Source organism: Apodemus sylvaticus, chromosome 10 (genome assembly GCF_947179515.1).
Source record: "Apodemus sylvaticus chromosome 10, mApoSyl1.1, whole genome shotgun sequence".
Classification (NCBI taxonomy): domain Eukaryota; kingdom Metazoa; phylum Chordata; class Mammalia; order Rodentia; family Muridae; genus Apodemus; species Apodemus sylvaticus.
The window spans coordinates 68,524,715-68,596,803 of record NC_067481.1 but is presented as its reverse complement, the minus strand read 5'-3'; positions in this window follow the sequence as shown (position 1 = coordinate 68,596,803).

Sequence of the window (72,089 nt, the reverse complement as noted above, 5' to 3'; positions counted from 1 at the left end):
TACATAAGAGTGAGGACTGACACCCAAGTTTGTCTTCTGATTTCCACATACTCTCTGTGTCACATACTAGACACACACACACACACACACACACAAAACACACAGACTTGTCAAAAGAATCTGTATCAAAACAACAAAGAAAAGAAAACCCAAGTGTCTAATCAAAGACTAAACACGTCCCCTCCACACTCAAGACCAAGGCAGGGTTGCTTACTGGCTTACTCTTAGCACTCTGTCACTGTACTACAAGCCATTCAAGACAAAGGCAGGAAATAAAGGATATGGAAATCAGAAAATAGGACATAAAACTATATCTAAAAACAGTTCTAGAAAATATAAGGTATAAGATGTAAGATAAATACAGAAAAGCCCATTTATTACCTATATATAACGGATGAGAAAGTGGACACAAAACTGAAAACAACAATTTAGAGTAAGTCATTACAAGTGAGATACATGTGAGTCTAATGAAACATATATGACTTGGATGCTGAAATCCAGACTCTTATTGAAAGAAATTAAAGCATAAATTGCTCATGCATTAGAGGACCTGGTATAGTAACAAACCACATTTTCCTCTCAATTATTGTGTGGGTTGGATGTAATTACTGTGAGAATTACAGCAAGGTTTTCTATAGAATAAGCAAGTATTTTTAATATATATATATATATACTGTAAATGGAAATATAAAAGAACTAGAAGTAATATATTTTTTTAAGATTTATTTATTTTATATAAATATACTGTAGCTGTTTTCAGACACACCAGAAGAGGGCATCAGATCCCATTACAGATGGTTGGGAGTCGCCATGTGGTTGTTGGGATTTGAACTCAGGACCTCTGGAAGAGCAGAGGCAATCCCTTGGCAATCAAGCCTTATAGAATCCAGGAAGGTGTAGACTTACAGACAAAGTAGGAGAATAAAGAACACAGAAAAATGCAAAAAATAAAAATAAAAAGTCTGGGAACAGTGCAAAAACAATCTGGTCGAAATGCAGAGACATCTTAGCAAAGAATGTTGGACAAAGAAAGATGGAAAGAAGAGACAGAAAAAATAAAGAGAAAGAAATAGTGGGATAAAGAAACATAGAGAAAAAAGATAAAAGACAATGAAAAGACAAAAAACAATACATAATCTAACAACTTAAACACACAATTCAAAAGTGACTGTGTACCCTAGCCAGGAAGCTACTACTGTAGTCTTCTTAACTAAATAGACATGTTATCAAGCTGTCTTCTATATAATTGTGATATACCCATACATTAGTTTTGCCTTTAACTGTAGCCAGAGAATCTTCCCTGTGCAATGGTCAGCAGTTAGTGAAAAGAGTCATAACTGATCAAAGTTCTGAGCATAGTGACTATTGGCAGATCAACTCTAAATGAGGTGTCTTTATCATGTCTTTCCTTAAAGCTCAGGAAACAACATGGAAGGAGGAGGGGACAAAGTTAGGACCATGGAGTAGAAAGAAGCGCTGTGTCATGCTATCTTCTGTCATGGTGTGGCTGTTGCAGTCCTAAACTCACTGAATCCGCGGTTACCTTCTATAGACGATCAAGCCAACAACATGCGTTAACACTCCAGAAATTTAGTACCAGCCGGGCCATGCAGCTTATAAACAAAAAAGGAGGGGGGGCATGAAAGGGACACAGAGTGTGTTGGGGATGCCTGGGAAAAGGGGAAGGGGAGAAGTAAGACAGGTGTAATCGAGATATATTGTTTAAAAGTATAAATTTTTCAAAGGAAAAATAAAGATATTCTATCTAAAATGCAAATATTATGGGGGAGGAGAAGATCTACTAGGAAGGGAATATAGAATAGAGCATTGTAAAGAAAGAGAAGGAAGAAGGCAGCAGTTAAAATTAAAGGGGGTGAAGGATTGGAGGGAACGAAAAGAAGGCAAATGGTGAGGAATAAATAACAGTAAAGGCACCTTGTCCTGACTGATTTTTTTTATTAATTAAGTTATTTATTTACTTTGCATCCCAATTGAAGCTTCCCTCCCTCCTCCTCCTCCTCCTCCCAGTCCCTCCCTCTCCACTTCCCTACCCCTTACCCACTCTTACTTCTCAGAAAAGAGGGTGGGGCTCCCATGAACATCAACCAACCTTGGCATATCAAGTTGCAGTAAGACTAGGCACATCTTTCTCTACTGAGGCTAGACAAGGCAGCAATGGAAACTGATGCACAGACCCACAGCCAAACATTAAGAGGAGCTATGGAAATCTGAGGTGCCAAGGACGCTTTAAGAAAACCTACAGGTTTAACTAACCTGAACCCATAGGGGCTCATAGAACCAAAGAACATGCATAGGACAGACCTAGACCCTTTGCACATATGTAACAAAGGCACTTTAAAAAAGCCATATGGAAACCCACAACTGTAGAAGCTTTCTAAAATATTCACATACACATGGATAAAAAGAGTTTAAATGGAATTACTCTATAATGGAGTGATACTACTCCAACTAGACACCATATTCTATCAGTCAAATACCTAGGAAAGGGCTACATCCTTTTGAATTGTTGTTCAGTGGGGTCCCATAGACCCTCTAAACAATACAGACTATTGCCAGTGTTCTTGGTTAACTTCAGAAATTGAGTGCAAGGCCCTATTGCTGAAGACACCACACATTTAACTTATATTATATGGAGAAGTCTAGGTAGCAGTCAACTGGAAGATTCAACCCTGCTGGCCAGTATTTGTGGTTTTAGAATGTTTTGTTCCACTACTGAAGAAGAAAATTAATCTTTCATCTCACTTAACTATGGACACTGCTAGTAGAAATAACAATTTATCCAGCAAGATGCAATAACAGTTTAAATGTTACAGGGGTAAAACATTCACTGTCTGATTTAATTTAAGGCCTGAATCATGAAATAAAACGCAGCCATGACATTGTCAGCAAGTCCAAGACCTACTATTAGGTAAGTCATGGGCTATAGGGGAAAACATTCCTCTAAATGGACATAAGATTAAAATTACTCTTAATAACTTATCACTGTATCATACATTAGTACATAGCTCGACCATTATCAGAGGGGCTTCTTGTTGTAGTAGACGGTAGTAAACAGAGACCTACAACTTGTCAATTATGCAAAGAACAGGAAACTTTGACTTGCTTCACCTTGTTTTTGAGACACAGCACTCACTTTTAGAGAAATAGCAAAATACTAGGCTGTCTGGTGGGAGACTCCTAGGGTTTCCTTCCCCGCCCCAGCTACTCAACACAGGGATTCCAAGCCTGTACCTCACAGACTTATTCATGTGCACTCTGGATACTGAAATCAGGTCCTTGTGTTTGCATGGTAACCACTTAATGCTGATGAAACATTATCTCCATGTGTCAAGCCCAATAACCTAGTTTTCTGTACAGCATGAATCATCCTTTGAAATTATTTTGCTTGCTTATCTTTCATAAATCCATCATCTCTGTCCCTTTCAGAAAAGTAGCATCATTCTTTATATTTCCCCACAATTATGTTCACATTGCCAGTAATTTTCCAACACTATGAAAAGAAATAACAAGATGAAGAGATGGATTAGAAAAGAGACAGAGAGGTACAGGCAGGCAGTTTGCATGAGAGTTAATCCAGCTTTAACTGGTTTAGTTAGAAAACACCAAGGCCTGTTTGAACTCAGCTGTTCTGCCAGCATGCATGAGAGAGAAACATAAAGGACTAAGCAGGTAAGATCCGTTTCTACCTTTGCAGAACTTAAGATCCAAGGCGAAGGTCACTATATGCCAGTCTATCATTCCACTAATAGTAGAGCTGCAAATAGGGTTCTTCAAATGAGGCTGTAATCTTCTAGGAGAGTCCTGAGCAAGACTTGCCCTTCTTGGGGAAGGCTTTACAGAGAAAGTGGCATTTCTCGGAGGACCTGAAGGCTGGTATAATGAGTGTGAATAAAGAGTAGAAGGAACAGTGCTGTAGAAGAAGGAGCAGCATCAGAGAAGTGAGGTGAACCATCTCTAGCTATGACTCCCATGAAGTGTGTTGTTCCCATGAAGCCTTAGGATCTTACCAGGACCCCTGGCCACATGAGGGAGCTGATATCATGATTATCATATTTGATGCTGAATTCATTACCCCTCACAGAGTAAACACTGAATGACTCATGAAATTTTATCTGCCCACAGAAGACTTTTAATGTGCGTGTTTTACGACACTAATATTAGTGAGTCAGCCAGTGGCCAGCCCTTAACATCAGTCTCGCCCTCCATTCTTTTAATGAAGTGTGGGCAGTCAGCAGGTTTGGACTGGTTTGTTTGCTTCTCTCAGAACTTTTCATTTGTCCGTGAAAGCATTTCCTGTTTGCTTTGTTCCTTTTTTATCAATTCACTGGGGCATAGTTTAACTCTTGCCAAGTGGTAGCAGGGAAGTCAGCAGACAAGAGTGTGGGATGCTAGCTTTTAGAAAACAGAGAGTTTATGCTGAACACTCTTCTCTTTAACATCTACAACAAGTATCTCTCTGTAGTTCCACAAACACACAATGCTGGTCCATGCATAGTTGGCTTCTCTTTCCACAGACCTGTCTTTAAAATCTACTTAAATTTCATCTGCTTTGGGAAATCATACACCTCTTAGGATTATTTTGATTGCAAATGACAGGAACTCTTCATTCTAAGTAGCTTATATTTAAAGAGGAATTTCATGGTCTTGTGTGGCTGATTAGTCCTAGAGGATCTTGGCTTTGAGGGTAACTGTGTTGAGGACTCACTAATGTCACCAAACCTATATTGGGGGTTGTTTTGTTTATTCTTCTGTACTTGATTTCCTCTTCTGCACAAATTCCATTCCCTATAAATTTCCAGGGGTCACATGATCTGGGGACAGATGGACAACTTCTTGTAAATCCTTGGAGAGGGTTAGACACATTCCCTTGGCCTGCTTTACATATCATGGCTAGCATTGGACCTGATTCTGTCCTCAGAGAATTCAAGGATCTAATCCAGGAGACCAAGGTCACATAACCCTGCTACAGAATGTTTATGAATACTTCTTCACAACAGATATTCTTGCCTCTATTTTCCTTTGTTGCTGGGTTTTTTTTGTCTGTTTATTTTAGAGACATAATTTTACAATATAGCTTGGGATGACCACAAACTTCAAACTCAGATTCACAGCAATCCTTCTGCCTGCCTCCATCATTTGAGTGTTTGGACCATGTTGGACTCTGGTTTTGCATTTCAGCCCTAGATGCACCGAGAACACCGTATCTTCAATCTGGCTAGAAATTCATTCTGACAGATGAGACAGATCTGGGAATAAGAGTGTGATGTCAGGGGTGACAGGCTGTGACAAGTCTCCATGTAAAGATGTTAGTAAGCATGAATTTCATAGCATATTCTTCCTCTCCATCTATAGCAAGGGGCACAGGAAATTATAGATTAAGAAAATGAGCTCTAATCTATATCCAAGAAACTGGGTAGCATTTTGTCAAGCAAAATTTAAGGAAAATAATATCACTAATACATTGTTATGTATAGATAGCTTTGTGAACACTTTACTCTCTACATGGATTAATTCATGTCTTTTCACTATTGGAAGGCACAGGCTGCTATAAGCATGCACAGTAGAGTTTCTGAGGCAATATTTCTCAACCTTCCTAAAGCTTTGACCTTTTAATGTAGTTCCTCACATTATGGTGAGCCCACTACCATAAAATTATTTTTGTTATTTCATCACTGTAATTTTGCTACAGTTATGAGCTGTAATGTAAGTGTGTATATTTTCCAATGGTTTTAGACAACCCTGTGAAAGGGTCATTTGATCCCCAAAATGGGTCATGACCTATAGTTTTTGAAACACTGCTCTAGAACATCAAGAGATGCTTATGAGAACTTAAGATTGAATCATGACTTTAAAGCTATATCCAGATTAGTGGAGTAGACAGGCTGAGACTATTTCAGAAAGAGAACATGGGGTGGTCTAAGGAATAAGAAAGCATGGCCTATATGATGACATTACAGATGAACACTGGAGTGGAGTATGAAGAACCAGCCTGACCCATGGACAAGTGCCTGTAATGGTGTGTCCAGATAGGGTTCATTGAGTATGTTGACTCTGTCCTAAATGTGGGTAGCACCATCCTAGGGCCTGGAGTCTGGACTAGATAAGGAGAGAAAAGGAGAAGCCAGGTGAGCATCTGCACTCATCTCTTCTGCCTGCCGTACACTGGGCCTCAAAATCTTGCCTCCATGCTCCAGCTTCATGCCTGGCTGTATCCTTACTCACTGCAAACTGAAATAAACCTCTTTTCCCATGACTGCCTTTCTTGAGGTATATCTGATCACTGAGATCTGGTTTGGAACTAATAGGCACAGTGTGGAACAAATCCACAGATGCCTTAGGTAACTTTGGATTACCAAGCTTCAGGGCTTGGCAAAGCTGTGGTATTCAGTTTGATTTTCATCTTTACTAACAAGAAACAGTTTAGAGCATGAAAAAGGCACCATTAAGGTCCCACTGATTATCAAAAAAAAAAAAAGAAGCTTGTAAAGAGACTGATTGAAGATCCATTGTGTAGATCTTCTGAGATTGTTGTGCAATAAAATAGAGCAGAGAGACGCATGTCTAAGGGATGACCATGTGTTGAATGCCACAGAACTTGGATCACATCCAGTGTTGAGTTGGATACAACTGAGTGGAGCATAAGAGATATGGAGGTATCAGGATCAATCACATGGTGGTGGTATTACCTTGGTATGAAGCAAAGATCAAAGGAAGGAAGCTAGAGAGATAAAGATCCCATATAGAGGAACAGAGGAACACAAAAAGAACCAGAGAGTCAAGGGTATGACTGTCCATGTGTGTTATGGGGGGGGTGAGGCACGCGGAACAAACAGAATCAGCAGGGAGTGAGCATGAACAGAAATGAGCAATGAGCAGAAAACCTGGGGTAGGGACCATGTAGCTTATAGTCAAGAATAGGGCTTCCTTATGCCTAGACCACTAGCCAGGGAGACTTTCTGGGCATTTTAATGAGAAACACTGCGAGTAAGCATGTTAAGTTGTCTCCTTGGTGTGGCAGCAGGTAAAAGATGGATTCAGGCACAGTGGGGGATGGAGATGAGACTTCATGAGGGAGATCAGTATGGAGGCTGAACCAGATGTTCACGGAGATAGAAGGATCTCGAGCTGTATCGTTTAAAGCAGGTAGAGGGTGGATAATGAAATCCAAGTCTGGAGAAGTGTGAATGGCTGTCATCTTAAATATTATGCAGTCCGTGAAGAATTAGACAGCTTCCTGTCCCTGAGGGAGTTTACAGTCTGGGGAGGGGTAAGCCTGCTTCATTTTAAAAGCTCAAATGAGTCATAGAAGATGAGGGTGTTGTAACTTAAAGAAGATAGAAGCATAATTCTTTTTGAAGTGCTCCTAGTAAACCTAAAAGGGGCAGGGAGGGAGAGACAGACACACACACAGAAAGAGACAGAGAGACAGAGACAGAAACAGAGAGACAAAGAGACTGACAGACACACACACACACACACACACACACACACACACACACACACACACACACAGAGAATAGAATGAAGTGGAAATCAAAATAGCACATTAGGCTGTAAGCCCAAGCTCTTGTTTCTCTAAAGGAATCTTGTCATAAACCTTCCACTATAACACATCTGGCCCCTGTATGGTCTTGTTTCTCTTTGCTGGCAGCCATCAGAGTTAAGCATCCTCTGCAAATCACTCTAAGTAGCCCCACTGCCCTCTTAGGAGTAGTTAATGATGGTTTCTAATGAGATTGGCCTAACCTCTGGTCTCAGAGAACTCTGCTGGGCACCTTGGCCTCTCTTGTTCTCTGATGCCACTCCTTGGTGCCTTTTGTCAGTCTCACTATTATGCTCTCTGACAGCTTTCCATCCTGATGACAGCACTGGTGTCCAATTCAATTTCTAGTTAACATAGCAGGCTGGCCCTCCTCAAACTCTGTCCTAGTGTCCTAGGATGCCATCAGATAACACAGGCTGAATTATGTATTATAATTATAATAATGATAATTCTGCCAGAAAGCTGGTCAGGGATCGTTTGCTGCTTTCCTCTAGCCACTCTAAATAGCACCATTTATAACCATGGCAGTGGGGCTGGTGGTTTTGTTAGAAAAGAAGATGTAATTACCCATGTTTTTTTCTAGAACCATAGGAAGGAGACATTTTAGAGCAGGAGGAGTAGGAGGTCAACTGACAACTCCTCTATGGGCCACAGAATTTAGTTAAACTGTTTTTTAATGCAATTTTTTCATTGGGCGATAAAACAGGCTGAGTGAATTACCATAACCATCCTGAAGTTGAGGGGATGTCAGAGAGGCCACCTCACAAACCTAACAAGCAGTATGTGTGATCAAACACCACTCCAAGGTTCTAGGTGTCTTCTCTTTGCACTTTGCCTTGCTGATAGAGGAAATATCTTAGGGAGGTGTCAGTGTCAGCTTAACCTTTGGAGACAGCAAGGGAGAAGGATTCTAGTGCTATCAAATTTGCAAAGGGCCAGGCAGTGGTGGTGCATGCCTTTAATCCCAGCACTTGGGAGGCAGAGGCAGGTGGATTTCTAAGTTCAAGGCCAGCCTGGTCTACAAAGTGAGTTCCAGGACAGCCAGGGCTATACAGAGAAACCCTGTCTTGAAAACCCAACCCAAACCAAACCAAAAAACCAAAAAAAAAAAAAAAACCCAAAAAAGCAACAACAACAACAACAACAACAACAACTTGCAAAGGATGGAAGCAGAGCCAAGGAGAAAGGCACAGGACAGTCTAAAGTCTGGTTTCAGATGCTGCCTAGGACACTGCTCAGAAAAAGTTCTAGACATATGCCCATTGAATTGGAGCCATGGCCTGCTAGCGTACTTCAGTACTTGAAGTTCTAATCCTTTCCAATTTTCAGTTATCCCCTTTGGCAGAGTATTGACCCCAGGGATTCACATATGCCAGGCAAGTTCTCTGTCATGGAGTTGCACCCCAACCCTCTCCAAGCTCTAGATTTCAATATTCTATTTTTGTCAGAATGTTTGACATTATTTTTTTGACATTCTTTACCAAGTATCTGGATCCCAAGGAGTTCATATAGAAGTTGAAAGTCACATTTATGTCAAGCACCAAAATATACATCTAGGTATTATGATAATTGATACATATGTCAAAAGTACTACTACTGACCTTGGAGGAGAAGGGCTTTTTTCCTTTTTTTTTTTCTGAATGACTAATGTGATTTAGGGAGACTTCCTGGAAACTATAAGGCATCAAAGAATCAGTGGCTTTTATCAGGTGATTGAATTCAATCTCTAATCTCCAGACTGAGGTGCCTGAAGAACAGAGACTGAACAGAGAAAAAATAAGAAACTGGTATTGTTGTTAAATCTAGTTCCTTACTTTAAAAATTTCCAACATTACTAAAAATGTTCTTACCAAAAACTTCTTACTTTAAAGTTTTTATGATTATTATTTATACCCTGAACTTATTTGTGGACAAAAGTGCAGTATAATCTTTAATAAATACATTTGTGTGTAGTTACAGTCTCGAAAAATATTTCTAAGGGAAGCTGGTATCGAAAGAATAGGGAAAACAACCACAAGACAGAAAATGATGCTCACTCTAGTGTCTGGAAGGAAGGAGGATTCTGCTGTTAAGAGTGACTGGTGACTCCTCTAAAATGACTGAAGGAACTGAAGGGGTTTACAACCCCACAGGAAGAACAACAATATCAACCAACCAGAGCTCCCAAGGTCTAAACAAACAACTAAGGAGTACTCATGGAGGTAGCCATGGTTCCAGCCATATCTCTAGCAGAGGATGGACTTGTCAGGCAGGCATCAATGGGACAAGAGGTCCTTGGTCCTGTGAAGGCTTGATGCCCCAATGTAGGGGAATGCAAGGGCAGGGAGGTGGGAGTGAGTGGGTAGGTTGGGGCACACCCTCATAAAAGCAGGAGGAGGGGAGATGAGATAGGGAGTTCCTGGGGGGAAATCAGGAAAGGGGATAATATTTGAAATATAAATAAATAATATACCCAATAAAAATCAAGGAATAAAAAAGAGTGACTGATGATCTCAAGAAGATCTGGGTTCAGTTCCCAGCACCCACATCAGGTGGCTCACAACCACCTGTTATTACTGCTCCATGGTATATGATGCTCTCTTCTGGCCTCTTTGAGTAACTGCATTTATGAGCACATACACACAGACACATGACATGCATACACATGCAAACAATAAGTAAATATAAAATAAAATAAATCAGTGTATGCTAGATTCTATACACATACCTGCTGACTATATTTCAGTTAATTTTGATATTCATTTCATTCTGTTCAATGTATATTTTAATTTACTTAGGGTAATTTTTGGATTCCTAGGTTCTCTCGACATTTTGTTTAGTTGGCACACATTTGAAAGTGTCCTGGCTATTTCTGCTGATAAATTCAAGTTAGAGTGGATTGTAGTTATTTCAATTTGTCTGAACTTGCCATGGTTTGTTTTATGGCCTAGTCTTTGGCCTCTTTTGTTCATGCTTTTGGGGTCTTGAGCAGAGTGTGAACTCTGCCGCTGTTGGATGGAGCATTTGGCAAATATTGACTGGATCCTGCTGATGGATGCTGTTGTTGGGCGATTCTGTATCCTTATTGACTTTCTGTCTAGTTGTTCTATCAGCTGTTGAGAAAGACCAGGAAAGTTTTCAGCATAATTGTAGATTTATCTATTTCTCCCTTCGTTTTTGCTTTTGTCCTGGGAGTTGTGCCATTTTGTTGTTTGGGTACATCTGTAATGGATCACTGCATCTGGGTAGATTAATACTTTTATCAATGTGCATTGTCTCTTTTGGTGTCTGGGTGGATTAATACTTTAATCAGTGTGTGTCATTCCTTTCTTCATCTGGTAACTCTGTCATAAAAGTGTACTTTATCTGATATTAATGGAGAATTTTGCTTGCAAGCCATCACTGTTAAAATGATACATTTTTCTGCTTCTGACTGTCTACTTAGAGTATATTAACAATGACTTTCTTTTAGACATGTGACCAGTTCTTGGATCACAGAGGGCTACTTTGGGACCCCATAAAGTTCTCTTTTTAAAGTTAGTATAGTGAGTTTACTTTTATTTATCATATTTATTAATCTGATATGTTTAATTTTGCTGATTTTTCCCTCTTTAGAATGTTTTTTAATTTTGTTTCTGTTTTCTTTGCCAAAATTATTTGAACAGATTTTATAATTTCATATTGATAATTTCTTGTGGGTTTCTTTCTATGTGTGCATGCATGTATTTGTTTATGTGTATTTGTATATGTTTGTGTATATGTGAGTGTGTGTGTTTGTGTGTATCTTGTGCTGGGATGGGACTTGGAAATATGCACCCAGTTGGCAAGGGCCCACAGAGTCATCTGTCTTTTTGACTTATAATTATATTTATTTGGTGTGTGTGTGTGTGTATACACACTTGCGTGCTTTCTCTGGGCTCTGCTCCTTCATTGTATATAAATGATGTAATGCAGTCTACTTAATGTAGAATTCCACAGGCACAGGAAGCCAGGCACAGGAATAGACACCATGGTTGGGCCCTAGTAAGGGCACCATCCTTGGCTTGAAGAGGGCTAATTTTTTTGTTTGGTTTATTTTGTTATGGTTTGGTTTGTTGTTTTAGTCTCTTTGCCCTCACATGTCTCAGAGAGAAAGCAAGCCAGCAATCTCCCCAGGGTCTCTTCTTGCAAAGACATTAACCCCATCATGAAGGCATCATTTAAACCCAATTAACTCCAGAGGCCCCTTTCCCAGACACCGTGGCTTTGTGTGTTAAGACATCAACAGATAAATTAGGAAGGAGACTCTGAAGTCCTTAGAGACTCATTGCTCATGTGGATTGTTCCATGTTCCCAAGTAACTTCACAGAAACACAGACTCAGGAGGCAAAGGCAGTGTTCAGATTTCACAATGTTTTGAACTTTCTTCTCCCAGGCCTCTGGTACAGAATCACCTGTTCAGAGTCCTTCTGGATTCTTTCTTTTTGTCCTATATGTCATGCTGCTAACATTATTGTTCCCTTTCTCTTCTTTTCTTTCTTCTTTTTCTTATCCTTTTATATTATGCAACTTCAGCATGCAGTCTACAGAGGCAGTTAATTCATCCAGAAAGAGGTGCTGGGATCTGGGGTGAGACTGTGAATAGGTTTGGATTCAGTCAAAGCTGCCAATTCCTCTATGGAACGGCCAGCTTCTATAGAAGTAGCATTGTAAACTATGATACCTATTGCAATAAAATCCACACCATTTTATCTGCCAGCAGCTCAGAGCTAATTAGACACTAATTGAAAGAATTTCTCAACGCCTCATTTCACTGTGTAGGCATGGGCAATGCCAGTGCTATTTTGCATGTGAAATTCTGAGGGTAGGAAACACACATCTGAAGCCATGGGATACATATCCAGCTCTAAACACGGATGAGAAGGATGGTTTCAGTGATTACAGAGCTCAGAATTTTCTAATTAAGAGTGCATGTCACCAGTCATACACCAGAGAACACAGGGCACTACAAAGACTGAGTGCTTGCCATTCTGGGGAAGCAGCCATACTGAACATTGCAGTAGTTTAGAGGAAGGCAATTATACATGTGGTTAATCCCAACTGTCAATTTGATAAGTTTTGGTATTGTCATGGAAACAATCCTGAAAGCATGTCTAGGAAGAATTATGTAGACTAGGTTAGCCTCTCTGCATGCCTGTTAAGAATTGTCTAGATCACGCCTTAAATATAGGCAATAAAACCCATGGGCTGGGGTCCCCAACTCATACAAAGGACAAAGTGGGGCTGAGCATTTTTCTTGGTCTGCTTCCTGACTGTGGATATGATGTGACCAGCTAGCTGCCTCATGCTTCTGCTTCCCTGACTTCCAGGCCCTGGTGGACTATACCCTCCAAATGTGAGCCAAAATGAAGGCTTCTTGAGAGGCTGCTGTTAAGTTTCTTGTCACAGTGGTGAGCTAAGTAAATAATACAGGTAAAATTTCAGCAAAATTAAAACTGGAAGCTGTAAAAGAAGCAAAGAAAAGTGAGAAAGCCTGCAGGGCAGAGACAGGATTATCAGAATAAGTCTGAGAGGTGGCCCCATAGAGGAAGGGTAAGGACAAACTTTTCTCAGAGAAGGACTCAGAGTGTGTGTGTGGTCTGGTTAGGAAGGTCATGGTCGTAGTTAAATGAGGTTGTGCAGGAAGAGTAGAGTGCTATTAGTGGTGCTGACTTTGGGGAACTGAAGTGTTAGCCACAGGAGAGAGGGACTGTTCCTCAGGTAGGCACAGGGGAACTGGACTCCCTTTACAATGTTGCATGATATGTCAAAGACACTGAGATTTGGGATGTGAACTACATCTCAGCGTCGCACACATCTTAGTGGGGTATGAGTTTCATCTTCCTCATTGTTCTTCAGTGGCTCACAAATCTGCACCCATAGAACCATAGTCTAGAGCTGGCTAAGTCAGAGTGGTCCATACACTTGACTTCTGAAGAAAATATATGAGAATGAAAATCTCAGGACAAAGAGTCCGAGTATGTGGTTTTTATTTTTACTTTTATTTGTTTAATTTTTTATAAATTAAAGCACTCTGTCCATTCTAACATGGAACCATCACGGAGAATCACTGGTGTGGGGAAGAAAAGCTGAGAAAGAGGGATGAGTTGGGCAGGATGGAGCAAGCAAATAAATCTTAGTTAGAAGGTTGGGGGCTTGAGGCTAGCCTGGGGTACACAGAAAGACTGTTTCAGAGAGGGGAGAGTCTGAGGGGTAAGGAGAAAGAAGTGAAGGGTGAAGGGAAAGAAGGCAAGAGAGGATGATGGAGAGATGAAAGGAAGGAAAGAAAGTATGAGAAGAGAGGAGATGAAGGGAGAGGACAGAATGGAGAATAGTGTAGAGAGGATGGAAACTGAGGAGAGAAAAGAAATGAGCGAAAGGGAGGAAGAGGAATTTGACAAAAGGGAGGACAGAAGAGGAAAGGAGAGGGGAGGATTGAGGAGGAAGGGGGGAAACGGGTAGGGAAGCGAACAAGGGGCAGAGTCTTCTGGTTTTATAGCACTAGAGATGCTCAAATAAGAACCAGGGACACAGGAAGATGACCCAGTGGGCAAGAGAGCTTGCTGTAGTAGCAAGAGGACCTCAGTTCAAATCCTGTCATCCATATGAGAAGTGCGACATGACTGTGGATGTCAGTAATCCCAGAACTGTGTGCAAATGAGACCTGAGGATTGCTGTCCTCACTGGCTGCCAGCAGAGCTCTCGGTTCAGTGAGAGACATGTCTTCAGGGAATGAGGCAGAGAGTCGTTGAGTAAAACATTGAAGGTCCTCCTCTGAACTTCATGTACATGCATGAGCTATAACCATCCTCATCCTCACACATGCATATGTTCACCACACATATCAACTGCACACACACACACACACACACACACACATACACACACACACACACACACAAAGGTAGGGACTAGACAATTAACTGGCCAAACAACTGGCTTACAAGTTCTCTCAATGTATAGAAATACAGGTGCTGTATCTGGTACAAAACCTGCCTATAATAATTGTTTGCTGAATCTGAATGGGGCCACTTCTCTAGAAACAACAGTGAACATAGCACTGTCTTGGTGAGCATCTTTGAAAATTCCTGACATGCATCAGAGCAATGTATGTTTAAGCCAAGGTCAGAGGTATCCAGCAGGGACCCTGACCAGGGCCAGTGCTCTGAACTTGAAGGCAGCTATGTAGCACTGAAATGATTGCAAAATCTAAAATAGGGAAAAGGACGCTGCCTCATTCCTCAGGGCACTGAAAACAGAACTGAGAAATAACACTGCTGTGGACACTGAAGAGTGTGGATGGTGATTAGATGCTGCTGCTGCTGCTGCTGCTGCTGCTGCTACTGGTGATGCTGATGATGGTGATGATGGTGATATGACCATGGAATTAGGTATCAAAGTCATGTGGAGAGGGACAGGGATTAGAAGATATCAGGATTTATAAACAGGAGCATGATAAGACTAGAAGTACAGAGCTGTGTGAGGGACTTCAAAAAAAAAATAGGCAAAAACATCCTGCACGCAGATTGTTCTGGCATGTGGGAACATAAGTGGCCTCTCCTTTGGGATCAATTATAACAGATGTTAAGACCAGATTGCATGTGACTGTTTGACAAATTGGGGATCAAGAATTGCAACCTTCTTGCCCTCCACATGTCAGCAGCTGAATGCTGCATCAACTGTGCACACAGTAACCACAGAATCCACCAAGGTGGGTACCATCTGGGCTGCAAATTATGATGAAGCACATAGAATATATGTATAGTTTTGAACGATGTTTAATGATACAGATTCTGCCTCCACATATCTGCTTGAGCCTTCCCCAAGATGCTCTGGAATTTGAAATCAAGGTTTTAAATTTACTAGGTTGTTTTGCTTGTTTTGTTTAAGGAAGGGCCTTTTAGGTTACTAAGACTAACCTTGAACTTATAATCTTGTGCCTCCACTTTGAGAGTTATGGGAACACAGGAGCCTGGTCTTAGTTACCATAGGATTTACAACAGCCTTTCCCCCATGCTTAACTATCTGTCCCTCCCTCCCTATATCCCTCTGTCCCTCCATCCCTCCCTCCTTCCCTTCCTTCTTTCCTTCTGTCCTTCCAATCCTTGTTTTTTTATTTAGATGATTTTTTATGATAAAAGTATAGTGATTATGCAAATCAACATGGAGGTTCTGCCAAAAAGTAAAATAAAATTTATGATACAGATATTACTAGGTAGCCAGTCAGTTATGTCAGGCTTACAGGTCAGTTATGACAGACAAATCTCTCATCTGCAGCAACTTGCAAAATCAAGGGGATAAACTATAGGAGAGAGATCAGAGGGATGTGGAGCTAAGAAGAGTCCAGAACTAGACCCTGGTAACAGTGTGCTTCTTTGATTGCACTGTGACTGGACACTTAGGCTCATAAGACTGTTGCCTCTGTTTCCCTGCATTCCAAAAGAGTTTAGAAGTATAAAATGGCAAAGGAAAATGGATTTATTTGGCTGCTTTACATTTTATAGAAGGCTGTGCGGCAAGGGGCAGAACATATGTAAATTTACCTATGGGACAAGCTAACCTTTCCTGTGGGGCAGAAGACATGGAACCTTGGTAGCCTCCACTGTCCCTACTCTCCGTTCCTAAAACTGCATTGCCTTTTAGGCTGAAGAAAACGGGCCATTAAAATTTTCTAATTTTTAATGAGAAAAGTCTTATTGAATTTCTGCTTCTATCAGACTCTTTTACCCCTTTCCCTTATTCTTTGATAGATGAAAAGTCAGATATTTTGTACCTTTTTTTGGAGATCAGCTTGATCTCAGAATCCTACATGCTTATTATATATACACTAGTTTTGTGAATGAAATGAACTTTTCTGTTAGATGAACAGAAAGGCCTGAATATCTCTATTTATATTATGTCCATCTCAAGGCTTCCATTGGAGGGTCTGGTTACATCACCCCTGGGTTTATATCCAAAGAAATGAAGTCCATATGTCCAAGAGTCATCTGCACCACCATGATGCTTACTTCCCTTTTCACATTAGCCAAACCCTGGACACAGTAAAGTTGCTTATCAACCTATGATTAGATAAAGGGAATGTGGCACATATGTACAGCGGGATACTTTCAGCCATTTAAAAAGTGAAATCCTTATTTCATGGAAAGTGTATTGTGTGTTTTCCTACAAAGAGTTAAATATGACAAGGCTCCATTTAAAAGAATAGTAAAGAAGGCCCTTGGCAGGAATTAAAATTCTGCCAGAATCAGCACCTCTTGAAACCAAAATATATACTCAAGGTTATACTCAAAATTGTATTCTGCTTATCAGCTATGTTGTTTCCAACTATCCTATTGCATAAGCATATGAGACCAAGCTTTGAGCATTCATATTGAGAAATAAAACCCCTGGGCATTAGGTGAAGGGGACCCTGTATGTGTCAAGGCAGGCTATGATCTGCCAAGAGATGAGAATGCTTAGTTCAGATTGACTTTGTCAACCTGGATCAGACATCAGGGAGTCTAATGCCAGGAGGTTCCTTGTCAGCATATTTAAAACATATAGGATTTAGGGAAAAGTTTCCAGGAAGCAATAATTCCCATTCCAGGTGCTCAATAAAGCTTAAGGGATGACTACTGAGAAATTCTTCTACTAAGTATATGTGGCCATGAGCTATAGCTAAAGGGCCTAGGATTAAATGTAGTCTCTAGCCAAGACAGCATAGGGGTCAGTAGTATATAAAATAGATGTGACATCTCCAAGAATAGGTTTTATTGACTCTGGAGACTAAAGATAATGGTCTAGAGAGAGAGAGTCTGGGATAATCACTCCAGGTAATTTGGAAGAGGTCTGCTCTATAACAAAAGGTGGCTGAGGTCTGCCACCATAGATAACAAAAAGAATTACCACATCATAAACAATAGACACTCTCAGCTTTCTGGATCGAGTACAGGTATTTGATTTTATATTCTGCATTGAGGAGACACCCCTGCATGATTTATGTTCCTGTTTTCCTTAGATGTCTGTGGGTTACTCCCAACAGTTAGGTAGGTATTAAAAACAACAAAACAGGAAACCCCACTGGGAGTGACTGCTGGTTTGATGTACCTAGGCACCTTTCTGTAGAAGAAGTAAAACTCCTTTTCCTTGTGGGAATACTTTGGAATGTGTTATCCTTTTCTGCAGAATACAGACCTACTTCTAACAATGTGCAGCTACTCGTGTGGATGAATAGAACCAGATCTTCTTAGGTGGCAATATGTGAGACACAGGAAGACAAACACCACCTAATCACATGTGTGGGAATCAAAGAAAATATTAGGCACTAGAGGTTGAGATTCCAGAGGCCAGAGACAGAGTGGAATGAGAGGAGAAGGGAAGGCTGATCAGTGGATCCTAACTTACACACAGGCAAGAGCAGGAAGACCTGGTGCACAATTGCCCATCATTGTGACTGTAGATAATAGTTACATACTGTGCACTTACAAAAACTCAAAAGATGGGGTTTGAAAGGCATACCACTGGCAAATGAAGTTTGAAGAAAGAAATCCATTGACTATTCACCATGATATGAATATTATGCAGTGTATGTAGCTATTAAATATTACACAGGACCCATTATTATATACAACCTCTTTATATTTATCAGTTAACGATGACTCAAATTGATAGTTACAAACATTTGTCTTACTCTTTATATAGATGGTATCCTAACTGCTGACTGTTGCCAAGCCTGATCTTCCCATTGAGGTAACACTGGATCCTTCATTTTTAACACCCTTCCTCCATCATCTACAGTTCTAGTAGAACCAGGACTATCACATTATGAACTACCATAAATACTTGGTGTAAATTCTCTTCTGTTCCCATTTGCTATGAAATGCTTGTTTAGTGAGTGCTCACAGAATTTATGAAAAGATTTTCTGAGCCAAGGTACTCCATGGTCAGCATGATAACAGATTTATTCAGCAGTATCTTCTGAATGAATCAATGATGTAATAATGATGAATCTCTTTCAGGCACAGATGCAGAGCATTGTGCTTGGTGCTTGGGATACATCATCCTACAAAAGTGATGACTTCCTGCTCTTAATAATCTTGCATGCATAAGTACTCATGCATCTGGGGGAAGAGATATAATGATGTAATGCACAAATGCATGGTGGGATGGATAATTTAAGGTGTTCTCTTACCATTCTGAAGGATACCCAGAGGGCTGGTAAAACCTACTAGCAGTAGGGTATGCTTGTGAGGCTATTGCCACTAGTGTGAAGTCTACAAATCAAATGGAAAATCTTTACTTGGGTTTTGAGTAACAATCTCCATCAATCTGAAGTTCAGGATAGAATGAACAAGCAGGGAAAGTGAGAAATTGTCTGTGATAGATAATCTTCGTGACCATTTGGTGGCATTTAAAATCATCATGGAAGCAAACACATGAACATGTATGTGATAGTTTCTAGACTTATTTAAATGAGGTGGAAAGACTTACTATAAATGTCAATGGTACCATACCATGGGTTGAGGTCCTGAAATGAATGAAAACCTGCCTGATAGCCCGAATTCATCTCTCTGCTTCCTGACTGTAGGTGCAATGTGGCTAGCTGCTTTAATTCTTACTGATATCCGTATCCCTTCCGTATTATGATGGATGGTATCTCCCAGCTGTGTGTCAAACTGAACCCTTCCTTCCTTAAGTCACTTTTGTTAGATATTTTGTCATAGCAACAATAAAAGTAACTAATTCTCTCCATTCTCTGCCCATCTTTCTATGAGTTTATGTTTGACCCTGTTTCAGGCCTTAAACATCAGACTCTAGGTTATTTGGCCATTAGAATCTGACTTGTGCTAGAAGCTCCCAGGAGTGAGAGTAATGGGAGGGTCTTAGGTTTCCTGCCTATAGATGTTGGATGAATGGAAGGTATCTTCAGTGTTTTGTTTTGAGTCTTTCACCTGTGGTACTAAGCTGCTGATTAATTTCTTGGCTCTCCAGCTTGTGGACAGACACCATGGATCCATCAAGCCTTGGTGACAGAGTGAAAAAATGAACATACCTATAGTGGCTACTCCTGATTGTCAACTTGACTATATCTGGAATGAACTACAGTCCAGAGTTGGAAGGCTCACCTGTGATCCTAATCTGGAGGCTGAGAGATACAAGTTTCTGACCTGATCTTTGCATGGAGATCTTGAGGCATAGTGGCTATGAAATCCCAGAAGATTAAGACAGGGAGATGATCTCTGACTTCAAGGTCATCTGGGACAAAGCAAATCCCAGATTAAAGGTGTCATACACCTTTAATCTGGACCATATCTTCTGCTGGAGACCTACATAAGGACATTAGAAGAAGGAAGATTCACTCTCTCTTCTTCACCTGCTTGACTTGTGGGACTGAACAACTGCTAGAACCTTAGACTTCCATTCACAACTGCTCCTGACCATTGTTGGGAGTTGGACTATAGACTGTAAGTCACCAACAAATTTCCCCACTATAAAGAGATAACATATAAGTTCTGTGACTCTAGAGAACCTTGACTAATGCAATATCCATACTATAATATATATTGTATTAGCTCTGATTCCCTGAAGAACCTTGACAAATACATAGAGAATGTGAGAAACTGGTAAGTACATGAGAATAAGGGGTATTATAGACAGAGCATTGTACTGCAGCCAATGAGTAGGACAGCTGAGGACTTAGCCTTGAGCTGTGACATAAGCATTAAAGGGATGGAAGAATGTGATTGTGTTGATTACTAAGGGAAATGTGTGATGGCCATGGAGTGCTTCCAGCAGATGATAAAAGTGAAAAGCTTGAGTTCTTTGTATATATTGGATATTAGCCCTCTATCTGATGTAGGGTTGGTGAAGATCTTTTCCCAATTTGTTGGTTGCCGATTTGTTCTTTTGATGGTGTCCTTTGCTTTACAGAAACTTTGTAATTTTATGAGGCCCCATTTGTCAACTCTTGATCTTAGAGCATATGCTATTGGTGTTCTGTTCAGGAACTTTCCCTCTGTACCGATGTCCTCAAGGGTCTTCCCCAGTTTTTTTTCTATTAGCTTCAGAGTGTCTGGCTTTATGTGGAGGTCCTTGATCGATTTGGAGTTGAGCTTAGTACAAGGAGACAAGGATGGATCAATTCGCATTCTTCTGCATGCCAAAAAACCAAATAACCCTATTAAAAATGGGGTACAGAGTTGAACAAAGAATTTCACCTGAAGAACTTCGGATGGCAGAGAAGCATCTTTAAAAATTCTCAACTTCATTAGTCATAAGGGAAATGCAAATCAAAACAACCCTGAGATTTCACCTTACACCAGTCAGAATGGCTAAGATTAAAAATTCAGGAGACAGCAGGTGTTGGAGAGGATGTGGAGAAAGAGGAACACTCTTCCACTGCTGGTGGGGTTGCAAATTGGTACAACCACTCTGGAAATCAGTCTAGCGGTTCCTCAGAAAACTGGGCACCTCACTACTCGAAGATCCTTCTATACCACTCCTGGGCATATACCCAGAGGATTCCCCGGCATGTAATAAGGATATATGCTCCACTATGTTCATAGCAGCCCTATTTATAATAGCCAGAAGCTGGAAAGAACCCAGGTATCCTTCAACAGAAGAATGGATGCAAAAAATGTGGTATATATGTACAATGGAATACTATTCAGCCATTAGAAACAATGAATTCATGAAATTCTTAGGCAAATGGATGGAGCTGGAGAACATCATACTAAGTGAGGTAATCCAGTCTCAAAAGATCAATCATTGTATGCACTCACTAATAAGTGGATATTAAACTAGAAAATTGGAATACCCAAAACATAATCCACACATCAAATGAGGTACAAGAAGAAAGGAGGAGTGGCCCCTTGTTCTAGAAAGACTCAGTGAAGCATTATAGGGCAAAACCAGAAAAGGGAAGTGGGAAGGGGTGGGAGGGAAAACTGGAGGAGGGAAGGGGGCTTATGGGACTTTCAGGGAGTGGGGGGGGGGCCAGAAAAGGGGAAATCATTTGAAATGTAAATAAAAAATATATCAAATAAAAAAAGAATTCATAGTAAAGAAAAAAAAGAAAAAAAAGTGAAAAGCTGGGCTTTGATGCTCATAGAAAAGAAGATAGACAAGGAGGCTGAAGCAGAGAGAACAAGGTGACAGTGAATTACATCTACAAAGCAATACTGCTACTGCTACTGCATTGGGTGGATCATAAATAGTTTAGAAACAGAAGTGAACAGGCATGTTAGGAGGCTACCACAGAGAAAACATTGGCTAAGACAAAATGGGAGTGGGGATGATCTAATTTCCTAAACAGACTGAACATGGGAGATGCCCTCCTGCCAATGAGGCCTAGACTTCAAACACAAGGAGCGATGGATAAAGCTGACTCAAGAATTTTGGCTCAAACATCTGTCAGGATGAATTTCAATTAACCAATGTTGAAAAACTAAGGTGAATTTTGGTGAAGAGTCAGTCTATATCCACTGCAAGTATTTTACTTCAGTCTGCTGTTTGTTTTCCCATTATCTCATTATCATTCTGAGAACAGATATTGTTCATTTCAATGGAGACTAGCTTGTCAGTTATTTCAGTCAAGAACAGAGAGAAATGAATGCATGGAAGCCCACATGTGTACTTACTTGTACTCAGCTTACCTTCTTCATTTTCGTACAGTCTGATTCCCTGCCTAGGGAATGATACCACCTATAGTAGGCTGAAATTTTCCACATCTATTCATTCATTCACTTAAGACAAGCACTCAAAGCTGTGCTGACATACCTACTGAACACAGACAATCCCTCATTAAGACTCTCTTTCCAAGTTCATGCTTTTAGGATTGTATCTAATGAGTCATTGCTAATGCCGAGATATGTCACATTTTCTCCCTGTTGAACAAGGAGTTTCAGAGATTAGAATCTGATATCTTGTTTTATTATAGGTTTGACTTATCTTTTGTGAAAGGTTTAAGGTTTGTGTCTGGATTCACATAGTTGTGTTGAGATGCTCAGTTTTTGGAGGGTTATCAATTATTGAAGGGTGTCTTTGATTCTTTGTATCTTCTTTGCTCCTTTGTTAAAGATCTGCTGATGGGACTGCCCCTTTTCTCCTTATCTTTTCAATATTGTACTTGAGGTACTAGCTAGGACAATTAGACAAAGGAGGTCAAAGGGATACAAACTAGAAAGGAAGAAGTCAAACTATCATTATTTGCAGATGATATAATAGTCTACCTAAGTGACCCAAAAAACTCCATTCAGCAAAGTGCAGGTTATGAAATCAAGTCAAGCAAATCAGTAGCCTTCCTATACTCAAAGGATAAGCAGGCTGAGAAAGAAATTATGGAAATGACCCCCTTCACAATAGCCACAAACAGTATAAAGTATCTTGGGGTGACTCTTACCAAACATGTGAAAGATCTGTATGACAAGAACTTCAAGCCTATGAAGAAGGAAATGGAAGAAGACCTCATGGGCAGGATTAATATAGTTAAAATGGCCATTTTTCCAAAAGCAATATACAGATTCAACGCAATGCCCATCAAAATCCCAACTCAATTCTTCACAGAGTTAGAAAGAGCAATCCTCAAATTCATCTGGAATAACAAAAAACCCAGGAGCTAAAACTATTCTCAACAACAAAAGAAATTCTGGGGAAATCTGTATCCCTGACCTCAAGCAATACTACAGAGCAATAGTGTTAAAAACTGCATGGTATTGGTACAGTGACAGGCAGGTGGATCAATGGAACAGGACTGAAGATCCAGAAATGAACCCACACACCTATGGCCACTTGATCCTGGACAAAGGGGCTGAAAACATCCAATGGAAAAAAGATAGCCTTTTCAACAAATGGTGCTGGTTCAACTGGAGGTCAGCATGCAGAAGAATGGGAATTGATACATCCTTGTCTCCTTGTACTAAGCTCAACTTCAAATGGATCAAGGACATCCACATAAAGCCAGTGACTCTGAAGCTAATAGAAAAGAAACTGGGGTAGACCCTTGAGGCCATTGGTCAGGGGGAAAGTTTCTGAACAGAAACTTTAGAGCGTATGCTCTAAGATGAAGAATTGACAAACGGGGCCTCATAAAATTACAAAGTTTCTGTACGGCAAAGGACACCATCAAAAGGACAAATCGGCAACTAACAAATTGGGAAAAGATCTTCACCAACCCTACATCAGATAGAGGGCTAATATCCAATATATATAAAGAACTCAAGAAGTTAGACTCCAGAAAACCAAATAACCCTATTAAAAAATTGAGTTCAGAGTTAAACAAAGAATTTTCACCTGAAGAACTTCAGATGGTGGAGAAGCATCTTTAAAAGAGCTCAACTTCATTAGTCATTAGGGAAATGCAAATCAAAACAACCCTGAGATTTCACCTTACACCAGTAAGAATGGCTAAGATTAAAAATTCAGGAGACAGCAGGTGTTGGCGAGGATGTGGAGAAAGAGGAACACTCCTCCACTGCTGGTGGGGTTGCAGATTGGTACAACCACTCTGGAAATCAGTCTAGCGGTTCCTCCGAAAACTGGGCACCTCACTTCCAGAAGATCCTGCTATACCACTCCTGGGCATATACCCAGAAGATTCCCCAGCATGTAATAAGGATACATGTTCCACTATGTTCATAGCAGCCCTATTCATAATTGCCAGAAGCTGGAAAGAACCCAGGTATCCCTTAACAGAAGAGTGGATGCAAAAAATGTGGTATATATACACAATGGAGTACTATTCAGCCATTTGAAACAGTGAATTCATGAAATTCTTAGGCAAATTGGATGGAGCTGGAGAACATCATACTAAGTGAGGTAACCCAGACTCAAAAGATGAATCATGGTATGCACTCACTAATAAGTGGATATTAACCTAGAAAACTGGAATACCCAAAACATAATCCACACATCAAATGAGGTACAAGAAGAACGGAGGAGTGGCCCCTTGTTCTGGAAAGACTCAGTGAAGCAGTATAGGGCAAAACCAGAAAAGGGAATTGGGAAGGGTTGGGTGGGAAAACAGGGGGAGGGAAGAGGGATGATGGGACTTTCAGGGAGTGGGGGTCTAGAAAAGTGGAAATCATTTGAAATGTAAGTAAAAAAATATATCGAATTTAAAAAAAAGATAAAGAAAGATCTGCTGATGGTTAGCTTTGTCTACTTGTTGCCATCCAGAATCACTTGGAAAGGAAGTCTTTTTTTTTTTTTTTTTTTTTTTTTTTTGAGACAGGGTTTCTCTGTATAGCCCTGGCTATCAGAAATCCCTGTCTCTGCCTCCCAAGTGCTAGGATTAAAGGCATGCACCACCATTGTCCGGCGAGTCTTTTATTTTTTTTAAAGATGTAGTTACTTTATTTACATGAGTACACTGTAACTGTCTTCAGACACACATCAGATCCCATTTATAGATGTTTGGGAACCACCTTGTGGTTGCTGGGAATTGAACTCAGGACTTCTGGAAGAGCAATCAGTGCTCTTAACCATTGAACCATCTCTCCTCTCCAGCCCAGAAGGAGAGTCTTAATGAGGGATTGTCTATATTCAGTAGGCATGTCAGCACAGGTGTGAGTAATTGCCTTAAGTGAATTGATAGATGTGGAAAAACTCAGGCTACTCTATGTGGCATCATTCCCTAGGCAGAGGAATCATGGAATGTATAAAAATGGAGAAGGTAATCTGAGTACAAACTAGAGCCATACAAATGAGTCTATATGCAGTCATATCTCTCTGTTCTTGACTCTGGATATAGTATGACTAGCTGTTTGAAGATCTTGCCTCGAATTTCCTACAATAATAGATTGTAACTTGGGATTATATAATGAAGTAAATCCCTTTCTCTCCTAAGCTGCTTTTGATCAGGGTATTAGTGTTGTCTAGAGAAACAGATCTGATAGAACAAATATATATGATATATTAGAATATTTTAGAAGCTGTGGTCCAGTTAGTTCACTAGTGACTGTCTACCAACAGAAGGTCCAAGAATAGAGTAGTTGTTCAGTTTATGAGGCTGTGTCTCAGTTTGTCTTCCCATCACTCTGGGATCCTGTAGAAGTATGATGTAATGCCAGTGAAGGAATGAACTTGCTAGCAAGTTTCCTTCTTCCATGTCATTTATATAGGTTGCCAGCAGAAGGTATGGCCCAGATTAAAGGTTGATCTTCCCACTCCAAAAGATCCAGATTAAAACTTGGTTTTTCTACTTCAAATGATTTAATAAAGAAAAAGCTGGTCATGGACATGCCCAGCCATTAGGGTTTTAGTTAATTCCAGGTGTAGTTAGGTTGACAACTAAGAATAGTCAATAGTCACAGTCAGGATATTTTATCTCAGCAACAGAAATGAAGTCAGGATGCTTCCCTTTCTGAGCTCTTTGTTCCATTTATGTGTCTCTTCTTTAGCTAATACTCTGCTGTCTTTAATGGCTGTTGCTTACAGTAAGCCCAGGCATAATATTGTCAGTTCTTCAGATCATCTTTAAAGATCGAATCAGTATTCTGAGTCATTTACTTCTCCATATAAACATCAGAGTGCTTGTAAATATCCCCCAGGCAGAGTTGGGAATGCATTAACTCTCTTCATTATAGTAGTTCAAACCAAAAGTCCAACAAAGTTAAATCTTGTTATCTGAAGATTCTCCATTTCTCCTTCATCCACTGATTTAATGCTTTGCCATCTTTAATCAATTCTGTAGCTTTACTTATATAGCTATAATGTATGTATTGTTAGATTTATATGTAATCATTTCATTTTCATAGTACTAACATAAATAGTTTGATGTCTTTGATTTCAATTTCTTCTGGTTAAACTTGCATCCTGAATACTTACTATCATGTCTTATTAATTCCAAGACACTTTTGTTGATTCTCTTTTATTCTGTATAGAGTCATGGCATATACAAAGTTCATTTCATTTCCTCTTCCTGATATGTATGCTTTATTTCCTATTCATGTCTGATCCCATGGCTATGTCAAGATGATGTTGCCAACAATAACAAGTAAGGGATTTTTGCTTTACTTATTTGCTGTCGACCTAAGAAGGGAATATTCTGGTTCTTGAATGTTAGTCATGAGACCAGGTGATATTTTGTAGAATGTGTTGGTAGAAAGTTCCTATTTATTTCTAATTTATTGATTGTTTTCTCCATGAGGTGCAGTTGTACTTGTTAAGTCTCAGTTTCAGTTGATATAGTCATGTGTCCCCGCCCCCCATATTTAGGCTGTTGACATAATACATTATATCACTTTATTTTTAAATGTTGAAGTAGCCTTCCATATCTGAAGTAAGTTCTACTTCATCTTGGTATGTGATTATTTTTGTGTATTTCCATATTTAATTTCTATTGCTCCATTGAGCATATTTGCATCTGTGTTTATGAAGAACAGTGGCCCGTGGCTTCCATTTTTATTAATGCCTTTATCTGCTTTATTCATAGAGCAATGTTGGTCTTGTAGTATAGGTAAAGAGGGATTCTTGACACGAAACTGGAGTAGATTGCAGTTAATAGTTATTGCTTGATATAAGACACTTGATGAGCACATCATGTATTATGGTTTCCATAAAAGCATAAAGAAGAGCCATATATATATATATATATATATATATATATATATTATATTATTTTTCTATATTCTTTGTTTACATTCCAAATGATTTCCCCTTTTCCAGTTCCCCCCTCCCCATATGTCCCATAAGACTTCTTCTCTCCACCCATTCTCCAATCACTTCCCTCCTTTTTCTCTGTCTTGGTACTCCCCTACAATGCTAGATCAAACCTTTCCAGGATCAGGACCTCTTACTTCTTCATGGGAGTCATTTGTTATGCTAATTGTGCCTTGGGTATTCAGAGCTTCTGGGCTAATTAATATCCATTTTTCAGAGATTGTATTCTATGAGTGTTATTTTGTGATTGGGTTACCTCACTTAGGATGATATTTTCTAGTTCCAACCATTCACCTAAAACTTTCATGAATTCATTGTTTTTAATTGCTGAGTAGTATTCCATTGTGTAAATATACCACATTTTCTGTATCCATTCCTCCATTGAGGGGCATCTGGGTTCTTTCCAGCTTCTGGCTATTACAAATAAGACTGCTATGAACATAGTGGAGCATGTGTCCTTATTGCATGTCAGGGAATCCTTTGGGTATATGCCCCGGAGAGGTATAGCAGGGTCCTCCAGAAGTGTCATGTCCAGTTTTCTGAGGAACCACCAGACTGATTTCCAAAGTGGTTGTACCATCTTGCAATCCCAACCAGCAGTGGAGGAGTGTTCCTCTTTCACCACATCCTAGCCAACACCTGTTGTCTCCTGAGTTTTTAACCTTACTGAATGGCTCTTCTATTGAGTTCAGTCATTTACTCATCATTGTTCTTCCTTGCCTCCTGTGTGCCTAACCTGGCTCAACTTTCTGCTTCCTGAAAATTTTATCAATTCCTGTGGGGTACATACTCAGGCCCTGATTGCTCTATCATGGTTTGTCTGAATATCTCTTTATTTTTCATGGGTGCTTTTGCAGGGTAGAGAATTCTCAGTTAGTGGAACAACCTGTCCTAATCAGAATCTCAATTATCTCAGTATTCTCTCCTTTGCTTGCAGAGTTACTCAGAATATAATTATCTACTATAATTTTTACCTTTGTTCACTTGCATGTAAGGTATTTAAGTTTCCCCTTCTGGGCCCTCTCAATGTTTTTCTTTGCTTTTGATTATCTGAAATTGGAATATATGTAGATTACTTTGGGGGCTTATTTAGTCTGGTTGATGTTCCTAAATCTGGGGTATCATATCCAACATTAAATTGGGGAGAATATTAATTTTATTTGACTGTTACTTCTGTTTATTTGTTCTTTACTTTGAATTTCTATTAGTCATACATAATAGCTATTCTAGCACACTCACCATTCTTGGATGGTCTGTACCTATTAAAACCATAATCTTTAGCATTTGTATTTGATTGCTCCTCAGAACTTCAATTTTACCAATCACATTATTCATCCATGCTTGCAAGATTTCAAGCTGTTCTCATAATATCCTTAGCATGTTGCATCAGCTCTAAGTTCCTGTACAAACAATTCCAGCATCTCTGGCAAGTCTGACTCCTGCCTTGAAGTTTATTTATCCTTTGCAAGATGATTTTTGTTTCATTTTTGCCTTTTATCTCATTTACTTACTTGCTTACTTGCTTTCTTACTTACTTATAGTTTCTTTACCCAAATGCTGTTGTTGTGGTACTGTCAGGAACATCAATACAAATTCCAAATTCCATCTTTTCTGACATCTTGACCCACAGAAACTCCTTCTTGCTTCTTTACTCAGTCCACAGAGGGATAGAAAATTAAACAGTGACTCATTAATTTTCCTAATAATGTGAAATTAATATAACTCAATTCTTCTGGTTTATGGATAAGCTGTCCTCTAATTAGGACAGAAATTTCTCCCACTGGTTTAAAAGGCACAGACGCAGCCATTTATTAGTGGGACATGACTATTTTATTGAGCATTGCAATGAGATCACTGAAGCATGCTGCTTACTGGAAGCCATTTCATCTTCAGGCCCAAGGCCATCTGGTTCCTCTGTGTTTCATTTCTCTAGAGAACACCAGTTGGTATAACAGAGTGGTAAAAGAGCAAAATGGTACCTACCATGGTTTACCCATCCAATTGCTTCTACCTGGTACAGTAACCCTGAAGAAAGGCTCTGGATTTGAAGATTTGCAATATCATTAGTAGACAAGATTTTAAGCCCTTTTAAACTGAGAAACTGGAGTTTCCTTCTGATTCTCCACTGAAGCCTGTATAGCCAGAGTGGGAGCATACTTCCCCAGAAGAATTTTCACACTGTTAAGACACATCAAAGTGCCTTGCAAGAAAGACAGGATCTAAGACAATGATAGGGCAATGATGGGGCAATGATGGGCAGAACCACACCTTGACAAGGACTGTTCATCTGCATATGCCGATTGCCTTCTACTAAAACATCAACTTATGTCAGGACCCCAATGATGGGCTTGGGGTAACTAGACCTCTTTTTCCCCAAGCAGCCACATGGAATTCATCTCCTTTCTCTGCTTTTCACTGTATTAGGGTGTTACTGCTGTGAACAGACACCATGACAAAGGCAACTCTTATAAAGACAACATTTACTTGGGGCTGGCTTATAGATTCGGTGGTTCAGTCCATTATCATCAAGGCAGGAACATGGCAGCATCCAGGGAGGAATGATGCAGGCAGAGCTGAGAGTTCTACACCTTCATCTGAAGGCTGCTAGCAGAATACTGGCTTTCAGGCAGCTAGGATGAGGGTCGCAAAGCCCTCACCCACAGTGACACACCTATTCCAACAAGGCCACAACTTCTAATAATGCCACTCCCTGGGCCAAGCATATACAAAGCATCACACACTGTCATTTGTCTCATTATTTGGCCCACTAAGGATGGATGGACCAGCCTGGATCATTGGCTGTCAGGGCCCAGACTCTGACCCTAACAATTCCAGTAGAGATCCTCTTGTGTCTTTTATGGTCATCTTTTGTCATCTTTCACCCTTACCTGCTTCTCTGAACCTTTGTCCAAACAGATCTCCCCCAAAGTTCTCACATACTAAGTTGAAGCAAACATACCCACCTGAATTAGATCTCAAAGTCAGAGACCTGATCAAAAAAATCTAACTGGCCACTTCGAGCCAGTGTCTAGCCTGGCCCACTCACTCATGGCCACAATAGCAGGTCTTCAGCCATATAATCATGGCTTTGAGGCATTCCTCATGATTGGCCATGAAGGTCACAGAGGAACAGGATAATGGTGGTATAACAAAATTCCTACAAGATGACACAGAGCAACCTACAGTTCTGGCAGGAAGTTGTATCTTTCTCTATAGCTCAGCCAAGAGTCACCATGGCCATACCTACAAGTGGGCTCCAAATTAATCCCACTGCTCTCCATGGTAACAGCTTATCACCTACTCCCTTACATTTGTTATGGGTCATTGGTTTCTCTTTGGCTGCTTTTTATTTTTGTATTTTTTTTCTCTCTGGAAGCAGATGTGCCCTCTGAAAATGAGGTTTGATACAGCATTGTCTTTGGTTTGTCTCCAGATGTGGCCAATTTAACATCTCAGTCATAGGATGGCAAACAAATGCTTTCCAGGGAGAAATCAAATGATGGCATTTAAGTCTTAATTGCTGCTTAGAATCATATCCTTTTTTAATACTTGATTCAAGTAAATGGACTCATGGTTCTCCAAGTTTAACTTAAAAAAGCCATGGAACTAAAGAGACAATAATTTGCCTCTATAGCATTTCTTAAAATGAAAATAAATGTAGCTGTGCTGCCTTTTTATATTCAAAAAGTGTGACTACTAGATATTTAGTCCTAGCATAGTTTATATCTTCTCTCCCACATAACTACCGATGTGCAAAATCTATTTCTTAATGAGACATGAAAACCTTGAACACATCTGTCATGCTGTATCCCCCACAACCACACAGCCAAAGAATCTTGAATTACTGAAGCACAAAATTAGCCTGGTTTTTCTTTGTGAGCTCTGGTGCCTGAGTGGTTCCCCTCAAATTGTAATTTTGTTTATTTAAAGAGAGTACTTGCAGGAATCTCTATTGCACCATGTAAGATTTTGTAAGTCCATGCTAAGCTTTTCTGAAGAGAATTTGTGTTGCTTGAAGATACAAAGAACTGCTGACTGCAGGAAGTAAGAGTAAAGTCTGTGCAGCTTGGAAGAAATTCCAACCGCAGACCCATATTGAATGAAGTGGCTGAGATGCTTCTACATGTAAAGTACTATCCCTGTGCTGACTTTTCCATCCATCCATCCATCCATCCATCCATCCATCCATCCCTGCATTTATCTGTCCATATGTCTGTATGTCATCTATCCATTTGTCTCTCTTCTCATATATCCTCTCATCTATCCACTCACCCACCCATCCACCCATTCATTTACCCACCCACCCATCCATCCATCTATCCATCCATCAATCCATCCACTCATACATACATACATACATACATACATACATACATACATACATAATACATTTAACCATCCTCCTACCCTCTCACAAATTTGTCCACTTACCCTTCCATCCATTTATCACCCATCCATTCTTCCATTCAGCTATCCAACTTGCCATCCAAACATCCTTCCATCTAGACATCCTCCAACCTAATCACACATCCATCCATTTTCCACCCATCAACCTATTTATCCCACACTCAGAATCTGACACTATTATAGCTCTGATCAATCAGTAGAAAACAAGAATCAGATGCCATAATGCCAAGGAACCTATACCTAAAGACTCTCTGCTCAGTCATTTTTAATATGACATAAAGTAGTGGCTTGTTATAAACCTTTTCTGGGTTTGTTTGAGTAATTTTAAACGGTTATAGTGTGAGAAGGCTGCTAAGCCTGAACCAGCAGTTGCCTAAGTAGGATACAAGAACAGTAAGTCAGAGAAAAAACCAACAAAAAATAAACAAAAGCAAACAAACAAAGAAAACAAGGAAAGAACTAGCACTATCGAAAGTACAGCTACCTAGAGAAGGATACAGAGATGCATGTCATAAAAACATGCCATCCTCATCTTCCATTACCTTCTAGAATCTTTGTTTTCTGCCTTTATAATGTCTAGCAGTAATTACTTTGATTTCTCTTGATACATTCATACTTTTATTATTATGTTATACAGTTTTGTTTTGTTTTTTGACCTCATATAGTACAGGCTGAGCTGTGGCTCAATGTGTAGGTGAAGATGATCTTGAACTTCTGCCACTCTTTTCTCCACCTCCAGAGGGCTATGATTCAGGTATGCACCTGTGGAGAGCTGACTGCGCCTTAAAGATGGCGCTGCCTGAGCCTGGCTGCCTGGAGTAAACAAGTCCATATAAGGCTTGGGGTGTGGATCACTTGGCCTGATCTCACGCCATGTTGCTTGAGCCAATGGCAGAGTGAAACGTCATCTCAGACCATGGGCCGTCCTAGCAAGGGTATATCAGTCGCGCTCAAGGGAGATTCAGGGATATATCCAGCAAGCTGTAACTTGGCATACATTCTGAGTAAACTCTCTCTGGAAGAAACTGGTGTGCTAGTCGTTCTTCCCTGCTGGACAGGAATCGGTGTGGCACATGCACCTGCCCATTTATACAGTGTATGGAATTGAATGTAGGTCTCCTTGTATGCAGGCAAGCACTCTACGAACTGAGCTACATCCCTTATTCTATATTATAGTCTAATAACTAACAAGAATCATAGTTATCAATTAATGAAGATGTGCCTTATGCATGTGCTATCTCACTCTAAGCCTTATACCCTCATATACAGGATTATTGGGGATCAGGCCAGTGAAGTTACCTGAGAAAGGGGACAGAGTAAGCAGATGTTGTAGAGCGGAGTGGGTTGAAAGTCAACAGATAAACATACAAATTTAATTAGTGCCACAAAGCAAACTTTGCTTCTGCACAGAAGGTAGAAAGCAAAGAAACCTGACCACCATGGCTTCCACCTTTCAGCTAATGCAAGGGGACATGACATGGCTGCTTCTCCTTGGCTGAGTTTTAAATCAAAGTCTATATTCTAAGTCTACTTTGAGGGAGGTATAAAAAGAGAACAAAGAAAGAGGGAGAAAAGTCAGAAAGTTAACTATTCCTGGAAATGTTGCCAATCTATCAGGATTTCAGGCACTAGGACCGTCTAAAAAGTGTGTGATATTTGGTCAAAAGGTGCATCTTTCTTAGCAAAGAGGCTGGATGAACCAAAGAGAAAACAGACCTATGAATGTTTACATACATTTAAAAGACTGAATCTTTCAAAGTGACCAAGTACTTCTCACATGACAACAAATGCCAGAGTCCCTCTTCTGTGACATTTACACATGGCTGAAGTTAGAGTCAGTTTTGATTTTTCTTTTTCTTTTAGCTTTAGCAATGGTTTTACTTATTATTTGTTTTCCAGTGCCAGGGATAGAACCTAAACCCTTTTATGTGCTGGGCCTCCAGTCTTTACAAGATCTAGCCTAAGCCTTCTTTGAAGCTGTAGACTCCTGAGCCTTACTATAGCACTGAATGCTCACAAAAAGATGTGCTTACCATGGACCTTACAAACTCTAGTGGTGCTCTCTTCTTCTTTATATCAAATAGCTCTATCTTTCTCATAATGTCTTCACAGGATGTGATTTATAGATTCCTCTCCATGCTAGCTTTGGGTCTCCTTGCCCACAGCAACCAGAAGCCTCTCCAACTCTCTCATGTGGTCAGTGGTCACCAGAAGGGAATAGAGCCCCAAGATGTGATCAGAGGGACACTGAGTGGAGGAGGGACCTTTGTTTCTTGGCAAGTATCCATCAGCCATTATCACACTTGGCAGTCAGATTCATGTGCAAATTAGAATTCACCATACAGATGTAAATAAACATGGGTTTTGACCTTCAGGGTTTCTTCCTTTGGTTCTAGGCAGCTTAAATCCAGGAGAATACAAGCTACTTTTGCTAGGAAGCATCTCCAAGTTATTAGCTAATAAGTCTGTTCAACGGAATTCAAGGCCCATACCAAAACATAGTAAAAGCAATATACAGCAAACCAGTAGCCAGCATCAAACTAAACGGAAAAAAACTTGAAGCAATCCCACTAAAATCAGGGACTAGACAGGACTGCCCCCTTTCTCCTTATCTTTTCAATATTGTACTTGAGGTACTAGCTCAGACAATTAGACAACATAAGGAGGTCAAAGGGATACAAATTGGAAAGGAAGAAGTCAAACTATCATTGTTTGCAGATGATATGATAGTCTACCTAAATGACCCAAAAAACTCCACTAGAGAAATCCTATAGCTGATAAACAACTTCAGCAAACTGGCTGGTTATAAAATCAACTCAAGCAAATCAGTAGCCTTCCTATACTCAAAGGATAAGCAGGCTGAGAAAGAAATTAAGGAAATGATACTCTTCACAATAGCCACCAACAGTATAAAGTACCTTGGGGTGACTCTTAGCAAAGATGTGAAATATAAATATCTGTATGACAAGAACTTCAAGACTCTGAAGAAGGAAAAGGAAGAAGACCTCAAAAAATGAAAAAACCTCCCATGCTCATGGATTGGCAGGATTAATATAGTTAAAATGGCCATTTTGCCAAAAGTAATATACAGATTCAATGCAATACCCATCAAAATCCCAACTCAATTCTTCATAGAGTTAGAAAGAGCAATTCTCAAATTCATCTGGAATAACAAAAAACCCAGGATAACTAAAACTATTCTCAACAACAAAAGAAATTCTGGGGGAATCAGTATCCCTGACCTCAAGCAATACTACAGAGCAATAGTGTTAAAAACTGCATGGTATTGATACAGTGACAGGCAGGCAGATCAATGGAACAGGGTTGAAGATCCAGAAATGAACCCACACACCTATGGCCACTTGATCCTAGACAAAGGGACTGAAAACATCCAATGGAAAAAAGATAGCCTTTTCAACAAATGGTGCTGGTTCAACTGGAGGTCAGCATGCAGAAGAATGGGAATTGATCCATCCTTGTCTCCTTGTACTAAGCTCAGCTGCAAATGGATCAAGGACCTCCACATAAAGCCAGACACTCTGAAGCTAATAGAAAAGAAACTGGGGAAGACCCTTGAGGACATCGGTACAGGGGGCAATTTCCTGAACAGAACACCAATAGCATATGCTCTAAGATCAAGAATTGACAAATGGGACCTAATAAAATTACAAAGTTTCTGTAAAGCAAAGGACACCATCAAAAGGACAAATTGGCAACCAACAAATTGGGAAAAGATCTTCACCAACCCTACATCAGATAGAGGCCTAATATCCAATATATATAAAGAACTCAAGAAATTAGACCCCAGAAAACCAAATAACCCTATTAAAAATGGGGTACAGAGTTAAACAAACAATTTCATCTGAAGAACTTCGTTCAGATGGTGGAGAAACATCTTAAAAAATGCTCAACTTCATTAGTCATCAGGGAAATGCAAATCAAAACAACCCTGAGATTTCACCTTACACCAGTCAGAATAGCTAAGATTAAAAACTCAGGAGACAGCAGGTGTTGGCGAGGATGTGAAGAAAGAGGAACACTCCTCCACTGCTGGTGGGGTTGCAAATTGGTTCAACCACTCTGGAAATCAGTCTGGCAGTTCCTCAGAAAACTGGGCATGTCACTTCTGAAAGATTCTGCTATACCACTCCTGGGCATATACCCAGAGGATTCCCCAGCATGTAATTAGGATATATGCTCCACTATGTTCATAACAGCCCTATTTATAATAGCCAGAAGTTGGAAAGAACCCAGGTATCCCTCAACAGAAGAATGGATGCAAAAAATGTGGTATATATACACAATGGAGTACCATTCAGCCATTAGAAACAACGAATTCATGAAATTCTTAGGCAAATGGATGGAGCTGGAGAACATCATACTAAATGAGGTAACCCAGTCTCAAAAGATCAATCATAGTATGCACTCACTAAAGAATGGATATTAGCCTGGAAAACTGGAATACCCAAAACATAATCCACAGATCAAATGAGGTACAAGAAGAACGGAGGAGTAACCCAGGTTCTGGAAAGACTCAGTATAACAGTATAAGGCAAAACCAGAACAGGGAAGTTGGAAGGGGTGGGTGGGAGAACAAGGGGAGGGAAGGGTGCTTATGTGACTTTTGGGGAGGGGGGAACAGAAAAGGGGAAATCATTTGAAATGTAAATAAAAAATATATCAATTAATATGTCCATTCAAACTAGATCTAGTCAACTCTGCTGGCAAAATAATCCCATAGCTAGTATATTTAGGAACAGAGTTGATAGATGTAGGAGCTTTCATTTATCCTGGATCAAAATGACTTCAGTGCACATAGGAGGGGCCACTTTGTTGTTTCATTCTGAAAATGTAGTCAGTGTTTTCTGCCCAAGTCACTGAAGAATAGCAGTGAAATCAAGCTGATGGCCCATATGACAGCTCCCTGTGCTTCTGTGCTTTACCCAGTATCAGACCCTTGTCTTTTCTAGAGCTCATAAAAAGGCTGGAAAGTTCAGTAAAATTCTTGCCATACCAACTGGCAAGTTTCATATCTATACTTCCAAAAATAAGACACTAGGAATGGAGCCCTGAAGGCATTTGCTGGACAGAAGGCATCTGTCCCTTCTTTAAAGTTAACAGGTTGATTGCCATTCTGGGAAGAGCAGTAACAAAATCAGAAGACAGAACCCCAGATCAGATATCAGTTTTAGGTGATGTCATCTCAGTGTCAGACAATTATTTAGGCATCATTTCCCCCTGGGACTTAAGTGTAACTGGTCATAGTTAACACTCAAACTGTACTTACACATCATACTGTCCCTTAAAGTCTCCTCTGTTGCTCCCTTTCCTCTCATATCACTATAAACCTGAAGGGGATTATTTCCTCCAGAATGCCAATGAGGCAACTGAAACACAGAAATGATAATTGTAATTTACAATACTTAATAGTGACAACAGTAAGATGATTAGGGGTGCTCAGAAGAAAAGAGGAATTACCTGAGTTTAGAGCAATGCAAAATAAGGGAAGCTATGAGCCAGACCTGCTGGCATGTCCCTGTCAATCCAGCAAATGGGAAGAGGTGGGAGGAAAATTAGTTTGAGTATAAGGTTATATTTGGGTCTGTAGTGAGTTTGAGGCTGGCATGGGCTACATGTCTCCAGGTCTTAAAGAACCCTAAGCTGTAGGAGCAAGTACAGCTTTTGAAGAAGATGCAAGTTTGGTTCTCAGATCTTCTGTCACAGCACACAACCACCTATAAGTTGAACTCCAGGAGATCCACTACCCTCTTCTGAATGTTTCATGCACCTACACTCATGTACACATAACACACACACACACACACACACACACCACTTTAATTAAAACTAAAATCTTTTTTAAAAAAAACCTACCAACCAAACAAATAAATAAATGTAAAACTAGGATATTGTTTTTATCAGGTTTGTATTCCTGCACAAATATCGTGACCAAGAAGCAAGTTGGGAAGGAAAGGGTTTATTCAGCTTAGACTTCCACATTGCTGTTCATCACCAAAGGAAGTCAGGACAGGAACTCAAACAGGGCAGGAACTTGGAGGTAGAAGTTGATGCACAGATTGTGGAGGGGTGCTGCCTACCGGATTTCTTCCCTTGGCTTGCTCAGTTTGCTTTCTTATAGAACCCACGACTACCATACCAGGGAAGGCACCACCTACAATGGGCTGAGCCCTCTCACCTTGATCACTAATTGAGAAAATGCCTTACAGCTGGATCTCATGGAGGAATTTCCTTATAGAAGCTCCTTTCTCTGTGATAACTCCAGCTTGTGTCAAGGTGACACACAAAACTAGCCAGTACAGATATAAAAAGCATCTTATTATGGCACTAATCTTGTTACTGTTTCTGCTATGACACTTTATAAGCTTGTCTGAGGAACTACAAACTCATTTTCTCTACTTCTATTATCTTAGAGTAGGACTCCAGCAGAAAGGGACCCCATAAATGGCATCATTTTAAGCACACAAGAGATCACATCATTGAGTGAGAGAGAAACTTCATAAATGACTCAGAATTACTTACATGAAATATATCAAAAAGAGCAGTTAAATTTAGAACCACATACTTCTAGTGCTAGAACTGAATTCTAATCTCTTGGAATGATCTGGTTTGTAAATGCTTCTAGGTCCTATTCCCCATTTTATAAATGGAAGACATGGAGGTAGATGATGTCCTGGGCACAAGACTCACTAGCATTTCCATCTTAATTAGAGTTTATATTACTATGATAAAACACCAGGACAATTAACAACTCAAGAATAAAGGGGTTTATTTCATCTTCCAAATTTGAGGTCACCCTCCAATGTTAAGGGAAGCCAGGGAAGGAACTCAAATAAGAGCAGGAACCTGGAGGCAGGCTCTGATGCTAAAGCCATGGGGGAGTGCTGCTTACTGGCTTGCTCCTTATGGTTTGCTCAGTCTGCTTTTTTAGAGAACCCAGGACCCACAGCCGAGGGGACCCACCCACAATCGTCTTGACTCTCCATCAATCATTGATTAAGAAAGGGGATTACAGGCTTGCCTGCAGCCTGATCTTATGGAGGTATTTCCTTAATTGAGGTTTCCTCCTCTCAGATGACTTCAGTTTGTGTCCAATTGATGTAAAAAGTAGTCAGCCTATGATCCCACTTACCTGACTAGGAAAAAGGAACTGAAAAGAAAACAAAAACAAAAAAAAAACAAAAAACCCAGGCCTTCGGATTAAAGAGTAACTCAAGTGCCTTCCCAGAGTTTCTGTTATTTTTCTCCCTATAGTTAATTTATTTATTTACTTTACATGTCAGCTGCTGCCCACCCACTCCCACAGTTCCTCTCCCCATCCCCTTCTCCTCTGAGAGAGTGGAGGTCCGCTCTGGGTATTCTCCCTCCCTAACATATCAAGTCTCTACATGGTTAGGCCCATCCTCTCACTGAGGCTAGACAAGGCAGCCCAGACAGAGGAATAAATTACAGACAGGCAACAGCTTTAGGGACAGCCTCTCTCCAGTTGCTGGGAGACCCACGTGAAAACCAAGCTGCACACCCACTACATGTGTGTGGAGTGGCGGGAGAGTGGCTAGCTCGAGCCCATGTTTGCTCTTTTGTTGGTGTTTTAGTCTCTGAGAGCGCTCAGGTGTTCAGGTTAGTTGTTACTATTGGCTTTTGTGGAGTTCTTATCCCCTTCAGGGCCCTCAATTGTTCCCCAACTCTTCTGTAAGAGTTCTCCAGTCCTGTCAATGTTCTGCTGTGGGACTCTGCATTTTTTTCAGTCAGCTGCTTGGTGGAGCCTCTCAGTGGAAAAATCATGCTATGCTCCTGTCTGCAAGCATAACAGTATTATTGATAGTGCCAGGGATTGGTGCTTGCCCATGAGATGGGGTTGAAGTTGGGTCATTTATTGGATGGCCATTCCCTTAACCTCTGCTCCATTTTTGTCCCTGCATTTCTTGTAGACAAGACAAATAATGGATTGAACGTTTTGTGGATGGGTTGGTGTCCTTATCTTTCCACTGGGAGTCCTCACTGGCTGCAGGAGGTGACCACTTCAGTTTCCAGATCCCCACTGTTCTGAGTCTCAGCCAATGTAACCACCATAGACTCCTGGAAGCCTCCCCATCCAGCTCTCTATCAAGTCTAAAAGATGCCCTCATACCCCACCCTACCCCCACCAGCCTCAGATCTCTATTCACTCTCCTGTGTCTCCTCACACCCTTCATCCTGTACCCACTTTCCCCTTTCTATCTCCTTCCCTACCCAGTTTCCTTGCTCTGTCTGCCTCCTATGAATATTTTATTCTGAAATTCAAATATCATATATATATCCTTATTCTAGGGCTCTGGGTTATCTCAGTCAGAATGATATTTTCTACATCTATCCATTTGTCTGGAAAATTAATGGTGTCCCCTTGTTTTTAATTGCCGAATAGTATTCCATTATGAAAATGAACCACCTTTTCTATATATATTCTTTGGTTGAGGAATGTCTGGGTTGATTCCAGTTTCTGGCTACTATAAATAAAGCTGCTATGAACACAGTGGAGCATGTATCCTTGTAGTATGTTGGGGCATCTTTTGGGTATATGCCCAGGAGTGGTATAGTTGGGTCTTCATGTAGCACTGTTTCTAATTTACTGACAAACCATCAGATTGATTTCCAGTATGGTTGTGCAAGTTTACACTTCTACCAGCAATGGAAGAATGTTCTCCTTGCTCCATAAATTTGCCAACATGTTCTTTTACTTGAGTTTTTAATCTTAGCCTTTCATCAGTTCCCTGATGACTAAGGATATTGAACATTGTTTTAAGTGCTTCTTGGCCATTTGAGATTGCTCTGTTGAGAATTATCTGTTTAACTGCTTTTCCCACTTTTAATTGGGTTATTTGGTTTGTTGCTGTCTAATTTCATGAGTTCTTTATATATTTTGGATATTAGCCCTCTGTAGGATGTAGGGTTAATGAAGACTATAGACTTCCCAGTCTATAAACTGTTCTTTAGTTCTATTGATAGTGCCTCTTTGCCTTACAGAAGCTTCACAGTTTCATGAGGTCCCACTTATCAGTTGTTAATCTTAGCCCCAGAGCATTGGTGTTCTGTTCAGGAAATTATCTCCTGCCCCAATGTATTCAATGTATTTCCCAGTTTCTTTTGTATATGATTTAGTATATCCAGTTTTATGCTGAGGCCTTTGATCCATGTGGACTTGAGTTTTATACAGGGTGATAAACATAGATATATTTGCATTCTTCTACATGCAGACATCCAGTTAGACCAAAACCATTTGTTGAAGATGCTTTCCCCCCCACCCCATTGTATGTTTTTGGCTTCTTTGTTGAAAATGTACTTCCCCTAGGTATGTGGGTTTATTTTTGGGCCTTCAATTCCATTGATCAACCTGTCTGTTTCTATATGTATACCATGCAGTTTTTATTACTATTGCTTTTTAGTACAGCTTGAGATCAGAGATGGTGCTATCTCCAGAAGTTCTTTTATTGTTCATGTATGTTATAGGTATCCAATTTTTTCCATATGAGTAAAGTTGAGAATGGCTCTTTCCATTTCTGTGAAGAATTGTGTCAGAATTTTGATGGGAATTGCACTGAATCTGTAGACTGCTTTTGGTCAAATGGCCATTTTCACTGTATTAATACTACAGATCAATGAGCATGGGAGATCTTTCTATCTTCTTTTTTCCTTTAAAATGTAATATTTACTAGTTTTATATCAATACTATAGCAATGAAAATATCAGTGATTATTTTATGGTGTTTCTGTTTATAATTTATTTTTTATTCGATATATTCTTTATTTACATTTCAAATGATATCCTCTTTCCTGGATCCCCCCTCCCCAAAAGTCCCATAAGCTCTTTTTCCTCCCCCTGTTCCCTAATCAACCCCTTCCCACTTCCCTATCCTGGTATTCCCCTACACTGCTGCACTAAGCCTTTTTAGGCCCAGGGGCCTTTCCTTCATTCTTCTTGGGCATCATTTGATATGTGAATTGCTTCTTGGGTATTCAGAACTTCTGGGCTAATATCCACTTCTCAGTGAGTGCATACCATGTGTGTTCTTTTGTGATTGGGTAGCCTCACTCAGGATGATATTTTCCAGTTCCACCCACTTGCCTAAGAATTTCATGAATTCATTGTTTTTAATAGCTGAGTAGAATTTCATAGTGTAAATAGACCACATTTTCTATATCCATGCCTCCATTGAGGGATATCTGGGTTCTTTCCAGCTTCTGGCTATTACAAATTGGGCAGGTATGAACATAGAGGAGCAAGTGTCCTTATTACATGCTGGGGAATCCTCTTGGTATATGCCTAGGAGTGATATAGCAGGGTCCTCAGGTAGTATCATGCCCAGTTTTCTGAGGAACCACCAGACTGATTTCCAGAGTGGTTGCACCAGCTTGCAACCCCATCAGCAGTGAAGGAGTGTTCAACTTTCTCCACATCCTCACCAGCACCTGTTTTAGCCTACCTTTTTGATCTTAGCCATTCTGACTGGTGTGATGTGAAATCTCAGGATTGTTTTGATTTGTTTTGACTAAGGATGTTGAACATTTCTTTAGGTGCTTCTCAGCCACTCGATGTTCCTCAAGTGAAAATTCTTTGTTTAGCTCTGTACCTCATTTTTTAAATAGGGTTATTTGGTTCTCTGGAGTCTACCTTCTTGAGTTCTTTGTATATCTCGGATATTAGCCCTCTGTCAGATGTAGGGTTGGTAAAGATCTTTTCCCAATTTGTTGGTTGCCATTCTGACCTTTTGACAGTCTCCTTTGCCATACAGAAACTTTGTAATTTTATGAGGTCCCATTTGTCAGTTCTTGATCTTAGAGCATAAGCTATTGATATTCTGTTCAGGAAAATTTCCCCTATGCCCATGTGCTCAAGGCTCTTCCCGAGTTTCTTTTCTATTAGTTTCAGTGTGTCTGGTTTTATTTGTAGGTCCTTGATCCACATGGACTTGAGCTTAGTACAAGGAGATAAGAATGGATCAATTTGCATTCTTCTGCATGCTGACCTCCAGTTGAAAAGGCTATCTTTTTTCCATTGAATGGTTGTAGCTTCTTTGTCAAAGATCAAGTGACCATAGGTGTGTGGGTTCATTTCTGAGTCTTCAATTCTATTCCATTGATCTACTTGCCTGTCACTGTACAGTACCATGCAGTTTTAAACACTATTGCTCTGTATTACTGCTTGAGATCTAGGATATTGATTCCCCCAGAAGTTCTTTTACGTTGAGAATAGTTTTAGCTATCCTGGGTTTTTTGTTATTCCAGATGAATTTGAGAATTGCTCTTTCTAAGTCTATGAAGAATTGCGTTGGGATTTTGATGGGAATTGCATTGAATCTGTATATTGCTTTTGCCAGGATGGCCATTTTTACTATATTAATCCTGCCAATCCAAGATCATGGAAGATATTTCCATCTCCTGAGGTCTCCTTGGATTTTTTTCTTCAAAGACTTGAAGTTCCTGTCATACAGATCTCTCACTTGTTTGGTTAGAGTCACACCAAGGTACTTTATACAGTTAGTGGCTATTGTGAAAGGTGTCATTTCCCTAATTTCTTTATCAGCCTATTTATCCTTTGAGTGTATAGGAAGGCTACTGATTTGCTTGAGTTGATTTTATATCCAGACACTTTGCTGAAGTTGTTTATCAGCTGTAGGAGTTCTCTGGTGGAGTTTTTTGGGTTGCTTAGGTATACTATTATATCATCTGAAAATAGTGATAATTTGACTTCTTCCTTTCCAATTTGTATCCTTTGACCTCCTTATGTCGTCTAATTGCTCTAACTAGAACCTCAAGTACTATATTGAATAAATATGGAGAGAGAGGGCTTCCTTGTCTAGTCCCTGATTTTAGTGGGATTGCTTCAAGTTTCCCTCCATTGCTTTTATTATGTTTAGGTATCGGCCTTGAATTCCTGTTCTTTCCAAGACTTTTAGCATGAAAGGATGCTGAATTTTGTCAAATGGTTTTTCAGCATCTAATGAAATGATGGTTTTTTTCTTTGAGTTTGTTTATGTAGTGGATTGCATTGATGGATTTTTTGTATATTGAACCATTCCTGCATCCCTGGGATGAAGTCTACTTGATCATGATGAATGATCGTTTTGATGTGTTCTTGGATTCGGTTGGCAAGAATTTTATTGAGTATTTTTGCATCGATGTTCATAAGGGAAATTGGTCTGAAGTTCTCTTTCTTTGTTGGATATTTGTGTGGCTTTGGTATCAGCGAAATTGTGGCTTTATAGAACGAGTTGGGTAGTGTTCCTTCTGTTTCTATTTTGTGGAATAATTTGAAGAGCATTGGTGTTAGGTCTTCTTTGAAGGTCTGATAGAATTCTGCACATAAACTCTTTCCATCTTCTAAATCACCTTCAATTTTTTGTTTGTTTCTTTTTGTTTTTTGAGACAGGGTTTCTCTGTGTAACCCTGGCTCTCCTGGAACTCACTTTGTAGACCAGGCTGGCCTCGAACTCGTAAATCCACCTGCCTCTACCTCCCAAGTTCGGGGATTAAAGGAATACACCACCACTGCCCAGCTCAATTTCTTTCTTCAGAAATTTGAAGTTCTTCTTGGAACTTCAAGATTTTCACTTGCTTGGTTAGAGTTACAACAAGATATATTGTATTATTTGTGGCTATTGTGAAGGCTGTTGTTTCCCTCATTTCTTTCTCAGCTTGTTTATCATTTACATTAAAAAAGGGTTACTGATTTTTTTTTTTTTGTCAATTTTGTATCCAGAATATGTTTGCTGGCTGTAGGAGTTCTCTGGTAGAATTTTGGGTGTGGCTTATGTATACTATCATATCATATACAAATAGTAATACTTTGATTTCTTATTTTCCAATTTGTAACCACTTTATCTTCTTTTGTTGTCTTATTGCTCTAGCTAGAACTTCAAATACTATTTTGAATAGATAGGGAGAGAGTGGGCAGCCTTTTCTTGTCTCTGATTTTAATGGATATCTTTAAGTTTCTCTACTTTTAATTTGATATTGGCTGTTGGCTTCCTGTATATTGGTTTTATTATGTTTAGGTATCGGCCTTGTATTCCAGAACTCTCCAAGACTTTCAACATGAAAGGGTGCTGGATTTTGTCAAAGACTTTTCCAGCATCCAATGAGATGGCGATGTTGTGATTTTTATCTTTCGGTTTGTTTATATGGTAGATTACATTGATGGAGTTTTGGATATTGAACCATCCCTGTATCCATGAGATAAAGCCTACTTGATCATGGTGAAGGATATTTTTGATGTGTTCTTGGATTTGTGAGTATTTTATTGAATATTATTACTTAGATGTTCATAAAAGAAATTGGTCTGAAATTTTCTTTCTCTGTTGAGTTTTTGTGTGGTTTGGGTATGAGGGTTACTGGCTTCATTAAATAAGTTTGGCATTTTGGCAGTGTTCCTTCTACTTCTATTCTGTGCAATAGTTTGAGGAGTATTGGTATTAGCTCTTCTTTGAAAGGGTTGTTGAATTCTTCACTAAAACCATCAGACCACCACTATGAATGTATAGGGCTTATACGTGTTTTAAGCTTTAGTAATGTTTCTTTTATGAATATGGGTGCCTTTGCATTTGTGCCATAGATGTTTAGAATTGAGAAGGCATCTTGATGGATTTTTCCTTTTGTGAGTATGAGGTGTCCTTCCCCAACTCTTTTGATTACTTTTGTTTGAAAGTCTATCTTATAAGATATCAGAATGGCTATTCTAGCTAGTTGTTTGGGTCCATTTGCTTAGAAAACCTTTCCCCAGCTCTTTACTCTAAGTTAGTATCTATCTCTTTTTGCTGAGATGTGTTTCTTGAATGCAACAGAATGATGGATCCTCTTTACACATCTATTCTGTTTACCTTTGTCTTTTGATTGGTTAATAGAATCCATTGATGTTGAAAGATATTACTGACCAATGATTGTTACTTGCCATTATTTTGATGTTGGAGGTGTTAGAGTTTATGTATGTGTATATGTGTTTCTCTTCTTTTGGTTTTGCTATCATATGGCAAATTTCTTTTGTTTCCTTGGGTATAGTTACCCGCCTTGTGCTTGAGTTTTCCTTATAGTATCCTTTGTAAGGATGGATGAGTAGAAAGATGTTTTAATTTGGTTTTGCCATGGAATATCCTGGTTTCTCCATCTGTGGTGATTGATAGTTTTGCTGGGTATAATAGTCTGAGCTGGCATCTGCAGTCTCCTAGCGTCTGCGAGACATCTCTCCAGGCTTTTCTGGCTTTTAGAGTCTCTGCTGAGAATTCAGTTTTAATTCTAATTGGTCTGCCTTTATATGCTACTTGGCCTTTTCCCCTTGCATCTTTTAATATTCTTTCTTTGTTCTGTCCATTTTGTGTTTTTATTATTATGTTGGTAGGATGTTCTTTTCTGATCCAATCTATTTGGTATTCTGCAAGTTTCTGGTACATTTACAGCCATCTTTTTATTTTTAGATTAGGGGTCATTTCTTCTATGATTTTATTGAAGGTATTTTCTGGGTCTTTGAAGTGGGAATCTTCTTCTATTCCAATTATTTTTAAATATAGTATTTTCATAGTGTTCCAAATTTCCTGGATGTTTTATGTTTGAAACTTTTTAGATTTGGCATTTTCTTTGACTGATGTATCAATTTCTTCTATTGTAACTTCTATGACTGAGATTCTCTTTTCCATCTTTTGTACTCTGTTGGTGATGCTTATGTCTGTAGTTACTGTTCTCTTTCCTAGGTTCATGTCCAGGTTCCTTCTGTTTGCATTTTTTTATTGTGTCTATTTCCACTTACAAGTCTTGAATACTTTGTTCTTTTCCTTCACCTGCTTAATTGTATTTTCCTGTTCTTTTTTTGTTGTTCTCTCATTTTAAAAGCCTCTACCTCTTTGAATCTATATTCTTGTATTTCTTTAGTAATTTATTTCCTCTTTAAAAGCCTTTCTCATCTTCATAAGATGAGATTTAAGGTCATTTTCTTACTCTTCAGGTGTGTTTCTATATTCAGAGCTTGCGGTAGTAGGAGAGCTGGGTTCTGATGGTGCCATATTGAACCTTGCTTGTTGATTGTATTCTTGTGTTTGCATTTAGCCACCTGGTTGTCTCTGGTGTTGGTAGGCATTTAATACTCATCAGTAGGCCCTATGGAATGTAGGCAGACTGTGGGCTGGGGAGTAGAGTGTGTATCCATGATTGTAGGTAGAGATGTGGAAATGAAGGCAGAGCACAGAAAAGATGTGGTAGATCTTTGGGCTGCTGGGCTTGCCAGGAGCTCAGAAATCAGTGGACTGGGGTGTGGGTATCTCACCTAGGTATCCTGGAAGGAACTGTGGGTCAGGTAGTGGTATTCAGATAGGAGATTGCCCTGTGTCTCCTTTATCCATTTAAGTCTGGGGAACATTTAGTTAGGACTGTCAGAAATGAATGAAATTATAAAACACTCTAATTCTCAAGGAACATGCCTGGATCTAAATTTAGCTAGATAGGATCTTGACCCAAAGTCCCAGTCCCTTAATTCATTATTTTCTAGAACACAGGATTCAGCCTCATTTTACTTCCTGGTGCCCCTTTAATACTCGAACAATGTATTTTAGATTTTTCCTTTCTCAGCTTGCTATGCTTGTTTGAAATGTTCTTCATGAAACTTAACCAGAGAACACAGTCTATGATGGGTACTTCTGAGACTTCCTTTGCCAATGCAATTAATCTGAGTCGTTTCACTTTAGTCTCAGGCAGACTCTTCAGATGAGGGCAAAAAGTAGTCATATTCTTCACCAAAATACCACAAAAACAGTCTCTAGGCCACATATTGAATTTATCCACTGAAACCTCTTGGCCCAGTTTCACACGATTCAAATCACTCTCAGTAGCAAAGTCTTCCATATTCCTACTAGGATAGCTCATTAAGCCCCAGTTAAAGCATTCCATTGCTTTCCAAATCTAAAGTCCCCAAATCCAAATTTTTCCTAACAAAAACATGGTCAGACCTATCATAGCAATACCCTAATCCCTGGTACCAACTTCCGTTTTAGTTAGGGTTTTACTGCTGTGAACAGACACCATGACCAAGGTAACATTTAGTTGTGTCTGGCTAATAGATTCAGGGCTTCAGTCCATTATTACCAAGGTGGGACCATGGCAGCATCCATGGTGCAGGTGGAGCTAAGAGTTCTACATCTTCACCTGAAGGCTACTAGTGGAAGATTGACTTACAGGTGCTAGGATGAGGGTCTTAAAGGCCACACCCACAGTGACACAACTACTCCAACAAGGCCACACCTACTCAAACAGGGCCATATCTTTGTTTTTGTTTGTTTGTTTGTTTTGTGTTTTTTTTTTTTGAGACAGGGTTTCTCTGTGTAGCTCTGGCTGTCCTGGAACTCACTCTGTAGACCAGGCCAGCCTCAAACTCAAAAATATGCCTGCCTCAGCCTCCCAAGTGCTGGGATTAAAGGCATGTGCCACCACCGCCAGGTCCAGGGCCAAATTTTTTAATAATGCCCAACCCTGGGCTGAGCATATACAAACCACAACCATATGTATACATTTGTTTGGGGGTATGTGTTTGTGTGCTTGTATGTTACTGTGTCTGCATGTGAGTGTGCAAGTAGATGTGTGTATATGAATGAGTATGTATATGAGTGTGTGTAGGTGAATGTGTATATGAGTATGTGAATGTATATGTATGTGAGTATATGATGCTATAAGTGTGCATCTCTCTCTCTCTCTCTGTGTGTGTGTGTGTGTGTGTGTGTACACACATGCGCGCTCTCATAGGGCATGAGACTGTGTGAGGCAAAGAGATACAGGGAGAGGATGAAAATCAAACCCCTAAGGAATTTCGCTATTATTCTTAAGAATGCAGTCTACAATGTGGTTATAATAGAAGTAAGGATTTTTTTTTTAGCTCTGTTTCCATTGAAGGTTAACTCTTTTCAAAAACTGAAAAAGATCCTGACCAATGCAGGGGTTGTCATGCCCTTTAGAGAAAAACAGTTCTGATGCCATAGGCTATCCACTGAATGTTCAGCATCTGCCCTGAGAGCACACACATGATTTAGGATCAAAACTTTCTATCACATGTACCTCCTGGCCTTGGACACCAGGAAGACATCCTGCTTCCTCCTCTGTTTCCATCATCTGATTATGTTCCAGACCCATGCTAATAAACATAAAACTGCAATTCAGAAAGTCACAAGCCTATGAGAAAAGGAATAAATGAACTTAAGTGAATGAGAAACTACTGTTATAACCAGAGAAGTACGATTCCAGATGCCTTAGATATACAATGTCAGGATATCATTGGTTGGGGGTGGGGGGAGTAGACTCTATCATTTAGGGCAACAGGCATTGTAAAGAAGCCTCAGCAATTTTCAATTATCACAATGTGCATGAAAGCAGGACTGGCCATGCGCATCTGATATAATTATAAATAGATTGCATGCTAGAGCATAGCACTCTATTAGGAGACATGAGTTTCATCAGAGGAGAAATGGGGTGTAAATATAAAATCAGAGAAGTTAAATAAAAGCCGAGGCCTTCTAATGTGACTTGGAAGGAACATTTGAATGGCAATGTGTTTGTTCTTTTCCTTCTCTGTTCTTGATTTTTGAGCTCTATCTACTGGAAATGCTGTGGCAATATAATAATGCACCCAGAAGCATCAATACCAATACAGTCACCTCTACATATAATGGCCTAATCAACGGAAACCAAATTTCTCCAATACATGCTTGATTCTATGTTTGGAATGGGAAATACATTAATTTAAGAAGAATCAAAATTGAAAAAGTAAAGAAGTGATGATCAGTTACAATATGTTATCATATCACACTCAGGAACCAACGTGATGAGGCTTAATGTATGGGACAGTGTAAGAGTAACTCCAAGGAACAGAAAACAAACCAAATAAAATGAAAAACCCAATGGGTTAAACGCACATGTTCATAATAAAATCAAACAATAATTCATAAGAAAAATTCATTGGTCAGTACTGGCAACTGATAGAGAACAAAGTTTAACAGTTTAAAAATTCATAAATGGAGGGAAAGTATTTAACAACCATATTTTTGGCCATATGTAATTTATAATTTGTAATTTGTAATGACACACACACATACACACACACACATGTATATATATATATATATATATACACACATATGTATATAAAGCTCACGATAGCTAATGGATGAAGAGTGTGAAAATAACTTTTCATTCTGATCCAGGTGATGAACAGAGTAGATACTGTCTGTATTCTGATGAATCTAAGGTTTAATTCTGTATCAGAGAGAAAGGGTAAGAGGAGGTTGCACTTAAAAAAAAAATACAGAAAATGCTACCTAAGTTAGTTCTTCAATAAACAACACAGGGAAAAGTAAGAGCCCAAGGGAGAGACTATATATAAAGGATGGCAAAATACACAGCAACCAATTTCTTTTATTATACACCGAATATATGTATTGTTGATAACTTGAGAAAGGCAAAAATAAAAAGGAAGCTCACTGCTTTTTCTGTCACCAGTTCAGTCCCTCCACTGCATTGCCTTTTCTTGTGACACCACACCCAGATCTCTGCCAGTTCTGGTTACAAATGTAAGTCTACATTTGCCAGTTACTGTGTGTTTTCCAGCTGTTTTCCCTTTGATGCAGCATTGCAGCATGAGAAGGTATCTGTATTCCACATTTGACTGCTTCTAGCAACTCCAAGCTGCTTGACTCATGCTTTCGACTCAGCAAGTATTTGCTGACTGCATAAAGAGTGAATGGCCAGGCCAATAGACAGTGCTGAGAACAGTGACTGAGAGCCAGTAGTCATAAACCACTGGCCATTGTTGTCATCCATGCTGCTACTGTTTCTCTGGTCTAGAGCTCTAGGACAGAACACACAGCTTTAAAAAAAAATAGACCAGTTAAGAGAAAATTGCCAGTCATGGCAATGTCTGAATGGTTTTGTCATATCAAAAGACAATTGCAATCTTATGTATGGAGGACTACATAAAGCAGCCGTGCACCCACTGTGTGCCACTTTCTCAAACTCCTGTTCAGAAGTTTAGTCAGAATGGCACTGTGACAGAAACAGTGCATCTTTCCTCTCAGGAAGCCTGAACTGTGATTGGATGATCCCTTCCAAGTTTTCAGTGAGTGGGTAGGAGAACTCTAAAAGCACTCAGTTCTGTTAATGAAGAATCATTCAAATACAACAGCTACAAATGAACAAGAGCTTGCTCCAAAAGCCTTCAGAGCCTGCGGCATTATGGGTTGATCTATAGTTTCATAATAACTGGCATTTCACCAAAGTTCACCCCTGTTATGAGGCATGGGAAAAAAATGAAAGCAACAAATGCAATCCCCGCTCTCCAGCCCTATGTCTCAGACTTCTGATAAAGGGACTGAAAAAGATTTCCATCCTAGACAGATGGACTTGGGCTGGATTAAGAGCTAGCCAGGGCTGTTGAGAAGCAGCTGTGTATCTTGTAGGGTGTGAAAGGTTAAAGATGACTGATTAACAGGTGGGACAGTGATTGAGAGGTTGTGGAACCCTTAGTAGGTGGAGCCTAGCTGGAGGAAGTTTGTCATTGGGGTGGAGGGATGAATTGCAGTGAGAGTTGTTTGGCTTTAATCTCAACTCAGACCTGATGCACACATGGGACATTTAACTAGCTGACACTGTGTTGTCACACCATGATGGACTGTTTCCTCTCAAACAGGAGCCAAGAGATATTTTTCTATCTTCAGCAATTTTGGCCACAGTGGTGAGAAAAGTTTGTGATCTAGTGTCTGTTAAAAAGTTTTGGCTTTCTTTCTTTTGCTTTTTATCTTGGAAATAAGGAATGGCTTGCACGGACCTTATGAAACATTCAAGGTGGTTGTTCTTAAACTTTTAAGACTGTGTTTTCCTTTGAGACTCCAGTGATAAATGTAGACCTTTCTCAGAAACAAATTTGAATATAAATAAGAAAGCTTCTGTGTTTATCTCTAGGGTGTTCATAGAATTCTGGGAAATTATACAGTGACACTCATGTAACAACAATCGTTATGGCTATGGAGCTGTGTGATCTGGTGTGTGTGTGTGTGTGTGTGTGTGTGTGTGTTTGATGCATGAATACATGTGTGTGCAGATGTGCACACCTGTGCCAGACACCAGATGTTCTGCTGTATCACTCTGTGCCTTAGCTCCTGTTACAGGATTTTTCGTTGAACCTGGAGCTAGGCTGATAGCCAACCAGCCCCAGGGATATTCCTGCCTCTGTCAGTCATAGTGCTGGAGTTAGTGGGGTATATTACCACATCTGTCTTTTGCTGGGAGTGTTGGTGCTTGAACTCAGATCCTTATACTTGTCCAGAAAATGCTCTCACACTCTGAGCCATCTCCCCAGCTTCAGTGGCTGTTGTAACCATATTCAATGTTGATTAAAACAACCCTTATGTAAATTAAATAATAACTGCGGAGTTGGCATTACACCATGAGAAGGAAAGATTAGAACTGTTTTAAAGCATATCACTAGACTATCGATATGGCTTAACGCAAATTATTAAAGATGTTAAGGGTGAATATGATCTAGATACAGTGTGTTAATGCATGAAATTACCAAATACATAAAAATGAAGACAAAAAGAAAAGTTCAGATTAGAGAAACCTGAGATACAGAGTACTTGCTGAGGAGAAACTGTGGCTCTGTAGCTATGGAATTCATCCTACACACCTGCCTGAAAATAGTGTTTAGAAAACAAAAACAAACAAAAATTTCCAAGGCCAGCAAGATGGCATTAATATACATACACATATATGTGGCAGAAAATGATAATGTACTTGTAGTATTTGTTATAGTACTGACTTCTGCACAGGAATTGAGAGGACACAATCTTTGTAAGATATGTTATGAAGAGGTTTAAATGTAAAGCTCTCATAATAAAAAAGGAAGAAAAAACCACAGAAGATGCAACATTACACACTGACCATCTAGGTGGTTGGTAGAGTTAATACTGTGCTAAAGTCTCTCACTATCTACATTCATACATCGAAGAAAAGTACTTAAAATAGTAAAATAACATATGGCCCAACTCATGAGGACATCAAGACAAATTAATGAAAAGGTAAAGTTACTTCCAAAACTGTAAATACCATGAAACATTTGTATAATATAAGCATCCCAATGTAATTTAATCTCATTTAAATTCAAATCCAAAGGGTAAAAGGTCAGGGTTAGCATGCTTTTGTAACAAGACCTGTGCACATAGAAGTGGTTATAGACTGCATTTTCAGTACCTTTCTATTCATCTTAAAACAAAACAAAACAAATCAAACAAACCAACGGGAAAGATTATTTGATTTTTAATTATGTGTATATCTCTTTGGGTATGTATGTACATATGAGTGCAGTGCCTATGGAGATGAGAGGGGATTGCATGCCCCAGAACTGAAGTTTTGAATAGATGTGAGCTGTAGGATGCAGATGTGGGGAACTCATGTCCTGTATGAGCGTCGCAAGTGCTCTAAACATTGTACCATCTCACCAGTCCTCTTTTTTCATAAGAGTCACCACACTTAGATTCTTAGAGTTTTCGAGAAGTACCTTGGGAAGCCTTGAGGTGAAGGGAATGTTGTAAGAAAATACCCTACTGTACCCACATGAACACCCTTTCTGTTATATTTAATCTATGTATCTATGTATCTATCTATGTATCTATGTATCTATCTATATCTATCTACCTACTATCTATCTGCATTTGTTAGCAGTGTATGAACATGCAATGACACTTGTGTTAAGGTCATATGATAGCTTGTGGGAGTTGTTTCATTGTTGTTGTTTTTCTCCCACTATGTGGGCCCTCAGTATTGAATTTGGGTCTTTACAATTAGTAGCCAAAGCCTTTTTCCCGCTGAGTCATATTTCTGGACCCTTATCAACAAAACAGATAATAGATCAATAGCTGACCACTAGAACCCTGTCTCCACATTTTGGTGAGCGAAACTTGTTACGTTTTTGATGTCGTTTCATTGCTGCTCACGTGACCAGAGAATCCTATTCTGACACACACATTCTGTTGGGTACTACTTAGATGATCCTTGCAGACACTTCTGTTTAGGTGAAGAGACCATATCCAGGCCTGGGAGTTCATCCACATTCTATGGGAATCATAGAGACCCAACCTTAAAACTCAACCAGTACTGAGACTCAGGTGCTCCCCTCACAGAAAGTTTCTTATTTTGTTCCATGCTCTACACTTGTCATAGTGCATGTAAATTAGAAACTGCCAGAAACCCTTTTGCTAGGTTGAGAGACTGAATTTCCCTGAGGCAATGAATTTTGAGAGGAATAGGTGTGTGGAGCCACCACAGAAGTCAACAGTGATCTTCCATACAAGTCAGCCTGGAGCCTCCCCAAACCAGTAATCATCTCATTGGAAAAACATGGTAATCCTGATAATACCACCAGAACCCCTGGGCTCATGGTACCTTTACTATTCAGGGGGACATTAAACAAGTGATCCCTTTATTGATTGCTATAAATATACAAAGAGACCTGGGTATTTTTTTTTAATTAAAACATATAAGAGTTAAGAATCTCCCCTTCACTTCAAGTGATGGGAAACCACTGTCATGAGTAAATTCCATCCTTGCATTGCCTCTCAGCTTCCCAGAAGGTTCTCTGCTGCATGCACAGCACCCTTTATCCCAGTATGGGACTAAGTCTCATCCCTAGATAGGATGATAGAACTGTGTCCTTCATCTCCCTGTCCATTCCTTTTCCAGAGTTTCTTAGAGACATCTATGAACACACCATAATCTTTTTCCTTATCCATAAAATAATTGTGTGCTTTTATGTATGTATGTGTGCAGGAGGGGACTCATTCTTATGTAAGTGCAGAGACTTGAAGTCAAGAGTGCCTCCCTTGGACACTCTGCCTCCTTATTTTGGAGACAGGGTCTCTCATTGACTTAGAACTCCTTGTCTGGATTCGTCAGGTCTTTCGGGGAGTCCCAGTGGCCCTCTTGGCTCCAACTCCTCAGCACAGACACATTAAAAACAAGAAAGCAAAAACAGACAACCAAACAAACAAAAACCCCATTGGTTCTGGAGGAGCTTGTTCAATTCCTCAGGCTTATGTAGCAAGCATTTTTATGACTGAGCCATTTTTCCAGCTTCCCATGAAATAAAGCTTAATGTGGATATATCAACAACTGGTTCTGCTATGTTTTGAGTAATGGCTAGAATTAATTAATGCTTAATCATCTTTCAGGATCTATACTCAAGTTGATGCAAATTTTACAGTGTGATAACTTGAATGGTGAGAGTGATAGATGCATTCTATTTACACAAGAAGGGCATAAGCTCAAGTATCCCAGAGCATCCCGGAGACAGTTGCCAAGCCGCCTCCCTTCATTTTTCATCAAATGTAACAGCTGCTGAGAGGCTCACAAACATCTAGGTCAGGACAAGAAAAACCTCACAAAGGCACTGTCTTCAGGACGTGTGTGAGCCAAGAGCCTTGGAAAATCACCATAGAGAAAAATAAAGCTGGTAAATTCTAACAGGAGAGGCTGAGTTCTGGAACAGAGGCAAGCCCAGGATTGCAAAGAGATGATAGCAGGTCTTAGTATTCAGATGTCCTCATTCATTCAGTTTTTTGCCAGTTTCACACATGACATAAGATGAACTATTTAAAAAAGTAGTTAGGTTACTGCCACACTAATATACACATACATGCATGCACATGCAAACACATACACACACACACACACACACACACACACACACACACACACACACACACACACACAGGCTGCTCACCTTAGATAGATGATTCATGATGGACCAAAGTAATGATTTCATAATGGCCAACCCAGAGAATCAGTGAGTTCCTATTGGGATTACTAACAGGACTATGGGTGAGGGGTCACTTACAGGAACAGAAATGACTGAAAGAAGTTGCTTCACCAAAAAAGCCCATTCCAACAAGGCAGACAGCTAATGAAAGCTACAACCCTGGGGCTTTCTGCACTACTTGGAGGCAGCAGAATAGCTCCAAGCATCTCCTCTCAGCAGCTCTGCCAATCAGCATCCTTCTGCCATCAGCTATTTGCTCCTTCCATGTAACTGGGAAGGAACAGTCCAGAATCTCCTAAATTTCTAAGGTCCCAGGCATGTGCATTTGGTTTACCTCCTGAGTGTCTTGATCCTCCTCCACCATCCTATAATGAATGTTTCAGTTCGGAAGAAACTTCCATACAACACCATGTGTTCCAAGAAAAATGGGAAGAAAAATCCAACAAGTGGAACTGATAGGTGACTTTTTAGTGTGGGTCATGGCTGAGATTTAGCCAAAGACTTTATTCTTCCTAAATTTCACATTTAATCTCCTAAATGTAGAATTTTATGGGTCAATAAGAGTTCTATTAGAGTAAAATTGCTCATATATATATATATATATATATATATATATATATATCAAACACTTGAACATCCTGGATGAGATGCCATGTGGAATGTGCCATGAATGCTATCCAGCAGAAGGTGTGGAGGTGGGTAGGAAGTAGATGATGCCTGTGTTCAAGAAGTGTACAGATTCCAAGGAAGTTCCTCCACAATATGTTTTACCATTTTAAATAACAATAAATATGGGGATGTGTTCTAATTTATTCTTTCTAGTAGAGACACTAGAAACATCTTTGTCTACAGAACCTAGGAGACCACAGTGGTCTGAAGCATCTTATGTCCAGGTAAAGGGGTAAGATGAAGCCTTGACCTTATGTGCCATTAACTCATATTTTCTTTATAGTTTTTCAACTCCAACCATTCTTTAATGCTTCTTCTAACTCTCTGCCTTTTGCAAAGCTTTCTTTTAAGTTTCCCCTACAGATGCCATCCTTCTTATGAGATCTTATAATACACTACTAAAACATTTTTTGGATGCATAGTACTCGACTCCTGATTGAAAATTTATCGCCCATGACAGTAAACATTTTTTATATTAATCACTTTCCAAGTCATCATAAAGCAAGAGACCCATGTACATCAAATGAATGTCACTTTCTTCTAGTTTTCCATGTCCAACCAAGTCTATCTACTTCAGAGTCTTTGTGCTCACCATTCAAGTTGGTCACTATTATTAGAAAATAGACCTTAAAGAGTAAGAGTGGTGAATGGAATTTTATAATGAGAAAGATCTAGAAAGGATCTAATTAGCCAATATTGTGCAGGAGCTTGTCTCACATAAAATATAATACAATAAGTAAAAGAACATTTTTAAGCCAAAAAAAAAGAAAGTGAAAACAAGAAAAGCAACAGCTATTCATAACTATAGCTTGTTCACCAATGATCTCACCTGAAATTTTAAGGAATTTTGGTAACACAACCTGTGTAGGAATGCGGAAGGTTTTTTTTAATGATGTCTAAGAATGCATAGAATCCAATGCCTTAAAACACACCCACATGGAAGCCCAATCAACTGTCAGAGTGCTGAGCTAAGTAGCAGAGACAGAAGAGGACTAAGTTTTAATGATCCTTAAAGGGCTACTAGCAAGGAAACTTTGGCTATAGGTATATGTCCAATGTGTGTATGCTTTTTATGATATTGCATTGAATTTCAACCATAAAATTAAATTGAACATGCTTGGTGTTCTGATTAACGTTAATTGTCACCTTGACAGTCTAGAGTCATCTGAGAGGAAAGCCTAGATTTAACAATTGCCTTGCCTTTTTCCAAGTTCCATGTGTTAGTTTTATATTCTACTTTCTTGTGTTTATCATTATGTCTTAGAAGTTTGTTCTTTGCTATTGAAGACAGAAATGGAGTAGATATAACTGGGAGGAAAAAAGGGAGAGGGAACTATAATGAGGATATATGATATGATATATGATAAAAGAATGTATTTTCGACAAAAGGGGGGAAGAAAAAAACAATTTGCCTAGGACATATTAGACTATGGACATGTCTATAGGGCATTGTTCGGATTATTAATTAATGTGGGAGAGCCCAGTCCATTGTGCATAGCTCTATACCTAGACAGGTTCATCCTAGGTTGTATAAGAAAGGTAGGTGAACATGAACCTGTGAGCCAGAAAGCAGTGTTCCTTCATGGTTTTTGTTTTGAATTTTTGCTTTTGTTTCTACCCTGACATCCCACAGTGCTGGATTGTTACTAGGAAGTGTAAACCAACCAACCCTTTTTCTCTCCTTTGTTGCTTTTGGTCAGAGTGTTTTATCACAGCAACAGGAATGAAACTAGAACACGTAGTTATTTATAACCCATCAGGAATACCCTCCAAGCAGGTGGCAAACCTGCCTGGAGCATTTCCCGTTAGACTGAAGCATGCTTTAATGATGGCAGTGGCCAAGTCAAATGCCCACGATTGCCCTCAAAGGAAACATCTTAAGTGACAACTTCAATTTATTTTGTTTCACTTGGTCTCCTGCAGAATTAGCACATGTTAACTGATACACAGAAAGGAAGAGAGAAGAATGCAACAGGGTCCATTTAGATCCTGTTCAAAATAGAAGAGCATCAGGAGACACTCTCGCTGGATTGGTAAATGCTCATCTGGGTTTGCTCTAAATGAGAGGTAAGATTTCAAGCAGGCTCTCCCAGATTGCAATCTGCTGTCCTAGTTTTCTTTTATTGCTCAGATAAATACTGTGGCTAAAAGGAACTTGGAAAGAAAAGGGTTTATTTCATCTTATACTTCCAGGTAATGATCCATCACTAAGGGAAATCAGGCCAGAAACCTGGAGCCTAGGCCACAGAGGAATCTTCTTTGCTAGCTTGCTCTCCATGATTTGCTCAGGTTGCTTTCTTATAAGAACAAGAAAGATGACTTAGAGATTGCTTGCTGCCAAGACTGACAATCTGAATTTAATCCCTGGGACCTCAAGGGAGGAAAGAGAGAAAAGACTCCTGCTGTTCTCTGACTCCTACTGTTCTTCTAGACACATACAGGTCCATGTGTAAAACCCCTCTGTGACATGTAGCTACACACACAAAATAAATGTGTTAAGTTGAAGAATTATACCAAATGGATTTCACCTCCATAGATATAATATAGTAAAAACATTAAATAAGACTACTAAAGTCTAGTTTAAATGTGTATTCCTGATGTGGCCAGAAGACAAAATTTATCTTCTGTGAGGAATCTTTAGAGTGAATTTGTAATAAGAACAACAATATTGCCATGTGTCATCCTGGAGAGAGGAAGTGTGAGAAGCGTTACCATGATTGCAAGGACTAGAGGTGATTTTCCTGTTGGAGACCTGAGGGGAGTAGTATGAATCAGACATTGCTAGCTGCTTGCTGAGTTTTCCTTCTGTGGATGGAGCCCATGTACTATCAGCTTGTGTTTCCTTCCCAGTAGTCACAGAAAATCTCAGCCAGAAAAATGAGCAAAACTCTTAGAACAATGACCTGGTGTCTGTTCAGAAACTCACTAAGAAAGGGCAGTCACTATAGCTAGACCCCAAGAATCAGGAATTCTGGAGTCCTGGCCATTCTCCTATCCATGTCCATCCATGACAAGTTACAGAATGCCAAGACAATGATTCAGAGTTTTCTATTCTATAGCTGTACATGTTGGATCATCTTAGGCAATCTTCATAATATATTGACTGTTGTGTGTGGAAACAGGCATACCCATAAATTTTCTATTGATTTCTTTCAAGAAAAGAGGCTAAGTTCACTGGGGAAATGAAAAGATTTTCAATAAATAGCACCGTTAAAATTTGATGGCCTTATGCAAAAGAACCCCTAAACAGTGCCAACACATTCCAGCCATATTTCACACTATATATTTAAAGAACCACAAGCCTAAATAAGTCAAACCACTAGTAATATGCCTTCAGGGAAAATGAAAGGAACCAAATGTTTGTAACCTTGACTTTGAAAGACATATTAGTATGAATGAAAAGAACAAATGAATCAGTAAACAAAACAACATCAAACCCCAGATTTCACATTTGAAAAGACACTGATGAGAAAATGTTAATGTGGACTCCTTATTGGGAGAAAATACTTAGCAAAGACAACAGAAAGGGCTAGAGAGATGGCTCACCATATAAGGCTAGGTATACCACCAAAAATATAAGAACATTTTCTGCTCTTGCAGAAGATCAGTGTTATGTTTCTAGAAGCCAAGTTGGGTGATTCACATCTCTGGGGGGGGGCGTGGGGGGTGGAGGGTTCAACTCCCTCTTCTGGCTTCCTCCACCAACTACACTCAAGCACAAATGCCCACATACATGTACAAGCACAAACACAGACACCCAGACACACAGATACACAAATATGGAGGGGGGGTGATGTCAAAGGAAGGCAGAAGCTGAGAGAATAATTTTCTAAAAATAAGACAGTGTAAGAGTGGAAAACCTCACATACTTCTGGCAGCATGAAAGAAAGCAGTTTGCTCTTGGCCTAAATACTCACTAATATAGAGAAGAATCTCAACACTCCTATGTACTTACCCACACAAAATTGAAACCTATTCCCTTAATATATGTATACACATATCCTTGATAGCCTTTTGTTTATTTTTTGAGAGAGAATCTCACCATGCATGCCTAGCTGGCCTGAATTTGCTATATAGACCAGAGTTGGCTCAAAATCACAGCAATTCAACTGCTGCTGCCTCCTGAGATCTGGGATTAAATATCTGTGACACAACTGACTCCATAATAGCTTTTGCTTGTTCAGAGACCCAGATTACAAGTGAGTCACGCATTCAAGGTCATGGGAGACGTAAATACATTGAGGTAAATCCATACACATTCACATCAAATGTGCCACTGTCACCCTAGATGTCTTTATTGGAAGTTGACCAGAAAGATATTTTTATGCTGATGACTTAGCACAAAAATGGAGTCAATTTTTGTTTTAAAAAAGTTATTTCTTTTTATATTTATGGTTTTGTGTTTGTGTGAGTGTATGTGCACTCACAGGTGTCTGTGAGTGTCCATGGAAACCACAAGAGGGTGCAGAAGTTACATTTGTTTGTGAATTTTCTGATTTAGGGTGCTAGGAACCAAACTCAGGTCTCCTTCAAGAGAAATAAGCATTCTTAACTGCTGAGTCATCTCAAAAGACCCTGTAAATATTTTTTTTTGTATTTTTAACAACATGGATGATTTTCAAAAAATTATGCCAAATAAAAGAATCCAGAAATGCCTTCCCCAAAGAGTATATACTTTATAATTGAAAAATCAAACAAATATTGTATGAAAGAAAGCAAACCAATGGCTTCCTGAACAGGATGAGAAGAGACTCATATGTGAGCAAGGGCAGGGTTGAAGAGAGGTCATGTTCAGTGGATAAATTCATTGTCTTGGCTCAGGAGGTACAGGTTGTTGAATATGTTACAACTCCATGTATGACACATATTGAACACACATGGTTTATCATTGTAAAGGTTTACTAAAATTTCAAACAACACAGATACCAGAGAAATCTCATTGAAAGATATCTTTCATGGTACAAATGAGTATAATACCAAGTAAACCAGGTTACATGATTACCTCAGCTTTGAGGTCAGAGAGAAATTGGCATAGTTCCTTTTAATATCCTCTCATCATGGATATTCTCTCAACATGTTATATATTTACATCTCTTTCCATTGAACTATGTCTATCTGATGTCATAAGAGTATACAAAACTTACACTTTGGAATGCGGTTTTGTCTTAGTCCTGTTTTCGTTCTGTACTTAATTAGTGTTTGTTGAAAGAATGAATAGATGTGGCACCAAAATTAAGTGTGTGATAAAAAGCTAGAAGGGCTTCTCATTCTAGCCATTCAGTAATATAAAAGTATTTGTTACTCAGAACATATGTGCAAAATGCATCCCTCTCTCAGTTTTCACTTTAATCCTTGTGAGAATCTGTGAACTAAACAGAATGAATGAAATTGCCCCCTTTTATGAATGAACCTGAAATTCAAGAGGTCATGCTATGAGGGTGGTCAAGATGGCAGAGTCCTGTGAACCCAAAGTCTGGTCATACTTAAACCACAGCTGATGTTTTATTTTTAATGATGTGTATATGTGTTTATGTGTGGGTTTGTACATGTGAGGGCAGTGCCTCTGGAGGCCAGAAGAGGGCATAGAATCCTCTGGAACTGGAGTTACAGGTGGATGTGAGACATCTGATGTGGGTACTGGGAATCAAACTAGGGTCCTTTTCAAAAACAGTATGTGTTTAACTGCTGAGCCATTCCTTTAGCCTCAAGATGCTATTTTAAACCTCTTCATCGTCTGAATCTTAGACACTGAATGCATCAAGAAAACACAGTTTGTTATTTGTCTTAACCACAGAAATTTGGTCTAGAATGTTGGCTATTATGTTCAAGTTTTGTTTCACTAGTTTATTTGCCTTAGGCTACAGAGTGGTATTATCTCTGACCATTATCATTTAGAAACAAGCATCACCTTTTTCAAAAAAGTACTTGAACATATTGCTACATACCATTGAGGATGTCCCATAACCTGGACCTTAGTTGACAAAGGAGCTTACCCAGTAAAAGACTGCAGTCCATGCCTGGTGCCATGAAAAGAAGCAATGAGCATGGGGCTAGCGCTAATGCTAGTGAACAAGAAAGTAGGAAAAGACAGGAATGTATGTCAAAAAGCCACTGGAGACAATTCAGCAAGACCCCTACCAGAAGCCTCAAAATAATGATAGTAATACGTTATAGCCATGCCCAAAATAGGTATTACATACTGACAAAAAATGTAGGAATAAGTCAATAAATAAATACAGAAGGTGAGGCCCTTCTTGACAAGAGGGTGACAGTAAGGTTAGAATGTTGTAGAAGTATTACACTAATAATTTAAATAACAAAAATGAGCAATGATAGCTAAACTGAAGGAGTCAGGAAACTTTTACAAGGAGAACTGGATATTGATATAGCTTCGGGATATTGCCCTACAAATTACTCGTTAATTAGGGAGGTGAAAATAAAAATGCTCATGGCCAGAGTCCTTATTTCTACATAGCCTGTTTTGACTGCAAGAAAGTACCGGCCATTGTAATTGGGTCCAGTAATCCTGGAACTTTGTTCCCTTTATTCACAGGGGCCATCTCTTTTCATGCTAGCAAACTCACTCTGAAAATAGCCTTTTCTTTGGGAAACCATCCTGATTGACTTCTCTTCCTTGGAGAGCACTCATACATGCCTGTGGCACACATTTTTCTCCCAAAACTCAGGTCCCCCTGGACAGCAAGTGCTTCTTAGTGTTTTTCATGGCTGTAATTCTTTGCACATTAAAGGCATGCAATATAATTGATGACAAATGTTTGAATAGATGTCCTTCATTAAGAAAAATATCAACACCAAATGTTGTATACATCTTAGTAGAGGAAAAGACAGCAGCTCAATTACATTACTGCTGTGACTTTTTATTTAGTGTGTACCATAAAAAGATATTTTATATGCATGCCCTATATAGATGTTAACAGAACTCTGAAATTTGTTGCCTCCTGGCAGACAAATAATTACTTTTCCTTTTTTAACATCTAAGGAAAGCAACTCCACACAAGACTGGAGTTCTGCTGGGTTAGCATGAATTAATTGTCTTTACGCACATACCCACATTTTTAAAGTGTGCTTTAAATGATGAATTGCAGAACTGTGTCACGGGTGATTTACTTTGCAGAAGAAAGAGAGGATACAAGGTGTGGGTGTGTGAGAGAGGAGGTTCCTGGAAGAAGCATGGAACAGGTGGCCATCTACAAGAAAAGATGAGAGGGAGCGGGAAAGACCTGGAGACAGAGAGAACCAAAGGAACTACTGGTGAGAAGACATTGAGCTTCCTGTGAATGTCCAGGAGACTAATGATGAATGAATTCAAACAGGACTCAGTACTAAAGCCTCTTCCTCATTTTTGCCCTAGATCCTGCCTCTGTAATGGTCAGGATCCAGTCTGAATGGTCAGAATGAGAACTACATGCCAAGTGTCTATAGTTTTGAAGATACCCGATACTATGATGGAATACTCAAGAAAAGATTAAAGTAATCAAATCATTCCATCAGAAATCTGCACAAATCAATCTGGGAAAGACATCAATTTCCAAAACTGTTTGGGAAAAATGAGTCTGTTTTATTAAATGAAGTATTACAATAAGGGGTATTGGACTGGGTCATACTATATGCTTTTGTGTGTGTGTGTATGTGTGTGTTTGTGTGTGCATGTGCACACACACACACACTTTATAGACAGCTGTTTTGGCTATTATATACATATGTCAGCGACATGTCGACTAAGGAGATTTGATGTGTTGTCCATTGGGGTTCTTCTCTCCAAGATTCTTAGGCTTACAATCTTAAGGCACAGAAAATAATGAAATACCATGATTTAGAATAATACTCTGAACCCTAAATTACCCCAATATTAGATTCAGAAATCAACCAAAACCAAATCTGAGATGCATTTTGGAGGGTAAGAGCTTTCTCTCTGTGCACTGATTTGGAAGTTGGAATTACTAGGGAATGGTATGCACCCAGATACTATCTAAATATGTGAACTTAAGACATAGCTGAGCATATTGTTGTATACAAGGAAGGTCCTAGACAAGGTCAGAATTGTCACATATTCTGGAAAAAGCCTTAAAGGGGAAGAAATCATCTTCTGCTTAGGGGAGGGACAGAGGCAGGCTTTATTTGAGGGCAAGGAGATGAGGCAAATACAGGAAGAGGGAGAAAGGAAAAATAAATTTTGATTTTTGAAAATTCCATAAGGAATCATACTATTTTTATTTATGTAAAAATATGTGTATAATTTTAGATAAGTCTACATGTATAGATCTAAATCAAATTATCCTACTTGGACTAGCAGTGTTTCCCCTAAGAACTATAGACTACCTAACAAAACTCCCAGTGCCGAGTATGGGAAGCCGCCTTTGAATTTTACTTAAGGGTATCCAAAAGATTCCCAAGACAATATATGCTATCACTGTTGACCTTTGTGGCTTTCCAGAGGTCAAAAGCTGACTCCAAGGAGCTGAGCTGGATCTGACTTGAGAGCCTTGTCTCTGAAAGTTAGCTTCCATAGTATCAGAAGGTGCTGTGCAAGCTGCCAACAGAGGGAAGCAACCAGTAGCCCTGTTCTGCTGCGATATCTATGAACTTCTTCAACCAACTGTGAACATGCAATACTGGCATTTATATCTTGGTGGTATCTAGCAGTTAGCTAGTTGGACTTAAGGTCTGCCCAACAGGAGGAAAATGATGTCTGGCACTGGATATCCAGCCAAGTGCCAGACATAGTGAGGTCACGGAGTGTAGAGGAAAATTTACTCCAGCTGCCTTACTAAACCAGTGTAATCCCCAACTGAATTATACATATTTGTCCCTATTCCCACAGATAAGTGGAGCTCTCATCCTTTATTAAGAAACACCTTTAATTTTTTTTTTTTTTGAGCAGGTAGAAAACATTACAGAAAACCACAACTGGTTAACATACAGAAAGCAACTGATTGTGAGGTATCCTAGCCCGAGTGTAGGCATCTATAACATAACTTCTATACATGAAGCCCAGGGAACACCACAGAAAAGGGGACAGAAAGATTCTATAAACATGCGGTGAGGCTGTGTCTTATAGGGAAACTTTGATCATGATATCTCAAAACATTTTCAGTAGGAACTAGGCTGAGATAGGCATTGGTGTCCTGCCCTCCAAGAGCCTGGAATATGGAACATTAGATTACTCTACAGAAAATACTGAAATACAATGTGCTGAGGCCTAATAATTAATTTATTAGGAATAAGAAACTCTGAGATACATCTGCCAAAACTACAGATAATTAAGGACTTCTGAGTGTGTGTGGGGCAATTAGTCTTCCTCAGGGATTAGCACCTAATTGCCTTTTCAGTACTAAGTAGTCAGCTCTGAAATCATATAAGAAATGCTTAAGTGGACTCAGCACATTGCATTTATATAATAATAATAATAATAATAAGAAGAAGAAGAAGAAGAAGAAAAGTTATGTATTTCAGAAAGAACAAATGGGAGAACAGGAGATGGGTTAGAGTGAAGAGGATAAATCATGAAATTATGTTTAAATTTTAGAAAATGAAAAAGAAGGGAAAGAAAAGATTTTATTTTATAAATCCCTGCAGGGATATTTTAGGTAATAATTTAGACTGTTATCTATATTTCCTCCCCTCCATTCAGAACTCATATTTACTTGTTTGCCTCTGATAGAATTAAAAATCTTGATTGCTCTCTTCCAAAGTTCTAACCAATTAACAGCTAGAATTTCATGCAAGCAGAATCTAATTAACATATCTAATATATTCATCAACTATTAATTTAATTAGAGCATTCTGCAAATTGCCATCATGTACCCAAAGCTGGCTGAGTGCCTCGAATACTTCAGGAAATCTAGCTTGCCACAGGCAGTCTCTGTATCTTTAGAGACATAAAATTACAACCAAGAGGAAACCTTCAAAACCTGTTTATCCAATCTCAAGTAATTTGGAGATATTGATCCTCTCCTAAGAGATTGAGGCCATTGGCTGGCTTTTGCTGTGTTCACAATTATTCTTTCTACTCCCCCTTATATGTCATGTTTCTCTAGAGATTTCCACAGTTTAGATTCTCTGTGTCTGTGTCTCCCTCTCCCTCTCCCTCCCTCCTACCCCCTTTCTGAATATGTGTGTATCTTTCACTGTCTATGTGTATATGTACATGTATGTATGTATAGATGGATGTAAGTAAGTGGGTACATAGGGACTATGTGTACATGTGAGGCCAGAGGTCAACATGAGGTGACTTTCTCACTTTCTGTCTACCTTTACTTTTTGAAACTGTTTTTTTCATCAAACCTAAAGCTTATGTTAGTGTTAGGGTGGATGGCCAATGAACTTCTGAGACTGGACTATTTCCAGTCTCCCTATAAGTCTTAGGTCATAGATATTTGTCATTTTATCCCTGGCTTGATGTGTAGAGATACAAACTCAGGTTCTTATGCTTGTGCAGTGCAAGTTTTTCCTACAGAGCCATCTCCCCAGCTGAAATTCATAAACAAATTTGGTTATATTATCAATGTTAGACTCTTTTTGGTTTTAAATGGCACTGGTAATTATATAAAGGCCCATTCTAGTAAATAATAGACACTGGTACAATCCACTCTCCCATCTCCTGCTCATAGCAGACATCATATTCTTGTGTCCAAGTATCTAATATTCAGAATCCAAGGCCATTCTTCATTTAAAACTATAAGTCTGACATTGGGTAATAGAGAGTTGACTCATCAGCCAACAATTCCTGTGGAGGACTGGGTTTAATTCCCTGCACACACATGATGGCTCTCAACTATCCACAGCTAGAGTTCCAGGTGATATGGTACTCTCTTTTAGACTCTATGCGAACTTTACACATATGGTGCATAGACATATATGGAAGCAAAATACTCATATATATAAACTAAAAATAAATAACATCTTTAACCAAATATTTTTTTAAAAGATTGACTTTTATCAAAAACTAGATATTCAATTCCTCCCCTGGATGTCCTTGCTTCTCCCAGTCCTCTCTTAGTCATTATTACATCTAGAAATGGTTAGAATTCTCTGATAAACATAGTTAGAACAAGGAGAAATTAGTGTATTGTCCCAGCTCCTAACTACTAGCAAGCAGCATACACTGTAATTAAACCCTTCCTTTCCTTCACCCTCCCTCCTAACACCCTCTCCCACTAATTCCCATTTCCCCAGGGATGTCCTCCTCCTGCAAGCTTAAATGTGGCAATTACTTTATCCAGAGGAAGCCAGCAGCACACTCATGGCTCCAGTTGTTATACCCTGCCCTCTCCCAACTCTGCCCCAGCGAGGATGTTAATTACTGCTGTCAGAAACCACTGGTAAAGATACTTGGTGTGCTGAGCCCTGGGATGGCAAGATGGGCTTGATTGAGCACCATGGATTCTTTCCAAGCCTCATGCTGAAAAGAATTTGATTGACTCCAAGGTAAGGGAAAGCAAGTAGAAAGGCAGTCTGGCAAAAGTATTAGCGGTACATATCAGGTGCCCAGAAGCCCAGAGACATTGGCTAATCCAAGTTCTACACAGTGGTGTTGGTAATTATTCCTCTTATTACAGGTGCTTAATTGAAATAATAATGAATGTAGGATTCTCAAAAAAGGGATGAACCTAAAGCAGTAAACTGTCACCAGGTACCATCTGTTTAGAACTGTAAATATAGAGAAGGGAGATTTTCTTGTTAACCAGTGCTATTTGAATGAGAATGCCCATCACAGGCCCATGTGTAAATGCTTGGTCCTGACCTGGTGACTTTGTCTGAGAAATCATGGAACCTTTAGGAAGTGGAGCCTTGCTGGAGGAAGCAAGTCTCCGGGGGCAGGCTTTGAATATTTACAGCTTGACTCCACTTCCTGTGCCTTCTCTTTGCTTCCTGTGTGTGGATAAAATGTGATCAGCCCTTAGAGCATACGCTATTGGTGTTCTGTTCAGAAACTTTCTCCCTGTACCGATGTCCTCCAGGGTCTTCCCCAGTTTCTTTTCTATTAGCTTCAGAGTGCCTGGCTTTATGTGGAGGTCCTTGATCCATTTGGATTTGAGCTTAGTACAAGGAGACAAGGATGGATCAATTCGCATTCTTCTGCATGCTGACCTCCAGTTGAACCAGCACCATTTGTTGAAAAGGCTATCTTTTTTCCATTGGATGTTTTCAGTCTCTTTGTCGAGGATCAAGTGGCCATAGGTGTGTGGGTTCATTTCTGGATCTTCAATCCTGTTCCATTGATCCTCCTGCCTGTCACTGTACCAATACCATGCAGTTTTTAACACTATTGCTCTGTAGTATTGCTTGAGGTCAGGGATACTGATTCCCCCAGATTTTCTTTTGTTGCTGAGAATAGTTTTAGCTATCCTGGGTTTTTTGTTGTTCCAGATGAATTTGATAATTGCTCTTTCTAACTCTGTGAAGAATTGAGTTGGGATTTTGATGGGTATTGCATTGAATCTGTATATTGCTTTTGGCAAAATGGCCATTTTAACTATATTGATTCTACCGATCCATGAGCATGGGAGGTTTTCCCATTTTTTGAGGTCTTCTTCCATTTCCTTCTTCAGAGTCTTGAAGTTCTTATCATAGAGATCTTTCACATGTTTGGTAAAAGTCACCCCAAGATACCTTATACTGTTTGTGGCTATTGTGAAGGGGGTCATTTCCCTAATTTCTTTCTCAGCCTGCTTATCCTTTGAGTATAGGAAGGCCACTGATTTGCTTGAGTTGATTTTATAACCTGCCACTTTGCTGAAGTTGTTTATCAGCTGTAGGAGCTCTCTAGTGGAGTTTTTTGGGTCACTTAGGTAGACTATCATGTCGTCTGCAAATAATGATAGTTTGACTTCTTCCTTTCCAATTTGTATCCCTTTGACCTCCTTATGTTGTCGAATTGCCCGAGCTAGTACCTCAAGTACAATATTGAAAAGATAAGGAGAAAGGGGGCAGCCTTGTCTGGTCCCTAATTTCAGTGGGATTGCTTCAAGTTTCTCTCCATTTAGTTTGATGCTGGCTACCGGTTTGCTGTATATTGCTTTTACTATGTTTAGGTATGGGCCTTGAATTCCTGTTCTCTCCAAGACTTTAAGCATGAAAGGATGCTGGATTTTGTCAAATGCTTTTTCAGCATCCAATGAAATGACCATGTGGTTTTTTCTTTGAGTTTGTTTATGTAGTGGATTGCATTGATGGATTTCCGTATATTGAACCAACCCTGCATTCCCGGGATAAAGCCTACTTGATCATGGTGGATGATCGTTTTGATGTGTTCTTGGATTCCGTTGGCAAGAATTGGGACCTCATAAAATTACAAAGTTTCTGTAAGGCAAAGGACACCACCAAGAGGACAAATCGGCAACCAACAAATTGGGAAAAGATCTTCACCAATCCTACATCAGATAGGGGGCTAATATCGAATATATATAAAGAACTCAAGAAGTTAGACTCCAGAAAACCAAACAACCATATTAAAAAATGGGGTACAGAGTTAAACAAAGAATTCTCACCTGAAGAACTTCAGAGGGTGGAGAAGCATCTTAAAAAATGCTCAACTTCATTAGTCATTAGGGAAATGCAAATCAAAACAACCCTGAGATTTCATCTTACACCAGTCAGAATGGCTAAGATTAAAAATTCAGGAGACAGCAGGTGTTGGAGAGGGTGTGGAGAAAGAGGAACACTCCTCCACTGCTGGTGGGGTTGCAAATTGGTACAACCACTCTGGAAATCAGTCTGGCAGTTCCTCTGAAAACTGGGCACCTCACTTCCAGAAGATCCTGCTATACCACTCCTGGGCATATACCCAGAGGATTCCCCATCATGTAATAAGGATACTCTACTATGCTCTACTATGTTCATAGCAGTCCTATTTACAATTGCCAGGTGCTGGAAAGAACCCAGGTATCCCTCAACAGAAGAGTGGATGCAAAAAATGTGGTATATCTACACAATGGAGTACTATTCAGCCATTAGAAACAATGAATTCATGAAATTCTTAGGCAAATGGATGGAGCTAGAGAACATCATACTAAGTGAGGTAACCCAGACTCAAAAGGTGAATCATGGTATGCACTCACTAATAAGTGGTTATTAACCTAGAAAACTGGAATACCCAAAACATAATCCACACATCAAATGAGGTACAAGAAGAAAGGAGGAGTGGCCCCTGGTTCTGGAAAGACTCAGTGAAACAGTATTTGGCAAACCCAGAACGGGGAAGTGGGAAGGGGTGGGTGGGAGGACAGGGGAAGAGAAGGGGGCTTACGGGACTTTCGGGGAGTGGGGGGCTAGAAAAGGGGAAATCATTTGAAATGTAAATAAATTATATCGAATAAAAAAAATTAAAAAAATATGTGATCAGCCAGCCTCCTAACTGCTAAGCTGGCCTCACACTCATGCTGCCTGCCCTCTCCACTGCAATGAACTCTCTACATCTGAAGCTGCAAGCCCAAATTAATCCCTTCTTTCCTAGTCTCTTTCAGTCATAGTACATTTATCAAAGCAGCAGAGTAGTAACTGATAAAAACATGGATAAAAGGGCAATCCCTATAAACACCAGGGAAATCACAATGATTCCCTAGTATTTAATTGAGAGGAAGTAAATCAATATACTAAGGACATAGCTTGGGGTCAATCACGATTTTCTTTCTTTTTTTTTTTTTAATTGAATATCGTCTTCATTTACATTGCCAATGGTAAAACCTTTCCCAATTTCCCCCCTCTCCAAAGAACCCTAACCCCTCCTTCCACCCCCTGCCTCCACATATATGCTCCTCCACCTGACACACTCCCACTTCCCCCACTTGGTTTCCCTTTGTTGGGGCCTCTATTGAGCCTTTACCTGACCAAGGACTACTCCTCCCACTGATGCCCAACAAGGCCTTCCTCTGCCACATTTTTGGCTGGAACCATGTGCACCTCTTGGTTGATGGTTCAGTCCCTGAGAGGCTTGGGGCGTCTGGGTGGCCAAAATCATTGTTCTTCCCATGGGGCTGTAAACCCCTTCATCTCCTCTGGATCACTCTCCACCTCCTCCATTGGGGGAGTCCCACACCCAGTCCAATAGTTGGTTGCTAGCATCTGCCTCTGTATTTGTAAGGCTCTGGTAGGGCTCCTCCTGAGACAACCATGGCATGCTTCTTTTGCTATACACTAAGAATCAACAAAACAAGGAGCTGGTTCCTTGAAAAAAGTCAACAAGATAGATAAACCCTTAGCCAGACTAACCAAATGGCACAGAGACAGTATCCAAATTAATAAAATCAGAAATGAAAAGGGAGACATAACAACAGAAGCTGGAAATTCAAAAAAATCATCAGATCCTACTACAAGAGTTTATACTTAACAAAGTTTGAAAACCTGGATGAAATGGACAACTTTCTAGATATATACCAGGTCCCAACATTAAAACAGGATCAGATAAACCATCTAAATAGTCCCATAAGTCCTGAGGAAATAGAAGCAGTCATTAATAGTCTCCCATCCCCCCCCCCCAAAAAAGCCCAGGACCAGATGGATTTAGTGGGGAATTCTATCAGATCTTCAAAGAAGAGTTAATACCAATACTCTTCAAACATTTCCACTAAATAGAAACTCAAGAAATACTACCCAACTCATTCTATGAAGCCACAATCACAATTTTCAAATCTCAGTTATTAGTTTTATTATGTCAGAAGCTATTGAGTGTTCTTAAGTGTGCATCCAGGTAGATACTGCAGTGTTTATTTAGAAAAATTGTGTTGAAATCCATCCAACATTTTTTCTGCATTATCACCTTTATTTTTTATTTATTTTTTGTTTTTTTATTAATTATTTTATTTATTTATATTCCATCTATTGCCATCCCTCCTGGTCCCCCTTTCCACAGTTCCTCATCCCCTTGCTCCTCCCTCCTGTCCCCTAGAGGGTGTTCCCTCACCCCAAGGCTTCCTCCTTCCCTAGGGCCTCATGTCTCTCCTGGATTAGGTACATTTTCTCCACTGAG